The 72,089-nt window shown below is 34.9% G+C and overlaps 2 protein-coding genes and 1 non-coding gene across 3 annotated transcripts; all 3 read right to left on the bottom strand.

Moving 5' to 3' along the window:
* Positions 1-27,187: 27,187 nt before the first annotated feature.
* On the bottom strand, positions 27,188-28,314 carry LOC120068170 (late embryogenesis abundant protein At1g64065-like). The gene is made up of 2 exons (XM_039019876.2): positions 27,907-28,314; positions 27,188-27,780 (listed from the first exon to the last, which is right to left on the bottom strand). The coding sequence occupies exons 1-2, from the start codon at positions 28,160-28,162 to the stop codon at positions 27,380-27,382; spliced, it is 657 nt and encodes a 218-aa protein (XP_038875804.1). The 5' UTR covers positions 28,163-28,314; the 3' UTR covers positions 27,188-27,379.
* Positions 28,315-37,968: 9,654 nt separating this feature from the next.
* On the bottom strand, positions 37,969-38,648 carry LOC120067005 (late embryogenesis abundant protein At1g64065-like). Its single transcript, XM_039018365.2, has one exon. The coding sequence runs from the start codon at positions 38,581-38,583 to the stop codon at positions 37,969-37,971; it is 615 nt and encodes a 204-aa protein (XP_038874293.1). The 5' UTR covers positions 38,584-38,648.
* A 26,076-nt stretch (positions 38,649-64,724) lies between these two features.
* Positions 64,725-64,831, bottom strand: LOC120068608 (small nucleolar RNA R71). The gene has a single exon (XR_005479246.1). It is a non-coding gene; the product is annotated as a small nucleolar RNA R71 (small nucleolar RNA).
* Positions 64,832-72,089: the final 7,258 nt, after the last annotated feature.

The following is a 72,089-nucleotide window of genomic DNA, read 5'->3' on the forward strand; positions in this document are numbered from 1 at the left end:
TTCAGTTGGTGTTGATGTTGATTTGATGCAATGTGCTTCAATCTCTACTACTTGATCCTCTGATTCTCTCTTGGTTGAATGCATACGCTTGATGTATAGAAGCATAGCGTGTGGATGTTCTTGAGCTTGGAGTCTTGGAAGAATGCTTGTATCTTCAAAGGACTTCAGTCTTCAAGCATGGTTAGAATGCTTGCATCTTCAAAGGACTTCAGTTTTCAAGCATAGTCAAAATGCTTGTATCTTCAAAGGACTTCGGTCTTTAGAATGCTTATATCTCTAAAGGACTTCAGTCTTCAAGCGTGGTCAAAATGCTTATATCTTTAAAGGACTTCGATCTTCAGAATGCTTGTATCTCCAAAGGATTTCAGTCTACAAGCGTGGTCAGAATGCTTATATCTTCAAAAGACTTCGGTATTTGGAATGCTTATATCTCCAAAGGACTTCAGTCTTCAAGTGTGGTCAGCTTCAGGAGTCGAGGAGTCTTTTGATTGTAGAGAATTCCCTTTAAGCTCTTTGGAGTGTAGAATTGTTGACCCTTTGAAATAAGAAGAGCTTCTCTATTTATAGGGCTCTCTGATGGGCTTCATGGGCTTGAGCTTAATTAGCCCATGGGTTTGGGCTTGATTGGTCCATGGGCCTAGCCTTTGGCTCAATTAATTGGATTTGGGTCTAATTTGACATTCGGGTCAAATTCAACCTATTTTTAGACATAGTTAACCCAAATAATAATATCAAATTTGGTCAAATTAATCTTATCTGATTCAACGGCCACGATGAAACCACGTGGTATCATAGGACTTTGTCTTCAACTTCAATTCGAGACACATGGCCACTTCTGATTGGTCCAAATTTGATGATTTAGAATTTAGTCACTAATTTTGTAAATGATGTGGCAATTTTTGATTGGTTCAAAATTTCTCCTTCAACAAGGTTAATGCTACTAAATGTCAAATAAAACATCTCATATTTTATTAAATAAATAAAATATTTGTACATTACAATTACAAACTACTGGACCCACGAGATTTAGGCATCAACCCCAACACATAGGTCTTTAACATATTGGAACTTTTTCTATAAAAACAATAATTGATATAAAATTAAATTTTGTGTTTAATATAAACCTCAAACTTTCAATGTCTTATGTCTACGAATTTTTACAAGATATCAAATAGATCGATTAGGAACTTATTAAACACAACATTGAAATTTTTAACCTAAATTGATGGATCAAATAGACACCAAGTTTAAACTTTCAAAGATCTTCTAAACATGGTCTTTTAGGGGGTGTATGGGGTGTGAAGATGAGATGAGCTGAATTGAGATATGAACTCAACTCATTATTTAAGAGACTAACTTTATATGGCATCGACATTTATATCATGTCCACCATGTTCTGCTACGGCTACACGTGAAGAATGCCAAATCTGCTACAAATGCATGTGAAGAACGTCAATCTATTGAAAGAAGAGAATCTACCAATTGTGCTAAGGTTGTGAGGGCTATCGACTACGCGAAAGACTCCCGATGGGCAGATGTGCTGATCAGCAACGATAGATTGAAGGGAAAGCCGGCGAAAGGGAGGAGAAGAATTCTTGAGAGAAAGAAGATAGGAGAAAACTTGAGGAAATAATGGAGATGATTAGTACGCTCAAGGGGAAGAGGGGGTTTGTAAGAGAGAAGTGAGAAAGGAGAGAAAAAAAAGGTAATGAAATGAAAGAGAGAGATTTTTTACTAAAGTTAAAAAAAAATAAATGGGGATCTTTAATGTCGGTTTTAAATTGATATTGTAGCTTATCTTCAATGTCGGGTTAAAATCGACATTAAATATCTGTTTTTTTTAAAACCGACATTATACATCTGGTTTCATTTTTTCAACCGACATCAAAGCCAAAATTCTTGTAGTGCATCATCGATGCCTCGTTGCTCAACTCTGATGACAACCTTCGACCACCAATTCCGGAAACCACCTCTGATGCCCAACTCCAGCGATCACCTCCGACAACCAACTCCGACAACATCCAACCACCACTATTGACGGTCAACTCCAACGACCTCTGACAACGGCCACTCCATCAATTCTGATGATTATTGGTTTAATTAATGACTACTACAACTTTGGGCTTCGTTGACAGACGAGCTTTTGTTGACGCTCGTGACATACAACTATCAATAAAACCTTAATTTCAAGCTTAAAAATAACTATGAATTAAAGAAAACATATAAAACATCAATAAATGTTTCTATTTAAGTTGACACACAAAATTATCCAGAGAAGCACATTTGTCGATACAAAAGTACGTAAGTTCCGTCAAAACGTTCAATTCCCTTTATTAGTTCATAGTATTTTGTAGTCATTCTTTATAGTAATTTCACATTAATAAAATCGTTTTTATCATGTAAAAAATCAAACAAAATTGTATTTTAAAACACTTTTGAGAAAAAATTGTCAGACGCATGAGTGTTTTTATTTTAAAAAGTATTTATCAAAAGTGTTAAGATTAAAATGACTAAACTAGAAACTGTCACATGCACAAATTTGTAAAATGATTGCTTAAGTTTAAAAAAAAAATAAATTAAAATGCATGATCCAAAAGTAGACCCAAAACCCTATTTTCCAAAACTCCTAATAATACAAGTGTACTTAAAAAAATGATAAAATGAAATGCATTCTATATTTTATTAAAAAATATATATGTAGAATTATTTAATAAAAAAGTTCCCGAACAAAAACAATCATCGTAAAAACAAATTATTTATGGAAAAAAAATTTGTACCAGATACCCCTCACATTTGAATTTAGCACCCAAAATACCCAAAATACAGAAATACGAATTCAGTGGCAGATTCAGGGATTTTATGTAGGGGGATGCACAAGTTCATATAAATATAATTTTAGATGCATCGATATAATATTCAAATTATATAATATCACCAAAATGAGAATAACTAACTTACATACGGAGATAGATCCAAATTTTATGTTAGAGGACACAACTTTATATGAGGTTAAAATTTTAGCACATTAATGTCTCAGTTTGTGTCATATATAATCCTTGAACTTTAAAAAGTATATACTAGATCACTGACTTCTCGATAGCATGTCTAATATATAGTACAAGTTTTTTTTTTAAATTAAAAAGAAAAAATGTAACTATCGACTACTAAATTGAAATTCTAAGGTTCAATTAGAAACAAAAACAATTTTTTGTCTAATACACTTTGTATATTTCATGAGATTCTTAGATATTAAATTGAATTTTTATATATCTATTAGACATTTTTTATAGACTTATTAGATTTAAATTGAAATTGAAAGTATTTTTAAAATAATGATCAAGTAAATAACAAAATATATATATATATATATATATATATATAACTGGTGTTTATATGTCTTAACTTTAAAAAACTACAATCAATAATTTAGAATATAAACATGAAAAAAGTATATATATTTCTATATAAACATGAACGCATACGTGGAAAGAAAAAAAAAGTGGAATTTGGTTTTTCTAACATGTTTTGTGTGTGTGATTTCACCACTGAAGCGAACTCCCTTCTTTTGTCCCGAGGGACACGAGCTGCTATATATTCACAATGTAACTAATAATTTTTAATATTTAATAAAAAAACAACATATTTATATGTAAAACAACGGAAGGTACGTGCCTTCCCTTAATCTTCGTAAATCTATCTCCGTATGTACTCCATTCACATATAAATTCTACAGACATTATATCTCAATTCAGGATTCCAAACAACTTTTTATAGTTTATTGATAAAAAGACATACATCTCAAAATTCAATTTCAAGTTTAGCGACTAAATTAAGTTTTAATTTAACTAAAATTTAGTTAGTTTTACTAATAAAGACATGTCACAATCATTATTTTATAACATACAATCTCAATCTAAAGTTCGAAGACAATATAATAAGAATTTCTTGAAATCTAAAACTAAATACACACGAATCATTAGATAAATTTAGGGAAATTATTTTAAATAAGAAAATTATTTAAAATTTTTTATAAATAATAGACAAATATTACCGTGTATTTGTGATAGACTGCGATAAATTTTATTAGACTGCTATCTATGTCTATCATGATACAGATAGACACAAATAATATTCGATCACGATCTATCACAGATAAATATTGAAATTTTGTTATATTTATAAATATTTTAATTCATTTTCCAAAAAAAACCTGAAATTTATGACCTAGATTAATTTATGTTAAACGAGAAATTTTGGACCAATCACCAATTGTCGCGTCATTTACTAAATTAATGACAAAATTCCAAATAATTGAATTTTGGACTAATTAGAAGTCGCCATGTGTCCCAAACTGCCGTCGAAGACAAATTCTGATGATGCAACATGGTTTCATCATGACCGTTGAATCATATAAGATTAATTTGACCCAATTTGATATTATTGTATGGGTTAAAGTAGCCAAAAAAAATGGGCTGAATTTGACCAAAATGTCAAATCAAGCCAGAATCCAACTAATTGGGCCCAAAGGCCAGGTACATGGACCAACCAAGCCCAAGCCCACGAAGCCCACCTATGATAGAAAAGCTCTCCTCATTTGGAGAGGTCAGCAATTCTATATTCCAGAGAGCTTATAAGGAATTTTCTACAAACAGAAGACTCCTTGACTCCTAAAGCTGACCAGAGTTGAAGACTGAAGTCCTTCGAAGATACAAACATTCTTAAAACTAAAGTCCTTTGAAGATGCAAGCATTCTGAAGACTGACGTCCTTTGAAGATACAAGCTTTCTGAAGATTGAAGTCCTTTGAAGATACGAGCAATTCTACATTTAGAGAGCCTAGAGAGAATTCATCAATTAGCAGAAGACTCCCAAGACTCCTGAAGCTGCACTTCTAGAAGACAGAAGACCCTTTAAGACACAAAGACTCTTCCAAGTCTTCTACTTCAAGGACGTTCGATGTTTTTCTTCTTCAAGTCAAGCACATCCACCCAACCAAGAGAGAATCAGGGGATGAAGTACTAGAGATCGAACCACATCTATCAAACCAACCTCAACATCAACACCAACTTAAGTTCAACTCCACGAAACAAGTTTCTTCAGAAGCCTCGTGCGAACACTAATCCTCCAAGAAGATCAACAAACCCGAAGGCCGATCATCCAAGAAGATCAACAAGCCCAAAGGTCGATCGTCCAAGAAGATCAACACGTCTAAAGGTCTATCGTCTAAGAAGATCATCAAGTCCAAAAGTCGATCATCCAAGAAGATGAACCAGCCCAAAGGTCGATCATCCAAAAAGATCAACAAGCCCAAAGGCCGATCACCCAAGAAGATCAACAAGCCCAAAGGCCGATCATTCAAGAAGATCAACCAACTTAAAGATCATAATTTATTTTGAAAGCATCAAAATATTATGTATTAGAGATTGTACTCACTTTCCACAAAATTAATACAAATACAAAGTTCAAGTTCCACGAAATAAATTTCTCTTAAAATCTCGTGCGAACAATTTGTAATTTACATTTTTAAGTACCATATAAAAGGTATGAAATGTCATGCTTGTCAAAATGCAAGGCTTGGTATTGACCAGTTGTTTTCTTTTTCTTTTTCTTTTTTTTCCTGTTTAATGACAACAAGAAAAAACCAATGTTGGAAAGCAAGCTGAATTTAGGGGAAGAAAATAAAACAACAAGAAGATAAAAACAAACAAAAACAAAACAACATATTTAAATATAGTAGATTAAGTAATCAATTAAGGTAAAATATAAAACATTCTAGAACTTATTTCTTTTTGATATATATATATATATATATATATATATATATATATATATGTCAAGGACTCTTTCAAACATGAAAATGAAATTGTTTAATCTTCTAGTCAAGGACTCTTTCAAACATGAAAATGAACTTTCTTACATGTAATGTGGTGTTTGTCTTTTTTAGTTCTCAAGACTCCAACACTATTTCAAACTTTTAAAAATATATTTAGAATTGTGTTTTTCTATATACAAAAGTGCAAAAATAATAAAATTACATAATATGGTTTTTAATATAGACCCTAAGAAAAAGAATTAAGGATTAAAAGCACAAAAAGCCACCTCAGCTGGAGTGAATAAGGTCGAGGTGGCTCTTTCTCCTCCTAGGGTGACCTGAGTTCGATCCAACTAAAAATGGAAAATCGAGTATGAAAGAGTCAAACTCCCAAGTTTTAGAGTACAAATTGATTATTTCTTAAAAGATAATATATCAATTTTGGATGAAAATTTCTTTGAAATGAAGAAAATTACCATAGCTCTAAATTTTCTCCTATAGTAAAATTATTCTATGTGATAAAACTTATATGTAGTATAGACGAGTTGAATTATTGAAACGATCAAAGACTTACCATAAATAATTTGAGACATGTCTAGAGTGAGAGCCTCAATGTTTTTTTCTCTTTAATTTATTTTTATAATATTTTTTGCATTCTTGACATGGGAATTAAAATTAAGATTTAACCGGTTTGATAACATTCTTTGTTTTTTTGTTTCCTATTATTTAGAAACGGAAGCAATTGGCAAAAAACAAGTGAGTTTCAAGACATACCTCTTATAGAACTTCTTCAAAACCTCTTCTCCAGCTGCTATCTTCTCTAAATCTTGTTGTAGACCTCCCACTATTCTCTTGGTACTCTAGATTGAGTTGTGGGACTCAAAAAAAGTTTAAATAAAAAAATGAAGGAGAAATGCTCACTGTAGTAATCTTGTTGAAGAACCCTTTCTTCAACCCGAATTTTCTCTAAAATTCTCTATAGATTGCATGCCCGATTTTCACTCCAATCTCTCCATTATATTGCAGATCAACTGAAAGGAGAGAGTTGCATGAGTTGCAGCTCATGCTTGGAGAAGACAAGGCAAAGATGATGCTATTTGTGTGAGCAACTTAGGTGATGGATAATGGAAAACCCAAATTTTCCATTTGTGTTTTTCTTTTCTAAATTTTCAATTTTATCATATAATCAAAAATGATTTTATAAAATCTATTTTGATTTTAAAACTGAAAAAAATAATTAATTTCATAAATTAATTATTAAATAAAACTTAATTAATTTGATATCAAATATTAAATTAATTTTAACACATATCCATCTTTATATATTTAAATCATATTTAAATATATAAATTCTCTTATTCCATTTAATTCTGAAAATTAAACATGTAATTATATCTCATATAATTATTAATTTCCTTAATTCTAATTTGAACAATTCAAATTAACTTATCATGCTATTCTAGAGCTAGTCCGTTACGAACTAGTAGGGGACCTCGCTGACCTATAGATCATGGGCTCTAACGATCCGAGATTAATTGGCTAAACTCATTAAACCAGATTAATCCCCATTCGTTAACTGATGGGTCACTTCACTAAAGCCTATTGTTGCATTCCCCTCACTATAGATATATTATGTACACATGATTTAACCATAATCAACAAGTCGATCCTTCACAAGTTATTTGTAATAACGGTTGGGTTAAATATATGTTTTACCCCCGAGATTATGTCTTATTCCTCAAGTCCCTATTGATCCTCTAATGAACAACTGGTTTGTGATTCAATCATTAAACCGAACTCTCTTAGCCAAGTGAGAGGGTGAGGCTCCTTGCTCAAGACCTGGATTCAGTACTTGAGAGAACAACCTTTCTCATATCCCTAAATTGGGTGGGCGTGAACTCCGTCTTGCACTTTATGTCCCCAGCTATCTATTCGGTCTTACCCCTGAAATGGGAGTCTTATTAAGCCGGCGCTGTTGAGCCAACCTTCACCTATGCAAATCTAAGGGCAATCCCGAATAAATAGGAGTTCATATTTAGCTCAGGATTGAGATCGAGTTACCTAGGTCATCTAGGTGAAATAGTCAGTCTTAAACATTAAACAACATTATAAAGTAAGAGTGACTTATTTCTTGGTCCTGATCTTATGCAAACTCATTTCATAGGACGCCCCCATTCTTCATGTCATAACATATACGAATTAGAATCACATCGTATGTAGCACTTTACAACTCTTTGTAACAACTACAGAGTAGGCCGCTTCATTGGTGTTACCAAAATAAGGTACCCAACCTTATTCATGTACCATAGATCATTTTGACTATTTACTCGAACCCGATCCACTCTTATGTCTCTATACAAAGTTCAAGTACTCATACAATAGTCATGGGTCTTAGTTTATTGGATTTAGACTTTCATACAATTTATGAAATCAATAATAAGTATATTGATTATAGAAAATGTTTATCATTTTACAAGCTGCGAGTTTTAGGACATAAAACCCAACACTTTTCTAGTAAAAGGCCGTTTGGTCATCTAGCCTTCAAGGCATGATTCACACACCGGCAAGGAGTTTTCTTCTAAACTCTTTAGAAATCCACATTTCACCAACTGCTCAGTCCTATTAAGGTTGATATGACCTAATCTTAGATGCCAAAAATGGGCATTTTTCTTAGGAGAAACCTTTGGTCTTTTAGCTGTTTTTTCCCTACTGAACATTTCAATATTAAACAAGGCTTTTATGACTAACGGCCTTAGTACATATAAGTTATTTTCCATTGAACCAAAACCAATCTCCATACCATTCTTGAAAATAAACACTTTATTCTAAAAAAAGAATACGGTATAGTCTTGTTCAATGAGACAAGAAACCGAGATTAAATTCCTCTTGATGTGAGGAACTACAAAACATTATCCAGTAACATATAACGTTTCTTGTCTAAAAATAACTTCAGCCTACCTACAACAACAGTTGAAACAACCTCACCAGTACCAACTTGAAGAGTCAACTCTCCCTATGGCAACATTTGCCAGAAACTAAATCCTTGGTAGGAAGAACTACCGTGATTAGTAGCACTCGAATCAATGATCCAGACAGAACCATCATTCTCTACCAAATACATCTCCAAGACCAATAAATTATATTTACTATCTTTTGACTTCCTCCTCTTTTGGAAAGTAGTGGGATCAGTATCATAACCTAAATAAACTCTAAGTTCCATTTCAGAGAACACTTATCGTCGATGAACTTTACCAGAGTCAGCAACACTTGCTTTCTCTAACTGGAGGTTATCTTGGGAATTGACATATTGGTTTCTTTGTCATATATCCCTTTATGCTCAAAAAATAAGAACTGACGTTCAAACAATTTTTGCAACGAGTCCATGATCTCACGAGCAATGACGATGTTCTCAATCCTTTTGGCCAAAGCATCAGGTATGCTAGCCAATATGTGAAGTCAGGCCAATGAATTAGCCTTCATCCACACCTCATATGCATTACGAACACTTCGTAGTGCATCAAGGGTCAGGACTTGAGGACACTCCCCAACCATGAATAACTCGAGGTCGTTTACCACGAAATATGTTTTAACAGAATTTTTTTACTGTATGTAATCGATCAAACTAGAGGCATTTAACGAAAAATAAAACATGTTGCTGAAAGGAAAAAAAAAAAAAACACATTAACCTACGTTAGGTTTTAGCAAATGCTTGTTGAAAAAATAATCAACATCCAATATGATTTAGCAAAACTGAAATGAACCCTGTGTGACATCTAGTTTCACAATGACGCTTCAAAGGTTTAGGACAAAAGCCGCCGAAGGGTGTCAATTCATCCCTCCTCTGAATTGAGACATTCTCAACTAGTCCTTAATACTAGAACAACTCTTGCTTCTATAACGACTAGCCATCATTGATTTGGTCAAGAAATCATTGACTTACTTAACAATTTTTCGCAAGTGTGACCCGTCATTTTAGACCATAGAGTTCCATCCCAAACAGCTAATATGAAGGGAAAAAATATGATTGGGGCAAAAACCAAAGTGACCCTATCCATTTCTAGAGTTTACCTTGATATTGACCAACTGCACAAAACCCATCCGAAGGGGGACGCTCTAGGCGCCACGAAGGAGTGCAAGAAGATCTCACGATGTGAACTAATGAAGGAGACCGTAGGACGTGTTGACACACACCCTTCACCCACTTACTATAAATACTCTCTCTGTCCATCTTGATATTGACTCATGCAAACACCATCCAAAAGGGGATGCTCCAAGGGCACCACGAGGCCAAGCATGAATCTCACGGCGTGAACATTCAGGGAGAAACGTGAGTGGAATCATTGACATATCATATACATCTCTTCCTCCCATTGAGTATTTTATAACATAGAGTTTAGTTTCCTTAGAAAAAACATGGCTAAGGATTTTAACTAAGTTACTTTTTAGGTTTGTCCAAGAGTAACTTTCACCTTAGAAAGTTGAATAACTTTTGATCATCATCCTTAAACTCTTTAACGAGGTCTTTGATCAACTGTCACATGCTTGCAAAAAAATCTATCTAATTCACCTTTCCAGGTAGATTCCCTAGTAGGGGTGTTTCGTTTCCGTCAGCTTAAGTACCCCAGCCTAAACAGAACTTGTCTTAAACAAAAGGTCCTTTATAGATAGATTTAATACAAATTTAATCTTTTATGTCAATAAATTTAATCCTATTAAAGCGATTTAAAAGATTAAACTTAGGTATCTAATCTCATTAGAACCTTGAACTTAGGTCTATCTCAAACCAATTTTAAAATCCTTTTAAAACATGAGTTTACCTAAGTTCGCATACAACTCTTTCTTATCGATTTTAGTTATAATTTCCATTATAACGCTTATAATAGAAACAACCAAAACCATCCACAATGCAAAGAAAACACAAAAAAGGCATTCATAACGCTTATAAACAAGCCTAAGTGTCATGCTCCATGCATTGTTCATTCATTGCTACTTTTTTATAACACTTATACAACCAAGCAATGAACCAAGCAAACATGCTTCCATTCACCCTTATACTATAATGCTTATAATATAAAGATGATGCATGAATATGCTTACTGCATGCATAAATATATGGTGCATGTTCATGCTCTCTTGTAATTTCATCATGCCAAAAGCTATATTATAATACTTATAATATATGATGCATGAATAATTGCATAACCTATGGTGGGTTTTAAAACTATATGTCATACACTACGACATGTACATTAAATAAAAGTTGATGAACTGGGATAATTAGCCTCAAATCCTCAAAACCAAAGCTAACTATTACAAATAGCAAAGAGTCTCCGGTTCAAACAGGCGAATCGGGTCTTGAACCATCCGGTCGAACTGCGCATCTCCTTGATCATGTACCAACTCCATGTTATCGCCTATACGAAAGAGTAAACGATTTACTCAATTGTTTACCAACGCTTCCTAAGCTAAACGATTGTTTAGCAATGATTGTGTACCTTTATTATGTGATGAAGCATGAGGTACGCGATCATGCAGCGCGCAACATGCAAACAAGCCTTAAGCGATCGACTAAACGACAACGATGCGGTGAAGCACAATCGTCTAAACGATCGTTGAGCAAGCACCAAGGTATCGTATACCGCGTGATTATGTATTTAGTGACTATATGATGAGGCATGCTAACTACACAATCGTTTAGTGCACACGACTTTTATTAAACAATGAGCATCAAATTCTATACGATCGTCTACCTCTAGCATCCACGCGATCGGTCAACCAACGCTATGCAATAGAGCAAATACTTTACCCCATCGTTAAGTAAATACTACACGATCGCACAGAACATTTCTACACGATTATTTAGCCAAATCTCAACGATCGTTTACCTTAGGTTACACGATACGACCAACCTTTGGTCTTCTTCCTTGCTGAGAACCGCATCTCTATGCTTCGAAACTTCATCACGAATGACTCAACAAACTCAAACACTTTGAATTATAGACTCGATTGTTTGTTAATTATGTCCAAAAACGCAGAGGCCCTTACAAATTAACACTTTGTAATTGAAAATAAAGCTTTAAAAAGAGGCAATTAATCCGTAAACATTCATCAACACATCCATAAACGCATTTAACACTTAAACGCAATGCAGAAACCTTAAAACCCACCACGACTGTAAAAGAAGTTCAAAACAGAAGTGAAATTTGAAATATCAGAACAACCTGGCTCTGATACCAATTGAAGGAAATCAGACATGAGGATTTCCATAAGCAGCAGAGGGAACGTTCAAATTCCATTCGAGTTGAACATAAACAATTACAATACAAGAATAGAAACTAACAGATCATGCACAACACGAAATTACAGCATGCTAAACGATATAATCAAGGGATAGAGTATGTGTACCTTTAAAGAACCATTCTTCAAATTTCCTCAATCAGTCTCCAAGTGTCCAAGAACAGCAACACTCGAACAGAATGACCAGTACAACAGCAAAATCAACAACAAACACCACACGAACAACACGAACAACCAAAAGCTCCTCAAACACAATCGAGTTGAGTGAGGACATCACCATAATGGTTACCTTGGTATTCTCGGTGTGAGAATCCAGAAGTTGTAGGCTCTATATGAACTTGGTTTGAGGAAGAGACTAGAGGACAACAATCGTATAGACGATTGAGTAAGTGTGAGATAGGAAGTTATCTATCGTATAGATGATATGCTTGATCGTGTAGTAAATAGCAGTCTATTGTATAGACAAAGTCACACGATCGTTTAGCTATGATCAGCTAAAAAAACTATCGTATAGTCAAACTCCACGATCGTTTAGTCTCTCTAGAGCTATTGCTTAATGAAACACTTTCACTTGATAGCTTTCTCCATGAGTTATTTCCGAAAGTAGCAACTCTGTAAAATTAGAAAAATATTTTTCCTTTTATTTCACGGTTACCATAAAACCACCAATAACCTCCCACTCAATCGGTTATTAGAGAAAAAGATTTAATTATCAAATAATTAATATTATTATAAATAAATATGATAACAACTTACCATATTATATTTATAACCTATAGTTTTAATATTTCATCTCATGAAACATACAAACCATAGTTCTTTTTCTATTTTATGGTATTTAATGTAAATATCATTAATCCTTCACTTGATGTATCTCATACATCACACCAATTATATCATATATAATTGAATTTCCTCTTGTTAATTTGAACACTTCAAACTAACCCCAACAACTGATTCTCAACATGTATCCATTGAACTACCAAGGAACCTTATAGACCTGTAGCTTGAAGCTCCAATGGTACGTGAATAATTGACTAAACTTTTTAGTCACGAGATCCACCATCCGTTAACTGTCGGACACTCCATTAAAGACCGACAGCTGCACTCTCCTCACTACAGATATATTTTTATGTCCATATCAATCAATCAACAATGCGATAACTCTTCACAGATCGCTCATAAGTACAGCTAGGCCAATTTACTATTTTGCCCTTACAGTTATATTTAACTCCTTAAGTACCACTAATTCCTCTAATGAACATAAGTCATAGTCCAACTATGACTGAGTTCTTTCTTTCCAAAAAAAGGATGTGGCCACTATGCTCAAGACTCGGAATCAACCCTTAAGGGAGCAATCTATCTACTTACCCCTACTTCGAGGAAGGAGTGAATTTCATCTTGTGTAACTGAGTTTTCAGCTCTCCAATAAAACAAATCCCCAAAAAGGTAGGCTTTTTGAGTTGGCAATCTAGCCATTCTCACCCATACTATTCAAAGGACTGCCCTCATATGTAGGAGTTCCCAAAACACTCAAGATTAAGGTCATGTCATCTATGGTCGTTTAGGTGCGATGTAAGTCTCAAGTATCAACGACGTTATATAAAGAGACTGTTCATCTTACGGTCCAGTCTTATACAAACTCTTTGTATAGGACACCCCCGCTTGCATGTCTCCACATGAATGGTCAGGATCAAGCCATCTGTAGTAGTTCACAACACTTGTAAACCTCTACAAAGTGGGCCGTATCCGTAGTGTCACTAGGATAAGGTATCCCTCATTTATCCTTATACTACAGACCTTTTAGGTTATTACTTAAGGCATGATCCACTTGTATATCTCATATACATGTTTAGGTTTACATATAATAACTATGTATCTTTGTTTATTGGATATCAAAATAAAATAACTCTTATTTTATTCATAACAATGTGTACAATGTTTACAAACTACGAGACTCCGAGAGAATTAAGATACCAATCCCAACAATCTCCCACTTGTCTTAATGCCTTGGGAGACTAATGAACAATACATGAAAAAAAAAAGTACAATATACAATAAACTAGGACATACTTTATACCCCAATATTATCTTTCACTTGCCTTAAACAAGATATCGTATGTTCCGCAAACCCAGACTCTTCAGATGACCCTCGAACACATTAGCCATAAGAGCCTTTATAAATGGATCAGCAACGTTGTACTCTGACACGATCTTCGTGACTATCACATCTCTGCTATGCACAATCTCCCTAATAAAATGATATTTCCGTTCTATATGCTTGCCTCTACGATGACTTCGAGGTTCCTTTAAATTTGCCACAGCCCCGTTGTTATCACAATAAAGAGTGATTGGCAAAGACATATTTGGAACAACTTCCAAATCTATAACGAATTTCCTCAGCCAAACAGCCTCTTTAGCTGCTTCACAAGCGGCTACGTATTCGACTTCCATAGTGGAGTCTGCAATGCATCTTTGTTTGATGCTTCGCCAAACTACAACCCCTCCATTCAGAGTAAACACTGACCCTGATGTCGATTTTCGAGAATCTCGATCTGTCTGAAAGTCATAGTCTGTGTATCCTATAAGGATCAAATCCTTATCTTCATACATAAGCATGTAGTTCCTCATTCTACGAAGATACTTGAGGATTGTTTTGACTGTCGTCCAGTGATCTAATCCTGGATTGGACTGATAATGACTGACAATCCCTACTACATAGCAAATGTTAGGTCTAGTACATAATATTGCATACATTAAGCTTCCAATAGTTAAAGCATAGGGAATCCGTCTCATGTTCTCAACCTCTTGAGGTGTCTTAGGATATTGATCCTTCGACAAAATGATTTCATCTCTAAAGGGTAAAAAACCCCTCATGGAATCCTGCATCCTGTACCTGATCAACATTTGATCTATGTATAATGCCTAAGACAAGGCTAACCTTTTGTTTTTACGATTCTGAATGATCTGGATCCCTATGACATACTGTGTCTCTCTCAAATCTTTCATTTGGAATTGGGCGGCTAGCCACTTTTTAATGTCAGTCAGAAAACCTACATCATTCCCAATGAGTAAGATATTATCCACATACAGTACCAGGAAAGCTATTGAACTATTGATGATTTTCTTTTACCAGGTTTGGTTTTTCAGGATAGAAAACCGTTGACCAAACCGAACCAATCGGTTCAGCTACTTAGTGAATCGATAGTTGCTTCTTTTTTTTTAAAAAAAAAAAAAAAGGACCAAACCATTCCGATTCGATTTGGTTCTCTGGTTTTGGTCGGTTCCTACACACCCTTACCTCCAACTACTTTATTAATTTCTGCTCATATCTAACTGCTGCTATAATCATAACTTTAAAGTTGTGATCTTCAAGCTTGATAGTCCGTCTAAATGAGAAAATAATATCAAACTTCGCTCTTTTGGATAATTAAATCTGCATCTTCTCTTATTGCTTCTATGATTTGGGAGAAATCTTCTAAATTGAGACTTCAAAATTCGGATCCGAGTGAAGTTGTCTTAGATTTGACTGTGATTTGAAGCTCTATTCGAATTATTCTTGCATCACTCTTGTCGTGGCTAAAATTTTATCATGGTAGAGTTGAGGATAAAGTCACCTACTTCAACTTGAAATTCCGAGTCTTGCATAGCTTGACCTTTCTAATTCAAGTGAAATAGAGTTTTGGGCATTTAAATGAGTTTTTTTTTTTCCAAATGATGAATTCATTATTGCAGATTTCCACCGAACAAGAAATTGGGCACAGAGGAATGAGGTTCGCCCATTTCTGTTGTTGTAGTCATAGAAGATGGTGAACCAGAGAAAAGTAAAAAATTGCTCGTCGCATCCATTTAGATGTGTTCGTCACCACTGCTCGAAATCGCTCGTCGTCACCATTGTTTGCCATTCACCACTGCCTACGCGTCCGTCGTTGCTACTTACTGTCACTAATCATCACTACTATCCAAATTTGCCGCTCATGACTCGCCGTCATCACTGTAGCTCATCGTTCGATGTCTCTTGCTTGAAGTCGCCCAAAAATCGCTCCGAACGAGTTGCCACCGCTTGCCACTTGAAATCGTATGTTATTCGCCGTTGTTTTTTAAAGCTACAGTCATGCTTGTTCACGACCTTGGAAACCACCGTTTGCCACCTACTGTTGTCATCGTCTGAGTTAGCAAAGGACAAAATAGTGGATTTGGAAATTCTTGCTTGTTTTTCCTTAAATTTTAGAGAGACACGAAGAGTCTATTTTATACATCATTTTGCCCTAATATAGGGACAATAAAGATAATAATAAATGAAGAAATATAGAAATAACAAATTGTATAGATGAGCCAATTAGAGAAGAAGTAAGGGAATCCTTATAACAACCTATAACATAAGGACAATTGGGAAGATTTTATACCAACCTATAATAGAAGGATAATTGGGAAGATTTTATACGTGGCCTTCTTGCCTATTTGTCACCTTTGAATGTGAGTGGGTTGTGTTATACTTGCTAATATTTTCCACCTGTACATCCTCCTTAATATCCCTCTCAAGCTTGGGGGTAGTTCGACTATTCCAAGTTTGTTGCGCAAGATAAAAACTGAGTGAGGGGCTTCGTAAGACAATCTGCTAGAACTTGATATCGCACGAAGTGAACATCAATCTCAATGTCTTTAGTACGAGTATGAAACACAAGGTTGGATGCAAGGGAGTTTGCACTAAGATTATCACATCAAAGAATAGGCCTGATTGAACTTTTCATATGAAGTTCACCTAACAATTTTTGCAGCCATACAATTTCAGAGGAAGCTTGAGCCAAAGCCCTATATTCTGACTCAGTGCTTGACCGTGCAACAGCGGTTTGCTTCTTTGATGACCAAGACACAAGGTTGGTACCAAGGAAGACACAATAGGCAGCTACAGATTTCCTATCATCAATATTAGACGCCCAGTCGACATTAAAGAAAGCAGAGATATGTAAGTCAGAGCTAGATTGAAACTGTTGGGATTGGTGTCCTAATTCTTTTGAAGTCTCGTAGTTTGTAATATATACACATTGTTATGAATAAAATAAAAGTTATTTTATCTGGCATTTACTCATATCCAATAAACAAAGCTCCATGATTATTGTATGTAAACTTAAGCATGTATATGAGATATACAAGTGGATCATGCCTTAAATGATAACCTAAATAGGTAGTATAAGAATTAAGGAGAGATACCTGATCCTTGTGACACTACGGATACAACCCACTTTGTAGAAGTTTACAAGTATTTAAACTACTACAAATAGTAGATCCTGACCATTTATGTGGAGACATGCGAGTGGAGGTATCCTATATAAAGAGTTTGTATAAGACCGGACCACGAGATGATTCGTCTCTGTATATAACGCCGTTGATACTGGAGACTTACATCTCACCTAAACGAACATAGGTGACATGTCCTCGATTTTGAGTATTTTGGAAACTCCTGCTTTTCAAGAGTCCTTTGATTAGTATGGGTGAGAGTGGCTAGATTACCAACTCAACATGCCTACCTTTTTGGGGACTTGTCTGATATGGGAGCTGGGAACTCAGTTACACAAGATGGAATTCACTCCTTCACCGAAGTAGGGGTAGGTAGATAGATTGCTCCCTTAAGGGTTGATTCCGGGTCTTGAACATATTGGCCACAACTTCTCTTTGGAAGAAAGGACTCAGTGATAGTAGGACTATGACTTATGTTCATTAGAGGGATCAGTGGTACTTAAGGAGTTAGTTGTAACTACAGGGGCATAACGATTATTGGCGCAGCTATATTTACGAGCGATCTGTGAAGGGTTATTGCATTATTGATTGGTTGATATGGACACATAATATATCTGTAGTAAGGAGAGTTCAGCTGTCGGTCTTTAGTTGAATACTTGGCAGTTAACAAATGGTAGATCTCGTGACTAAAGAGTTTAGTCAATTATTCACGTACCGTTGGAGCTTCGAGCTATAAGTCCATAAGGTCCCCTTGGTAGCTCAATGAATTCAAGTTGAGAATCAATTCTTGGTGTTGATTTGAAATGTTCAAATTGACAAGAGGTAATTCGATTATATATGATATGATCGGTGTGATGTTTGAGATACATCAAGTGGAGGATTAAGTACCATGAAATAGAAAAATAGAAAAATAGAAATTTACATTAAGTACCATGAAATAGAAAAATAGCTATAGTTTATATGTTTCATGAGATGAAATATTAAATCTATAGGTTATAAGTATACTATGGTAAGTTGGTTATCATATATATTTATAATAATATTAATTATTGGATAATTATCTCTTTTTCTCTAATAACCAATTGAGTGGGAGGTTATTGGTGGTTTCATGGTAACCGTGAGATAAAAGGAAAAAAAAAATCCTAAATTTTGAGATTTCCATTTTGGGAAAGAGTTCTCATGGCAAGGCTGTCAAGTGAATGAGATTTACTAAACGATAGCTGAAGAGAGACTATACGATCATGGAGTGACACTACACGAGAGTTCACTTAGTTGGCCTTTAGCTAAACGATCATGGAGCTTTTGCTAAACGATCACATAGCATTTGATAAACGATTGGGCATCGTCTATACGATAGATCTTGTCATCTCCCACTTACTCAATCGTTTACACAATTGTTCTTCCTCCGGTCTCGTCCTCTAACCAAGTCCACACATAGCCCACACTTCTGGATTCTCATACCGAGAATACCAAGGTAGCCATTATGGTGGTGTCGTACTCAATTCGACATAGTTCGAGGTTTTTAGAGGTCGTTTGCTGTGTTCGTGATCTTGGAGATCGTTGTGTTCGTGGTCGCATTGATCGTCCAGTGTAGCGGTCGCAGTGTTCGAGCACTCATGATTGTTATTTTGCTTATTGTACGAGCGTTCAAGATCGGGGGTGTATGAAGATGAGTCTTCAAAGGTATGATTCTTTATCCCTTGATCTTTTTTAAGCATGTTGTAATTTCGTGTGTTACATGACCAGTTAGTTTTTGTTTGTGTACTGTAATTTTTGTTGTTCAAATACGAATGAGATTCAGAACGATCATTCCGCTGCTCATGGAAATCCTCATGTCCAATTTCCTTAAGAAACAAAATACCATGATGCTTTGTCCCACTGATGTACCTCAATATTCTCCTAGCCGCTTGCCAGTGAATATTAGTTCGCTTTTGCATGAACCGACTGAGGTGATTTACAGCATAAGATATTTGAGGTCGTGTTGTGGTAAGATATTGAAGTGTTCCTACTGTGCTTTTGTAGATAAACAGATTTGCAAGAGGAGTCCCGTCACTTTTTTAGAGATGTTTGCCTTGAACACAGGGAGAATAAGTGGGTTTGAGGTCAGACAACTCCAATTTGGCAAGTAGATCATCAACATATTTAGCTTGATGCAGAATAAAGCCAGAATTAAGATAAGTTACTTGAATACCCAAGAAGTAGCTAAGACGTCCCAGGTCTTTTAAGGTAAAAGTTTTATCCAAAGCTTGTATCAGTTGAGCAATTAGGCAAGGACCATTTCCAGTTAATATAATATAATCAACATATACCAGGAGAAAGATAACACTGTCATTCTGTTTATATATGAAGAGATAAGTATCAATCCTTGAATGATTAAAGCCCCATTGAAGTAAGACCATTTTGAGTGCATTGTTCCAGGTCCTCGGAGCTTGTTTTAAATCGTAGATTGCCTTGTTTAGCTTACACACATAATGAGGATAGCAAGAATCAATGTATCTTGGTGGCTGTGCCATATGTACATCCTCGGAGGGTTGGCCATGAAGGAAGGAATTATTAAAGTCAAGGTGTCGAAGATCCCATCCTTTCAATACAGCAATACTAAGAACAACAAGAATGGTTGATGCTTTCACAACAGGACTAAAGGTTTCAAAGAAGTTAATACCTAGATGTTATTGAAATCCTTTAGCAACTAGGCGAGCCTTGTATTTTTGTATTGACCCATTGGCATTACATTTCAGTCGAAACACCCACTTATTTCCAACTACATTGAACATTGGTGAAGGGGAAACCAGCTGCCATGTATTATTGTTGAAAAAAGTTGAGTATTCACTATCCATTGCACTCATCCATTGTGGAGTGGCAATAGCATCACGTACTCGGGTAGGTTCAGTGCACGTCCAATATGTTAGGCCCTTAGATAACAAAGCCTTTGGTTTTAAGATTCCAGATTTGCCCCTTGTGATCATTAGATGAGTGAGGATAATAGGTTTCGCAGGTTGATAGTGAGAAGATGGATTTGTTGTGGTATGAGGGGAAGTAGGCCTGATTGGTGAGTGAACTGAGCCTGTTGTTGGAGTGGAGGGTAGTGGGTTGGTGGAGGGAAAAGGTATAACAGAATTGGGAGTATTGGAGGTGTATTGGTCAGTAGTAGCAGGGGAAGGATTTGATGTAGTTGTTGGGGGCACTAAGTGAACTATCATTGATAGTAGTGGGCTGATATGGTAATGATTGTGATGGTTTGGATGAGCTAGAGAATTGAGCATCAGTTGGGTGAGGGACATTAGTCAGGATAGGTTGAAAATTGAGTTGAAGAAGTGAGTTTGTTGCTTAGGATTTTGTGGACTGAAATGCAAAGGCAAAAGGGAAATATTTTCCATTAAATTTCACTTGGCGAGATATATATAGTCAACCAGACATGCTTAGACATTTGTACTCCTTGTGTGAAAGACTTGGCTCAAGATAAACACACTTCTTAGAGTGATACTGAAATTTGTTGGATTGATAGAGTCATAGATAAGGGAAGCAGGCACAACCAAAGGTTCTCAAGGCAGTCAGATCAAACTTTGTTTTGAACATTACTTCAATAGAAGCTTGTCCACGTAAAATAGGCATGGGCAATCCATTTATCAGATAAGTTGCTGTTGAGAAGGCATCCCACTAGAATGAAAAAGGCATGGATGCTTGTGCTAAGAGTGTTAGGCTTGTTTCTACCAGATGTCGATGCTTTCTTTCATCTCGTCCATTTTGGGCCGAGGTGTAGGGACAGGATATTCTCACTAAAATTCCCATTGTATAGCAGGCTTGATGAACTCGACGATATTCACCACCATTATCAGATTGTAGCACTTTGATGTGTGTATTGAATTGTGTTCGCACAAATTTAACAAAGTGATGAAAGGCTGATAGTGTTTCACTTTTTTGCTTAAGAGGATAGATCCATAAGTATCGGTTGTGATCATTTATGAACAAAACATAGTACCTATAGCCATTTGTTGAGATTATGGGAGTTGGTCCCCAAACATCTATGTGTATCAGATTAAAATAGTGTATAGCACAAGATGTAGACAGAAGAAATGGTAACGCATGAGCTTTTCCCAATTGGCAAGATTCACAGAACAACGACTCTTCATTTGTTTGAGTAGCAAAATTATGACATCTAAGTAGATAATCTAATGTTTTGGATGTTGGGTGACCCAGACATCTATGCCAGACAGTACATGATTCTACAACATTGACTTGAACTTGATAAGACAAAGGCTGCAGACTTCTTATTTTTATGTAGAGACTATTCTTGGCAGACTTCACTACTGTGCACGATCTTAACTCCATCTAGGCAGTACAGACCATCGCTATGCTCTCCTCTCAGTAACATGCGACTCATATGCTTGTCCTTTATAAGACAATGATCAACATAAAACTCAATAAATATAGCATTATTATTTGCAAGTTTAGAGACACTGAGTAAATTCTTAGCTATATCTAGTACACATAAGATATTTTTCAGTTGAAAGTTGGATTTTCCATTAGATAAGCAAAAGTCACCTGTATAAGTGATTTGTAGTTTTTCACCATTGCCTACAGTAATGAAATTAATACCTCTATATTCGGCTAGATGAGCAATGTTTGAGTGATCAACAGTGACATGGTTTGTGGCTCCACTGTCAGCATACCAGTTAGGATCAACCACAGTTTCAGGGGTTGCAAGGAACGGATTGCTACTTTGTGCAATCAATAAGGCAGCTGGATTGGTGGAGTTGTTAGCTGAACCCGATGTGTTTCCACAGCCTCGTCCTTGATTGAATGATGGAGAGAAATCCTTCTCAAATCTGTGATAGCAAACTAAGGTTGTATGGCCAAACTTCCCACACACTTGACACATTGGTCAATTATTCCTATGGCCCCTGCCTCACCCTCGATTGCCTCCATTATTCCCTAAGTGAATATAGTTATTAAGGGCATTGTTGCTCTAACCATTCTTACCATGGAGCGAGTATCAGGTAAGGTTTTGATTCAAATTCTGGTTACTCAATGGTCATGGGCCATTGGAGGATCGAGTAAACACCGCGTTGACAGCAATGTTCTGATTGAAGGAAGTGTTGGTTTTCACAACATTCTGTTGTTTCAGTCGTTTCTCATAAGATAGGAGTTCAAACTACATATCCAACCATGATATACCTGGCTTTCCTTGAATACCCACAACTACAGGATTGTATTCTTCATCTAGTCCAAGTAAAACTTGGGAGATCAATGCTCAAGTTGTGACTGGATTTATGGCCTGAGTTAAGTTATCAGAGTGAGATTTCATTAATCTTAAGTATTCACTCATTTTAGTGTTACCTTTGCAAGTTTGTTGAAAATCTGACATAAATAGTCTTCCTTAACTCTGGATTGAACGCCAAACAGTTCTTAAATGGCTTCCCAAAGTTCTGTTGCACTATCAAATCCAATCAACTGCACAGTTACCTCTGGCATCATTGAGTTGTAGAGCCATCCAAGGAGGAGCTGGTCCATTGTTATCCAGGCCTCTTATTGAAGATTTAGACTACGCTTAGTGGTGGTGCTGACAGAGTCTTCACGAAGCATCTGAGAGCTTGAAGCTTCACTTGCACTACTTGCATCCGGTGTTGAGTTATCACCAGAGGTTGGGAGAAACATGGAAGGGCAAGGATTCTTACTAGACAAGTGACCTTCGAGCTTGTAGCTTCGAAGAATGGGTAGAGCAAGGGGTCTTCCATAGCAAGAAATTTTCTCGATCAAGCTTTGTACTTGTTATTTGATCCAGAAGTTGATTCAATGGTGGATTTTTGAACTTTGCAAGCTCAGGTCCACCAGATTCGGTGTTTGCCATGGTGCTCTGATACCAAGTTAGGAAAGGACAGAATAGAGGATTTGGAAATTCTTGCTTGTTTTCCTTAAATTTTAAAGAGGCACAAAGGGCCTATTTTATACATCATTTTGCCCTAATTTAAGAAAAATAATAATAATAATAAATGAAGAAATATAGGAATAACAAATTGTACAGATAGGCCAATCAGAAAAGAAGTAAGGGAATCCTTATAACAACCTATAACAGAAGGATAATTGGGAAGATTTTATACGTAGCCTTCTCACCTATGTGTCACCAATGAATATGAGTGGGTTGTGTTATATTTGCTGACCTCTTCCACCTGTACATCCTCCTTAATAGTTTGAAACCACCACTCCCCATCCGTCGCAGCTACCGCTCGATTGTTGCCATTGCTACCGCTTGTCAGAGTTGTTGGTTCTTTGCCTTAGATCGACGTCTGCCGCTTGATGACAATGTTCCCGTCCGCTATCGCCATCAGGAGGTGCTTGAATAGGTCACCAGAAAATTCAATTAGCTGCCAGAAATAGGGTTACTTTGTGGCTGTTCCATTATGCTGGAGGAGAGAGAAAGAGTGAAGGGAAGAGATAATTTTAGGGTTTCCCTTCTTTGTCCCTTTCTTTATTTTGTCTTCTCTCTTCTTTTATTATATATATTTTTTATTTTCTTTCTAATAAATCTAGCTATAATCCAAAAATTTTTCCTATTTTCTTTCCCTTTCTCTTTTCTTTAAAAAAAATTAATAATCAAGCCCAATCTCCATAAACTCTTTTTCCTTGCTATTATTTAAATTTCCTCTTCGTGAACTATAGACATGGATCTAATTCATCTATGCTTTCTTTTGATTTTGGCCATGGAATCTAATTCGTCTAGGGCTTTCTTTGATTTTGATCATGGGGATCTAATTCATCCATAGCTTCTTTTGATTTTGGTCATGGAAGTTAATTCGTCCATGACTTTTTTTTATTTTGGTCATAGGAGCTAATTCACCCATGGCTTCTACTCTCACAATCTTTTCATCAATTTGATTGTGGGAACTAAGTCATCGTAGCCTTGGTTTTCTTAATTTTGCAAATATCTCTCAATTTGAGCGGTAGATCACTCTCGTTCCCCACAGACAATGCCAACTGTTAATGCTAAATTTTGGCCAAAAAAACACATCTAACTTTCACGTGACAACAATGGTAAATTGGCCCTGATGCCTAAGAGAATTATAGAATAGAGAAGAAGTCATAAGTTCTTAATTCTCATATGAAGCCATAAAGGGTGTATTTATAGGGGATTTGAGCTAAGTCTTATGTTAATCCTACTAGGATTAGGATATGAATTTCCTAATCCTAACAGGATGAAATCTCATATTATCTTTTATTATTTTTTCTATTATTTCATCTTAAATTTTAGTTTTATTCCATTGGACCAAAATCCACTCATTAACAACATTTTTTTTTTCACTTTGTTTTTGTTATTTACTGATTTCGGTTAATATCCATTGAATGTAAGATTTTTTAAATTAATGTTTCCTTCCTTTTATGATATTTCATTTATTTTCTTCCATATTCCTAACTAAAAATCTATTATATCTACATTGAGGTCTCAAGTATATGTCGAATACATTAGTAATATGTTGGAAAATGTAAATTTACATTGAATATACTATAATTTATTTTTGGTGTGTTTACAAATATAAAAATGTAAATATACATCGGATATATTGTTCGGTATGTAAGAAGATATATTGTATAAATTGTGTTGTGCTCATGTACTAATCAAATATAAATTGGTTTATTTCGAGAATATTTAAATATCTAGTGTTATATATATCAAATATACCTTAATATCTCCTTTAAAGCTTCTTGTCAATTCTTGCTTTCATTTTTAGATTTTTTGAAAAACTTTCCTTACTTGTTGTATAGGTTTTGAAAAGAAGCTCATTTTTTGAGAAATTTATAACAACAGAAAACATCTCTTACATGCTTCTTTTGGTATTAATACAATTATTATATATTTAAAAAAAATAAATGATAAAAGGGCTGAAAGGTTAATTAAACCAAACTTTTGTATAAAATAGTAGTCTAATAGTCTTATTAAGTTATTCATGTAAGTTTAGATAATTGTTAATTAGACTTTTTCTTATTTAAGCTATTTGTGTAGGAAGTCAAGAAAAAAAGAAGGAAAAAAAAAAACCCAAACACAAAATTGCATTTTTCAAAATTCACCCTATTTGAACCCTATTCAACTAGCAAAAAATTCATTAGTTTGAACTATTCATCCACATATTGAGACTTCGATCAAAAGAAAACTTTTCATTCAATGTGACAATATTAATATAAAATTGAATTTTAAATTTATAAATTTAGAAGTTGAATGCACATAAATAATAATTATTAAATTCAGACGGCTTTGTCTTTTTAATTGAAGTCTATAATTTAATATGCCCACTGATAACTTAAATAAATGGTCAATTGGTCTATCATTCGTTTTTTAAACAATTTCTTTTTTTCCGGATAACTTTTGACTACCTTTTATTGGAATTTTTAGGGAAAAAATACAGTATATGACTTATATATTCAGTTTTATTTTATTGAACGACTGAATCAAACCAAAATTTTTTAGTACATATATATATTTTTTCATTTGACTTACTTTTAATAAATTTATTATTTTAAAAGTTGTTCTAATTCTATAATTACGAAGTTATTTGTTCAGTTTTATTGTTAAGCATCTTGCCTATAAAGGCTTTTATTTCGAACTTATTCAATAACAAAACTCACTCATTATTTTTTAGCTCTTATATCATGGTACTAGTTATTATAACAAAACTCATTAGAGTGTAGATTGTTTTTAAATATAGGAAAATAATAAATTTATTTACAAATATAGTAAAATTTATCATTATCTAACCATGTCTATTAGTGACAATGATATTTAAAAATATTAAACAGTTCTATCATTTAAAATAATTAGTCTCAAAGTTTCTAGTTGTTATGTTTTATTTGTTTTATTTTATTTTATTTATTGATCTCTAGTTTATAAAATGAAAAAAAAAATGTTAAATTTTGTTAAAAGATAAATAAAATAAAAATAATTAGTCAATTTTTTCTTATTGTTTTTCTTAAAATTAACATTTTGTTGTTTGGTAACATTATATTTATAATTTCTTTAAAAAAAACATTCATCTTCATTAGTTCAATTTATATTAATACATATTAATTTGAGGTCTGAAATTCTTAAAGTACAAATATAGTAAAACAAAAACGAGTTGCCTTTAATTATAGAAAATGAACTTAAATATTTATAAGATATAGCAAAATTTTATAATTATTCTATCAATGTCTATCAATGACATTGATAGACACCGATGAAAGCCTATCGATGTCTATCAACATCTATCATTGATAGTTATATATTGTAAATATTTTTAACCGTTTTACCATTGAAATAATTTTCCAACAATATATATATCAAAGATATAGTAAAAAGAACATAGTTATCGCCATTTAATTATATTTTAAAAAAATATAGTGAGGAAAAACCTTGGAAACTGATGGGTCCCACATATAACATTTTGTTTTTCGGTTTTCTACATTTAAAACCCAAGCTTGTACACCACCGCATACTTCTTTATTTTATAATTCTGCATTTAAATAAATAAATAATAAAGCCTTTATCAAATCATAGCCGAAAATTTTATTCATTTTGAAAATTGACTATAAATTAAAGATATCTTTACAATAATAACAGTGTAAAAAACAAAAGAATGGCAATTTAAACAAATATGATTTATAAAAATAGAAAATAGCACAAAATCATTGTGGTCATCAAATTAGCTTCACCTCATTAATAAATTTTAATGATAAAACTTTGTAATTATTATTTGTAATAGGGGAAAAAAGAAGGTAACAGTTTGCTTGGGAAATATATACAAATAATTTGATAACCTTACAACACAATTTCATGAGTTTTACTCAAAGTAAGAAATAAATATGATCCACAAAATGAATAATCAATCCTATAATATTCAACTAAAAAAAGTTTAATACGCCCGTTACAACTTGACTATCCCACATATTTAAACTAAAAAATATCGTAATCCTATCATATAAATTTGTTAGTTACATTGTTTTAACCCTCAATTAATCCTCATAAATTTACCCTTTTGAAGCAATTTCAATAAAACTTCACCTTCATTTAAACAGAAATTCTTACACGTTGATCACAATCTTGTCCTTGAATCATTTCGCTTCTAGAATTGAAAGTCAACGAGCAGGTTATTTTCACCAAGAAGTGTTTCTTGATGGAGCCAAGTATTTTGACTCTTCCTGGAATTTCCGTGTAGCTACTTATATTCAAAGCTCCCAAATTCCAATCCTTTATCAAACTCGAAGCATCGTCGATCTTCTCAGGTTCGATCTCTACCGTCATATTCATCTTTAGCGTATCTTTCGCCTTCACCTCTCCCGGCGGTGTCTCGCCCTCTCCGATGACCGTCCCGTGGTAGTAAATCTCGGTTGAGGCTTTCGAGTATTTGAACGACGCAACATTAGGGTTCCGCACCGAGACGCTAGCCACAACAAAAATTATCCTACTATCTGAGAAAAAGGAAAAGGATATGAGTTTAGAAGAAAAATAAACAGAAATCCTTCGTTACCATAAAAATATAAATAATCATGGTCTATTTTTACTTTTCATTCTTTCGAAAGTCATTGCAAACTTACTTGAACTCGAAGTACTATTTAGAAACGAGAGTGAGTCGATTTTAATATTTGGGGTTCTGATATGGAGGACGGTGAAGCCGAGGACGATGCCGATGACGGCGAGGATTATGAGGAGAGCAGCAAAGCAGCCACAGAACTTGATATATTTGTTTTTATGGAGGTGGAGCTTGGCCGGAGGAGGAAGAAAGATGTCGTCGTCGCTCCGAGGTTCGACGGTGGCGGACGCCAAGGGTTTGACCTGCTCTTTATCAGCCATTGGCTATGGTGAAATGACCAGAAAAGAAGCCAAATGTTGAGTATTTAACTGTTGGGATTTGCTTTGATCATTTGGGACGAAGACTCCATTATCGTAATGCATAAGTCAGTCTAGTTTGTTTTTTTTTTTTTTTTCTTTTTTTTTAAAATAATATAAAAGTCAGTCTATATATATATATATATATATATATTTTTAATTTTAGTTATTTTGTCACGAATGCGTGTTGATTTGGCCAAAAGTTTGACCAAATATAGGCTTTGATCAACTTGGCGAAGGCAGAAGGATATAAATAAATAAAATAAGTACTATTTTTCTTTTTGCAAATATATCTTAGATGAAATAATTGGAACTTTCAACCACAAAATGTACCAATTTGAGTTATATTTGATAAATAATATTAAATAAATAAATAAATAAAAAGTATAAATGATATTATTAATAAATAAGGAAATTTTCATGATAGATAAAATATTAAACTATTTATAGAAATAACAAAAAAAATATCAATAGCTTTTATCAATATCTCAGTTTCTATGACAATAGATACTAATAGACTTCTATCTATTTCTGTCAAATAAGATTAAAACTTTGTTATTTTATGTAAACAGTTTATCTTATCTTTCTATATTTGAAAATCTCCTATTAAATAATTGATTTAGGGTGTGTTTTGAGGACTTTGAAGAGCATAGTAGAAATTGGTACAAACTTTGGTAAAAATTGATTTTTTTTTTCAAGCTAAAATGAAGATAATTCAACCAAAATTTAGATGGAGAATATGAAAGTCTTATTTAAGTAATTAGATTTTTCTTTTTTAAATTATGAGTTTTAGCTTAATTTTTAATTTATTAATATTATGGTTTTACAAGTATTTGGTCCCAAATTTTGGTTTGTCTACTTTGTAGTGCGTACATAGTTTCAGGATTCTCGATTGGGCTTTTACCATGAATCTAAAATAAAATTATCGTTAATTATTGGATAGGTTAAAATATTAATTTGATCTACGAATTTCATAAATTGGTTTAATTTTAGTTCTTTTTACTTTCAAATGTCCAATTACTTTTAATAAATCTCAAATTTCATCTTTCAAAGATATTTTTTTTATTGAAATTGATTAAATAATAAAAATCATTTTGTATGCACAAAGAAAAAGCACTATATGAATATCTTTTCAAATTTTAATTTAGACTAGAAAATCTCATAGATAATATTTTAAAAAATCAACAATAAACCTGTGATAGAAGACTAAGTTTAAGATTGATTGAAAGTATAGAAATTAAAATTAAAGCCTAGTTTGGTAACTATTTATGGCCCGTATGTTAACCATTTTCGGCCTCGTTTGGTAACCATTTCATGTTTTGTGTTTTGTTTTTGAAGATTAGGTCTATAGACTTTACTTCCACCTCCAAATTTCTTTCTTTGGTATCTACTTTTTACTAATTGTTTGAAAAATCAAACTAAATTTTGAAAAAAAAAAACTTTTAAAAACTTGTTTTTGTTTTTGGAATTTGACTAAGAATTCAATTTTACCCATGGTTTGAAAAAACCAAGCTAAACTTTGAAAACTAAAAAAAAATACTTTTAAAATCTTTTTTTTTTTTTTTTTTGGAATTTAGCTAAAAACTCAACCATTGTACTTAAGAAATATATAAATCGTTGTAAGAAACGGGGAGAAAATAGGCTTAATTTTCAAAAACAAAAAACAAAATGGTTATCAAACGAGACCTTCACTTTTTGTTTTTGATTTTTCTAAAAATTAAGCCTACTTCTTCTCATTTTCTTACAATTATTTGCATCTTACTTTGGTATACGAGTTGTATTCTTAGTCAAATTTCAATTACAAAAGCTATTTTTTTTTTTAAATATGACTTGATTTTTTAAAACATTGATAAGAAGTAGATAAAAAAAACAAGAAATTTAGAGGTATAAGGAGTGTTTATATGCTTAATTTTCAAAAGAAAAAAAAAAAGTTACCAAAGGAAGCTTCGATTTTTTATTTTTTGTTTTTGAAAATTAAGTCTATTTTTTCTCAATTTCTTACACTATTTTTCATTTTTCTTAAGGGAAAAAAAATTGAATCCTAAATCAAATTCCAAATTCTAAAAATAGATTTTTAAAACTACTTTTTTAACCTTCAAAACTTGCCTTGATTTTTGAAAACATTGGTAAAAATAAGATAACAAAACAAAGAAACTTAGAGGTGGAATTAATATTATAAACTTATTCTAAAACTCAAAAATAAAAAATCAAATGATTATCAAACAAAATCAAAACATTTGAAAATACAGACACTAAAATTAAATAATTATCAAAATAGTACAAAGCATTTTAATAATGTTCTTATCTCTCTATTTTTCTTTTTTAAAGATATTTTTCTCTCAATTCTTAAAAATATTCATTTCTTAATGTGTGATTTATTATTAATATTTTTTATAGATGCCAAATCGAGTATATCTCAATTGGCATATATGTGTTAATAACTACGAGATTCATGGATTGAATATTCCTACATCAATTGTTCCGAAAGAAATTTTGTGAACATTCGGAAAAAATTCAGTTATATATATATTCTCTCTCTTTTTTCTTTTTCTTTTTTTCTTTTTTTTTTTTTTTTTTTTTTTTTTTTTTGTTTTTGGTTACATCCTAGGTTTACTTTTCGAATAATTTTACTGAAAACTTGTCTTGAGGCTTGAGAAAATCATTGAATAGGGAACACAAAACATGAGGAAAATAAGGCAAAAATTAAAGAGAATGCAACACACTTTAATTTGAAATTAGCTTTTGTAGGCTAAGTAATAGGTGAAAATTTTTTAGAGAGAATTTCCAAGATTCTACTGAGTATAGGTCTCGAGTCCTTGATATGGGATTGAAAATTCATAATTGATGGTTTCCATATATATTTTTCCACTCATATATACTTTATATTTAATAGGTAAGTCAGCTAATTTTCCAAATATAAAACATATCATTTATACCTAACTTTAAATGTATTAGGCGAATATTATTTGTTCTACTATGTTGGATATTGTTCTTATTTTTTTTCATTTTTATACGGAGCTATTTTCATTTCATTAGTCAGATTACAGATTTTAGCATTAATTATATTATGTTTTCGAATTTTTAATATGGTTTTAATGGTATGTCTTAATTAAATTAATTGTCAACTGATATACCAAATATAAAGTGTACTATTTAATCTTTTTTATCTTCAAAATTTGTATATGATTTTGATAGTATAACAATTATAATAAATTTATACTTCATAATGTAATTTAAGTACATCATTTATAGGTATTGATACACAAATGAGGTTGCAATTGGAATAATAAAAAAAAAAGTATATAATGATATTGTTAATATACCAAATATGAAGTAGATCACATTCAATAGTATTAGCATTTAAAGAAAAAAAAGTATATCACATTCAAAAAATATACTTAAAGTATAAACATTTCAATAGTAAATCAGCATTAATTCGCAATCTATTTCAATGATACTATTAGTGTATTAATAGTATACCATCGAAAAACACAAACAAAATAAATGGACATATCATTGGACTTAAAAGAGGAAGTTAACCACTCAAATAGCTTCAAAATGAAACTCTAATCACAAAATCAACTAATATCTACAAGATTTTCATCACCATAAGTTTTGGATTTGGTTTGTCTATGAACTTGGTCCTTTATTCATTTAATTGTAGTTTTGGCTTTGTTGACCTTTAAGTCAAATTACGTCTATTTTTGGGCTCAAACCAAAGTGGACCAAATTAGTTTATTTGATCCAACGCCCATGGCAAACATCATTAGGATCTGCCAACTTTTATATTCAATTTCAATTTGAACCTTATTAGAGTGAAAAAAGGGGAAATGATAAAAAAATAGTCTTTCTCTCATTATCACCATGTTCAGAAAAAATACATTATATATATACAACCAATAAGGAAAGAAGAAAGCAACAACCAATAGAAAAATAATTGAAATAACAAATATTTGTTATAACTAATATCCCCCTCAAGTTGGACTAAAAAGATTGGACAAACCCAACTATGATCTTATAGTAGAAAAGACTAAGAAAGGAAGGGCCTTAGTAAAACCATCAGCAAGTTGATGCATAGACCGAACTGGGAGTAGCTTAACAGAATCATTAGCAACCTTGGTCCGAACAAAATGACAATCAAGTTCGATATGTTTGGTTCTCTCATGAAAAATAGGGTTTGTGGCAAGGTGAATAGCAGCTTGATTATCACAATAGAGCAAAGATGGTTGATGAATAGGAACAAGAAGATCATGAAGAATAGATTTAAGCCAAATAAGTTCACATGTTGTAGAAGTAAGAGCTCAATAAGCCTCTGCAGAAGATCTCGAAACCATATTTTGCTTCTTAGATTTCCAAGAAACAAGAGAGCTGCCCAAAAAAATGCAAAAACCGGTTGTAGATTTCCTTGTATCAAGGCAATAAGCCCAATCAGAATCAGCAAAGGCACGAAGCTAAAAGGAGTCGGCAGGTGAAATGAAAACACCTTGTCCGGGAGCTAACTTTAAGTAGTGCAAGAGATGATGGGTTGCTGATAGATGAACTTTGCAAGGTTTTGTCACAGATTGGCTAAGTTTATTAACTGCAAACACAATGTCCGGTCGAGAAATAGTTAATTAAAGAAGTCAGCCAATCAACCTTCTATAGGAAGAAAGATCATCGAGTACATCTTGTTCAGATTGTCGAAGTTTAACATTCGGATCCATGGAAGATTGATAGGTCTGGCACCAAGGAGACCAGCTCCTTCTAGAATTTGAAGAGTATAATGCCTTTGTGAAATAGAAATACCTTGAGATGAACGAGCAAGCTCAAGGCCCAAAAAAACTTCAACAACTGTTTATGTTCATCAATAAGCTTCACATTTGCACCAGTTATGATAATGTCATTAACATATACTAACAAGGCAATAAAACTAGAACCAGAACCTCGAACAAACAAAGAATAATCAGCCTTAGACTGCTAAAAACAAAGAGAAATCAAAACATCAGAAAATTTTGCAAACCATTGTCGTGAAGCTTGTTTAAGACCATATATGGACTTCTTTAAACTACAAACAAGCTTGCCACAGTGAGGAATTTTAGGTGTATAACCAAGCAGGAGGTCCATATATACTTCTTAAAAAATCTCCATGAAGAAAGGCATTGTTCACAACAAGTTGAACCATAGGCCATTGAGAGGTGACAACTAAAACCAGAAGAACTCGAACGATTACTAATTTTGCCACAGGAGAAAATGTTTCGAGGAAATACAAGCCCTCCTGTTGAGTATATCCTTTAGCAACAAGCCGAGCTTTGTATCTCACTTGCAACCAATGTTAAGTATCATTGTCTTCCATGGGCCATTGATAGGTGACAACTAAAACCAGAATAGATCCATTTGCACCGTGTTTAACTTTATAGACCCACTTGCAACCAATGTTATGTTTGGATGAAGGCAAAGGAACAACCTCTTAAGTATCATTGTCTTCCATGGTTTGAAGTTCACTTTTCATTATTGTTTTCCAGTGATCATAAGGTATGGCTTGATGATAAAATTGTGGTTCATAATGAGAGGAAAGTGCAATGGAAAAGGTGCGAAAAGCAGGGGAGAGACGATCATATGAAAGGGATGAATTTATGAGATAGCGGGTGGATGAACTTGGGAGAGGTGTCTGAGTAGTTAGGCTACAGTGATAGTCTTTAAGATAGAATGGAGGTTTGAGTGTTCTTGATGTTATCCAAGGTGGAATGAGAAGTTGTGTATTTGGGATGGATGATGAAGAAGGCTATTGAGATGAAAAAGAGGGGCTAGATGAAGAAGGCTATTGAGATGAAAAAGAGGGGCTAGAAGAAGAAGGTGAAGTAATAAGAGTTGGGGAAAAATCAATGGAAAGAGAAGGAGATGTGGTAGGTCAAGAAACAAATGGAGTAGTTGGAGGGGTAGAGGAAGGAGGTACTGAATAGGGGATTGATGGGGAAAGGTTGCCAAAAGGAAGAGGGTCAGCAGGAGTGGTATATAAGGTAGTTGCAGTAGAGGGATAGGTTAAAACATCTACATCAAAGGCTATAGGAATAACAATATGCTGAAAAGGGTCTGGTTGCTCATTCTCCAAGGTAACTTTATGAAAAGGAAATAGATGTTCATGGAAAACAACATCTCAGGAAACAAAAAACTTGTTATTTGTGATATCAAAAAGTTTGTAAGCTTTCATACCTGGTGGATAACCAAGAAAAATAGCAGGTACAGCCTTTGGTGCAAACTTAGAACGACCGTGGGATAAGGTAGATGCAAAACATAGACATCCAAAGGTCCTTCGAATAGAATAGTCGACTAAAGTACCCTGCATTAGTTCATAAGGTGTTTTCCAACCAAGAATAGGTGAAGGTGTCCTATTAATAAGATATGTTGCAGTCAAGACACATTCATTCCAAAATTTAAGAGGAACTCTGGATTGAAAAAACAATGCTCTGAAAACATTTAACAAATGTTGGTGCTTACGTTCAACCACTGAATTTTGTTATGGTCTACGCACACACGAATATTGATGTAAAACCCTTTTTTGTAAGAAAAATTCAACAAAAGAGAGCTCAGGGGCGTTATCAGAACGAAACACTTTGATTCTTTTATTATACTGAGTCTCAACATAAGAAAAAAAACTGAGGTATAATTTTCGAAACATCAGACTTGGATTTCAACATGAAGACCCAAGTGAATCGACTATGATCATCTACTAGAGTAAGAAAAATTTTATGTCCAACATGAGTAGATGTAGAAGTTGGACCCTAAATATCAGCATAAAGCAAGTCAAAAACAGTAGATGACCTATTATTATGTGATTCAAAAGACAATTTCTTTTGTTTTGCTAAAGGACAGATTTCACATGGATGTGTGCTATTCAGTGTAATGGAATCAAGATGCAAAACATGTTTCAAATCAAATAAACGAGATAGAGATGGATGTCCAAGCCTGGCATGCCATATGGAAGAAACACTGGAAGAAGCAGCATTAACAGAAACAGCTTGAGAAGAAACTGTAGTGATGTGAAGTTGTTCAACAATATACAAACCATGACGCAATGTACCCTGCCAATCATCTTCAAAGTAGACTTTGCCTGAATATCACAAGAATCAGTGGAGAAGTGGACAGATACATTACCATCAGATGTTAAAGCATTGATAGAAAGTAAGTGCTAAGAAACATAGAGAACATGATGAAGATTAAGAGAACCAAAAAGAGAATATGATGAAGATCAAGAGAACCAAAAAGAGTGATAGTGCCAAGAAAAGAGACTAAATTTTTTGTGTTATTAGGTAGAACAATTGTGGTATTAGTTGGCTGTAGCTTGTGAAATAAGTGCTTTTGGAAATATATATGTATGGAAGCCCCAGAATCAATGATCCATTCATGATTAGAAATAATTTGGGAATAAATACCTACTACATGTGTTACTGAATCAGTATCGTCGGATTTTGCCATCTTAAGCTTAGACTGAATCATAGTGAGGAGTTGTTGAAGAGTGCATTGTTGATCATAGTTCCAGATGAAACAGTAGAAGATGAATAAGCAGAATCAACAGGATTAACGAAAGAACTAGAGGAAGAATTTTGCTTATGAACCTGATTGGACTGTCCTTTATGCTTATAACCCGGTGGATACCCATGGAGCTTGTAGCATTTATCAGTAGTGTGACCAGTAATGTTGCAATAGGTACAAACAGGACGATTCCTGTTCGTCCTGTTTTGAAGAAGACTGATGATTACTCTGTTGCGATGGATTATCATTTTTGTGCACAGCCAGTATAACAGCAGGAGAAGGGGGATTAGCAATAGAAAGATGTTGCTCTTGTTGAACAACAAAGGAAAAAGCCTTGTTAATGGGTAGATGAGGGTCTATAAGAAGGATATGAGAACGAGTATGGTTGAAGTTGCCATTGAGCCCCATCAGAAAACAGAGGAGGTACTCGAACTGAATAAAATCTTCTATGGATTTGACGCCGCCGCAATTGCACTTTCCATAAGTACAGCCAGGGCGATAAGAAATGTATTCGTCCCATAAACTCTTCATTTTTGTAAAATACATAGTGAAAAAATCTTGATCTTGCTTGAGGTTGGATAATTCTCGTTTGAGATGAAAAATATGAGGTTCGTTGCTTTCTGGAAACGATCTTGAAGATCAAGCCATATTGCTCGAGCCGGCTCGGTGAAGAGAATGCTTAAGGAAATTCCCTTAGAGACAAGAATTTAAAATCCAAGCAACAACAACGTTATTGTTGCGAATCCATAAAGGAAGAAGGTCACCTGTAGTTCTAGGAAGAGAACCATCAATAAAACCAAGTTTGTTTCAGATGGAAAGGGCAAGAACCATTGATCTGCTCCAAGAAACGTAGTTGTCATCAGTGAGAAGTTCTGAAACAAGAACGAGATTGGAAGTGTCAATGTGATGAAGAGCATAAGGAGTGTATTGATCTTGATGAGAAAGATGAAGTCCGGTAGCCGAAAAATCGATCGAAGAAGATGAATCAATCGGAGGAAAAGAATGTGTATCAGGAAGACATTGTGATTTCACGCGGGAAGGGAAAGGGGAAGGGAAAAAAAATTAGGGATTTTACTACTTTAATGATTTCTCTGATACCATATTAGAGTGAAAAAAGGGAAATGATAAAAAACAGTCTCTCTCATTATCAGTGTGTTCAGAAAAATACACTATATATATATATATATATAACCAATGAGGAAAGAAAAAAAGTAACAACCAATAGAAAAATAACAGAAATAACAAATATTTGTTATAACTAATAAACCTTTAATTTTAATATTTAGAATGTCATTTATCCAATTCCAAAAAGAAAAAAATTGCCATTTTTTAAAATGAAACTTTTTTTTTTTAAAATTAAAAAAAAAAAAATTGGCGATTTGTGTAGTTAACCGGACTTAAGAGTCTAGAAGGTGGGCCGCAAAGAATGCATTTACAAATGGGCTTTTATATGTAGTGGAGAGGAGAGGGATGGTCCGGCTGGAGGAGGGCTCAGGTTTCATGTGTTTTTATTATTATTATTATTATTTTCTTTCTTTCTTTCTTTTTTAACTTTTCTATATCTAAATAAATAGGTTTAAGTACACAATTATCTAAATTTTATTTTATCACATTATTTCATCTCAATATATTTTTAGATTTTATATTATTTTATAATTATTTTTTCAATTTTTTAAAATTTTTTACTCTCCATCGATATTTACATGGTCATTTAAAATATACATCTAAATGTTGTATTACTATATAGAAATGATGATAAAAATAATTAATTATAGTTTAATTAAGTGACAATTAAAGTTTCATCAACTAAGTATAACAATTTTCATCAATCTCTATAAAACTTTTCAAATTTTCTATCAACATCCATATTTTCGTAAAATCGGGCCTCTACATTTCCATTGACATTAATATTTTGAACCTTGTTAATTCAAAATAAGTGGTAGAGTAAGAGAACTTTAGATAACACGCACCTAATCTCCAAAGTTGTGCTCAAATTGTGATACATGTATTAATTGACATACGATACTAAAAATAAATTGTGATATGAACTAAAAATATTGTACTTTGCAACCAAATCCTCGAACCTATTAACTCGTAGATTAGAGAAAACTAGACAGATTCGAGAACTGATCTTCCATGCTATGTTGAACTAAGAAAATTAAACCAACAAAACTAAAATGGCATTTAATCACAAAACAAAACCGAAAATTTTGATGAACAAACCATTATAATCAAATCTCATATTCCTCCATCTTCTTCCTTTATAGGCAAGCAAGATTTTGGACTCCATGGGAGGTCAAGTTCAAGCTCATACTACATTTCAACACAGAAATTTTCTTCGCTTTAAACAATTTCAACAAATGAGCTCTTCCCTCAAACTGGGCGATGCAACTCATATTCATCGTCTTCAACCTCGCCAAATCATAGCTGAAATAATCCACATCAACAAAGCTCGAATTCGGTTCCACTTTCACTGTAAAATTCGTTTTTTCAATACTCTTCGCATTTACAGACACTCTTTTCACCTCGCCGATTCCCACCGTCACGCCATCGTAAATCAATGTCACGTTCCTTATTTCCTCGTACTTGAACTCTCCGAAATTCGGATTTTCCATTGTTATTTCCCCGATTAATGTGGCCTCCATGAAAGGGGTCGGCGAGAAGCCGTACTGGAGATCTTTTACCGCGACCAAAGTTAATTTTACTGTTGGGACTTTTACCCGGAGGACGACAAGGCAGAGGGTCAGCCCGACGATACAGGCGGCAGAGGCGGCAGTGAAGAGGAAAATGCAGAAGAAGTGTAGGCATTTTACTGGTGCACTGCGTCCTAATCGGAGTGCCTCCGGACGGTCGGCGGGAATTTTGTCGGTCGCCATGGATTCCGGCTGCTGCTGGAGGAGGAGGAGGAGCAGAAGGGGTTTTGTTGGGGCAGTGAAAGGAATGGTTTTAGCAGGAAGTGAAACTGTGAAAGGGAGTGGGGTAAGGTTTTGTTTTTAAATGAAACAAAACGGTGCGTTGAAGAGTTTTTGTTGTAATATCTGTTTTGAAGCGTTTTCTTTTGAGGTTTCAAAGCTATCTTTCCTTTCTTTCCCCTAGTGATGGGTCTTTAATGGGTTTTAATTGTTTTCATAAATATGTTAAAAAAAAATTAGTTAATTACGTCGCTTGGACTTTCTCCATCTTAGCTTATTTTAGGTTTTATATTTTCAAAATATTCTATTATAGTCCATATAATCATATAATTTTATAATTTTATAATTTTGAGTTAATTTTAACTGTTTCTCTAATATTTTTTCGTTTTTAAATTTTCAAGTTGTCCTAGAATTAGATTGTTTGAAAATGGTAAACTTAATGAACAACAAGACAATAAACCGTACTTAAGTATTGTTGTTTGTTAAAGAACATCGAGTGTTTATTCCATAATCAAGAGAGGTCTCTCATTCACTCATATTCAACGTAAGTATAATAATTTGACTCACTTATTTGCACAAAGCTTTGGATAAGCGACGGTCAATTATTCTACACATCTCTTATCTGGGATGTTTTTATTAGTTTGGTGTCGAGTGATTTCATTATGTAATTCAGTTTTCTATTTACTTCCTAAAAAATGCTAATTTTAGTAATTGTACTTTTAAAATGATCATTGTGGTCTTGTAAAAGTATTTTTTCTTTTACCAGAATGAGCATAGCTCAACTACATCAAGTATGCACGATAACTACGAGGTTAGAGGTTCTATCACACCCCACATATTGTCAAAAAAAAAAAAAAATTGACTATTTTGTTACTTAACAAAATTTTAACACAAATTTATACATAACAAAACTCTTTGATACATATTTATTATTACATTTTAAGAATTTTAGTGAATGAAGCGACAAGCTAAAATTTTGATCAAAAGAAATAAAGTAAGAATGAAAATGAACGGACAAAATAGATCACTTTTTAAAAATACATAAACTAAAATAGACATTTTATAATTATACAAATAAAAATAAACAAAAGTAACCAAAAATCTAAAATATAAGAACTAAAATAATATTTTAACCTAAATTTTGTCTCTTTTTTTTTCAATTATTATTATAGTATTAAAAATAAGACAATGATTAGGTGCAACCCTAATTACATGTTTTTATTTTACTTGCACAATAAAAATAAAATTAAAAAAAATTGTTACATACCACATTGTTATTGGGTGCTGCTTATGTTCTAAAAAAAAAATAGGTGCAACAAATTTTTTTCCTTAAAAATATAATGGTGGAGGTTAAAACTAGATCAAAAGAGAGTACATTATAATTTCTTTTTTGAATTGATACTTCAAATGGATGAGCTATGTTTATGTTGGAATTTCTTAACCATGGCTAACTTGAATAATCATTTTTGGACTATTTTGTCCAAATGATAATTCTCTAATGCCAAATGTATTCCTTAATCAATTATTATTTCTTTATTTAAGAATGTTTAAGATTGGTAGATTGTGTTATATAAAACAAAGCCCAAAAAGTTTTGCTTTTTATTTCTAGAATTTGAAAGGCTTTGTTTTTTTTAATTTTCTAATTTCTTTTAAGTGACAATTTTTTAGCAGAATTTGTGAAGTTTCTTTTCTCTAATTCTTGTATACAATTTAATATATGTTAATTAATTTACTAAACCTTTATTTTTGTACCGAAAGAATTTAGAAGGGTTTTTTTTTTTTTAAATTTCTATACTTTTTTTTTCCTAATATGTTAACCAAGCTTTTCTAATTCTATAACCAAAAAATAAACAATTCATTATTATATACTTCTTTCAATTCTTAAAAATACTTTCATGCATTTTCAAAGAAGTTCATTATTATGTAAAGAATAAATATTTTTGCTTCTTTGTGTCAATATTTGATCAATTGATGTTTAAGGTATTTCTTAATATTTGTTTCTAAAATCCATTATGACCACAATTTTTCCCGAAAATTTTATCCACAATCATAACAATAATATATAGTTTTCTTTAGTTTCATTAGAATTACTCTTAGTGAAACATATGATTGTAAAATGAGCTATAATGGTAAATCTGCTCTTATGTGCTCTAAAACCTCTATTGAATAGTTAGAGTTTTAAACATGTGTTATTCACAAAATTATTTTTAGAAAGTATCAAGAAAGTAGGATGTCTAGACGTGTTGACACTCATTCTTATATACGAACGAGGTAATCCTCTCTCTATATATACATAACATTTTAGTTTCTTTTTAAATTACTTATAAGTGATATTATTTGAAAATTATAGGCAAAATCTTATTTTATCTTAATGTTTTAAAAAGTAGCTAACTTGAATCGTGATTTTCGTACCATTTTATTCAAATAATAATTTTCTAATTCCAAATGTATCATCTAACCTATTATTATTTCTTTAATATTTATATTTGTATTGTTTAAGAAGCTTTAAAATGAGTAAATAATGCGTTATTTAAAAGATTTTAAAATAGTTAAACTTTTGTTTCTTATACTAGAATTTGGAAAGTTTTTTCTTTATACTTTTTTAGTATTTCCATTAATTTAGTAATCATTTTATTCTTTTTTTTTTCACAAGAATTTGAAAGGGTTTTATTAATTTATTCTTACGTTTTAAAATCTTAATACATTAATTAATTTAATAGCAATTTTTTTACCCGCGAAATTTAAAAGGTTTCGTTTTTTTTTTTCTTTTTAATTTCTTTACACTTTTTTTATATGTTAATTAAACCTTTCAAATTCCATAACCATAAGTTAATGAGAATTATAATATAGCTATTGCTCTTGTTATAAATATTTCCATGTAATTGGAAAGAAACTCACTTTTAAGTGAAGAAATTTTTTTTCTTTAAACTTTTTTTTTATATGTTAATTAAACCTTTCAAATTCCATAATCATAAATTAATGACGAATTATAATATAGCTATTGCCTATAGCTCTTGTTATAAATATTTCCATGCAATTGGAAAGAAACTCACTTTTAAGTGAAGAAAATTTTTTTCTTTAAACTTTTTTTATATGTTAATTAAACCTTTCAAATTCCATAACCATAAGTTATTAATGATGAATTATAATGTAGCTATTGCTCTTCATATAAATATTTCCATGCAATTGGAAAGAAATTCACTTTTAAGTGAAGAAAAAATTTTCTTAAACTTTTTTTCTTATATGTTAATTAAACAATTCAAATTCCATAACCATAAGTTAATGATGAATTATAATATAGCTATTGCTCTTGATATATTATCAAGATATTTCCATCCAATTGGAAAGAAACTCACTTTTAAGTGAAGAACAAAGTGTCATTTACAAAACTTTTGTTGAAAAATATAAAGAGAACTTTTACATGTGTTGAGACTCATGATTATAAACTTACGAAAGAAGTGGTATTAACTTTTACATGTGTATGTGCACGTGCGCATGTGTGTGCATGTGTGATTGAGAGAGTTTTGTAGGCCAAATTGGAACTTTTTTTTGTGAACTTCATCATAGTAGAATCTGCAATAGCAAAAGACTGGACATAATCCCAAGTTTGGGATGAATCAATATATTTTTTGTGTCGTTCCCTTTTCCTTTCTCTTAATTATTTGTGATATTTCATGATCGATTAAACATGTGGAAGTGAGAATTTTAGATATAATTTAGTTTCCGCATTTTATTTATATCTTAGTATAAATGTCAACAAGTGGTATTTGAGTTTTTTGTTCAGGAGTCATGAGACTATAAGAGCCAAGAGGTTTCGAAGAAATCATGAAATTTGATGGAAAAACTTTTGGGTTTTAGAAGATGCAAGATAAGGATTTCTTAACTTACAAGAAATTACATAAAGTATTAAAGGAGAGACCGAAAGAGATGTCAGATGAAGATTGAGCGAACTTGAATGAAAAAACAGTTACAATCATCATGATGTGTCTTTTAATGAACGTTGCTAGTCTTGTAGCCAACGAGATCAATGCGGTGAAGTTGATGGAAGTGCTTACAAATAGGTATGAGAAACCATATATCAATAATAAGGCTTATCTTCTTAAGAAGTATTTCAACATGCAAATGGCTAAGGATGCTTCTGTTAATTCCCATATTAGTGAGGTTACCACTTTAATTAATCAATTAGAATTTGTTAAGATAGAATTTACTGGTGAGGTTTATACTATTAAGTTATTGATGTCTTTACATGATAGCTAGAAGACCATGAAAACTGTGGTGTCTAATACAATTGGGGATAACACCTTAAAGTTTTTCAGGGATTTGTGATTTAGTTATATCTGAAGAAATTTGTAGGAAGGACATTAGTAAAGAATCTGTTGTAGGTTTAGTTTTAGCAGTGATTAAAAGTAAAGGCAGGATAAACTCTTAAAATGATGAGTCGAGTAGCAATAATAAGAAGTGGAAGGCTAGGAATAAGGAGATAGAATGTTTTTACTATCACAAGAAAGGTCACTTCAAAAATCAATGTATGAAACTAGAAGATGATCAAAAAAGAAAATAGGAGGTAAATCATGTTGAAATTAAAGAAGTAACGATAAATCGGGTTGAAACTAATGAAGAATTAATTAGTGATGTCTATGCTTGTGTTGAGAGTAATACACAAAATAGTAGCTGCTGATATGAATGAACAATTGATAGTGTAGCTTTCGTACATGTAGCTTCAGATATGAATCTTATTCGCATATTTCACATCAAGACATCGTGGTCTAGTGGGGATGGGGAATGATAGAGTTTCCATTATTGTTGGGATGAGAATATTAATCTGAAGATCAAGTGTAGAGAAAAGTTAGTATTTCAAAACGTCATTTTGTACCTTGGATGAAGATAAATCTCGCCTCTATTGGCAATTTGGATGATGAGGTTTACAATTGTGAGTTTGGCAGTCGCCAATATAAATTCAAATTAGGATCCCAGATAGTGACAATTGTCCACAGAAATTCTACATTGTATAGTTGTCGATTTAGTGTTGTCAAAGGATCAGAGAGATGATGGATGTCAGTTAAAGCTGCATATGGCAAGAGTAGAGGTATAGTTGAGCCAACAACAATGATAACTAGTGTTGATTAGTTAGATTAAGGTTCATCAGTTAAGAAGCAATTGGGAAGCTCGAGAGTGTTGATGGCTGTCACGAACCCCTAGTTGTTAGACAGTCGAATGAATTGATAAAGTCGTAGAAGCGAATAAGGGCATCAAAGTGGAAGACCAAAAGTAGTTACTAAGGTCAAAGATAAAGTCTCCAACTTGGCAGCAGGTTTAAAGGAAGGAGTCAAAGAATTTGCATAATTTGTCTTCTTCAAGAATAAGTGTTAAGAATTGAAGAAGATGTCAATCGGTACCACTTAGCTGAAGTGGGAATATGTGGTTGTCTTTTATGTCTAGGGGACAGTTCCACGTAGCTTACTTGTATCTCAGGACAAGCACAGATAAGCTACAGTTATTTTATGATGGTTTCCTGTTTTTGATACTTTGTTGATTTTAAAGGACGACTTTGAGCCTTGGAGATCACCAAGAAGATAAAAGATCATAGATATAGTGGGAATTGAGTCTTAGAGTTTGTCGAGATGATGAAATTTTTGGAGGGACACCATTTATCCATTTTTTAAAAAGGAAAAAAAAAAAACATCCTTTTAGTCATGTTACTATGCTACTTATACTACCCATGTTACTATACTACTTATACTACCCTAAGTGATGTACTGATGTAGTATTAAAATTTTGTGTAATATCATTTTAATTAATATACTTTAAGTCTTACTTCATGGTTAAAATTTAGAAACAAAAATTAGTATTTATTAATCTTTCCTCTATAAATTTAGAAAGATACGTACATTATATCTGTTCGACAAGTTTTTCAGAGAAATTTAATTCGCTGAATTTGAATTTTGTATTTGTATTAATTTGTGGTATGTAAAGGTACATATTCCTTTGATTCTTTCTCTCAAATGTTACAATAAGTTTAAGTCTTCCGAATCTACCTACAAGTTTAGTTCTGAAGTTTTCAAGAGCTTCGAGCCTTAGTCTTCCAAGTCTTCAGTCTTCAGATCTTTAGGGCTTGGGAGCTTTAATCTTCAAAGCTTGAAAGCTTAAGAGCTTTGGTCTTTCAAGTTTGAGAACTTTGGAGTTTGACAACTTGGGAACTTCAGACTTTGGAGCTTGAGAACTTGGGAGCTTCAATCCGTTGGAGCTTAAGAACTTGAGAGTTTTGAACTTTGGAGCTTGAGAACTTGGGAGCTTTAGTCTTCAAAGCTTGAAAGCTTAAGAGCTTTGGTCTTTTGAGCTTGAGAACTTTGGAGTTTTAGTCCTTTGGAGCTTGAAAACTTGGGAGCTTCGGACTTTGAAGCTTGAGTACTTGGGAGCTTCATACTTCAATTTGCAGAACTTCAATCTTTAAAGCTTATAATCTTTAGAACTTTTTCCTCCTCCCAAATAAAAAGGCAAAACCTCTATTTATAGAGGATTTTTATGGTTTTTAGGTGGACTTGGGCCCCATTTGCCATACTACTATTTGGATTTAGGCTAAAGTTGGGCTTGGGCCTAATATCTTTTCTTCAAACCAAATTTTCCATGGTGGGCTTGAATTGGGTCAAATTTTGGACCCGAGCAATTTTAAATACTCGATCAGATCCAATTTATGATTCAAAGCCCAATCGGTCTTCCAGCCAAATTTATCGATCGTTGTCTAGGTTTTACCACCTTTAAAGTTGATAGGCCTATTATTATGATCAAATGACCAAATGGACGACACATGATATTTTGTGATTGGTCGAAATTTCTTCTCCAACAATATCCCTTTTCCTTTTTCTTTTCAAATTTAGTAAGGAACTTGGCTTTAAAGCAAATAAAATACTTTTGTTTTACCGGATTAAAACCCCAAAATATTCTATTTAATTGAATCCAAAATGGTTAAATTTAAACTTTTTTTTTTTGAAGCTTAAATCCCAACCAAATAGAAATATGTATATATATTTACTTACTAATTTGTTAAAATCTCAATCTCAAATTCAATCGGAAAAGAATTTTTTTAATATTTTATCCCAAAGTTGGCTAATTTGAAGGGAACAAAAAAATAAACGTATATCTCTCTCTTTTTTAATCAATTAGATTTCAATGCCAGGATTTGGTGGAATCATTCGAAACAACAGTCGCAGCTTCCCATAGATCGCAACAAAAGAAAAAAAATCCGGCTTATGTGTGGTGTAAAAGAAAAAGAAGGAAGTTAGGGCTATATATATATTCCTATCTTTACATTCCGTTTTCTTTTTTTCTTTTTTTTAACTTACTTTTCCTTTCAAAATCTCAGTATACGTTTTTTTCTTTTCTTATTTTTTTTAACTCTTCTGATTTATTTATTTATTTTCTTTTTTTTCCTTTTCAACTTATTTTTTCTTTTCATCATTTTTTTATACTACCTTTTTCTAATAACAACTTACTTCTTTTTTTTTATTCCTAATTTTTTTATGCTCTTTTTTTTTTATTTTCATTTATTAGCATTCACCCTACTAAATATTTGCTATATATTTCTCTCTCTCTTTTTTTATTTTCCTCCTTTATTTTATTTACATTTTTTTTTTCAAAAACTCTTTCTTTTAACTCTTTTAATTTTTTCCTTCTTTTCATCTTTTTTAACTTCCCCCTTTTTTTCATACTTCCTTTTTAATAATGAAAAAAATTCTTTCCCTTTCTAATTTTTTTGTTATTTTATATTTTCCTTTATTAGGATTCACTTTACTGAATATTTGTTTACAACAAAAATGTTTTAGTAAGTGAATTGAAATTGCCATACCTTTTTTTTACATGACTTATTGGCAACTTCATGAAAAAGAGAACCCGACTTTCTTAACTAAATTTCTAGAGGTAGACCTACATATATATTTTTTTAATTTTTTAAGAATCATACCTTTTGTATACCCTTGGTGGTTATATTCTTGAATGTTTGACATGCCTGTCCCTTGCAATGAAATCGTCACCGAAGTTACTCACTGTTAGACACAACCTCTATATGGGTGACTGTGTAGCCTGCAGGGGTGGTCACCAGCTACGCCAACAACAATCTGACTTCGGTTAGATACACCTCTATGTGGGTGACTGTGTAGCCTATAGAGGTGGTCGTTCGCCAACAACGATCTAACTCTTGCTAGACATAACCCCTATATGGGTGACTGTGTAGCCTGTAGGGGTGGTCACCAACTTTGCCAACAACGATCTAACTCTAGTTAGAAACAGTCCCTATGTGGGTGACTATGTGGCCTGCAGAGGTGGCCTTCAGTTGCGCTAACAATGATCTGACTCCTGCTAGACACAACCTCTATGTGAGTGACCGGGTGACCTGTAGGGGTGGTCACCAGCTTTGCCAACAACGATCTAACTCTAGTTAGAAACAGTCCCTATGTGGGTGACTATGTGGCCTGCAGAGGTGGCCTTCAGTTGCGCTAACAACGATCTGACTCCTGCTAGACACAACCTCTATGTGAGTGACCGGGTGACCTGCAGGGGTTGTTGCCAGCTTCACCAACAATGATCTGACTCCTGCTAGATACGGTCCCTATGTGGGTGACTGTGTGGCCTGCGGGGGTAGTCGCTAGCTGCGCCAACTACGATCTGACTCCTGCTAGACATAACTCCTATGTGGGTGACTGTGTAGCCTGCATGGGTGATTGCCAGCTCCACAAACAATGATCTAACTCTTGCTAAACACAACCCTTATGTGGGTGACCGTGTGGCTTACGAGGGTGGTCACCAGTTGCGCCAACAACGATCTGATTCCTACTAGATACAACTCCTACGTGGGTGACTATGCAGCCTACAGATGTAGTCGCCAACTCTGCCGCGTTTATTATATATTTATTCACTTAAGCCATTTACTACTTTCCTTTTTTTTTAAACATGGTAAGTGACCCTTTTTTTTGTTGCAGAAAAGTCCTTTTTCACCATGGTGTATTTCACAGAACATCCTGACCCAAAAGAAAGATGCTTAATCATTTTAAAAGATGAAGGTCAATCTCTTGAGAGTGAAATTATCCTTCCCATGGGAGAGGCAATGTATGGGAATTTTATGGAATCTCAGCCTCCCATAGACAATGTTGAGTCGTCACATTATTAACAACAAGAAAGTTCAGTGGGGTGCCTCATTAAAGATTCATGGGGAATTCTTCTACATCTTCTATTATTGGGAATGGTTACAGGTAGTAGTTGCTCATAATACAACAATACTTAAGAGAGCTCATTTATTTCATGTTGTTTTGGCTTCTTTATACACCTAGGATCGCAATAGCGACATCGTTCAGGATTTTTATGAAGCATGGTATCCCTTAACAAATACTCTCTCTACTTCATTTAGAGAGATGTCTATTTCTTTATAGAACTTGTGGAAATTAGGGGGTCTTCCCATCAAAGGCAGATTTTATGACGAAAGCATTCCCAGCTGTAAAGATCTTACTGGGCCGTCTGAAGAAGAAGATTGTCTAAGAAGTTGTGAATATCTATTTTTTACTTATTATCACATTGCTTCTCAACAAATAGATCACTCTTGGATTCCTATGAGTGCATGGATCACTTTTTGGTTTACACGACTTGAGGTAAGGTATCCAAAGCCCTGGCACAAAATTCAAAGAAATCATCTCGTCTTTGCTCGATTCATAACCCAGACGGAGCTCCTATCCGACGTCTCGATTGGTCTGAGGATGAACTTAATTTATTTCGTGGACTAGCCATCGTAGATGAATTCAAGGATAAGACCCATTTGGCTGCATTTTATTCCTGCTAGTTGTGCATATTTGTGTTTACCGAAAAACAAACCTCTCTCTGCCCGGAGGTCTTTAAGGTTGCTAGTCTTATGGCCAAAAGTTATGTTTTTAGCCTTATTGTTCCTATCTTGGCCAATACTTACAGTGGACTACGCCATATTCATGATGCTTCTCCTTCTGCTGGTTATTCAAATGCATTCTTTCCTTTGCATTATGTTCATGGATGGCTTGCCATTTATTTCAATACACGTTACATAGTTTAAACAATCGTTAGGGGTTTGCTGAGGAAAACCTTGAGTGGAAGCCGTTAGGGGTCCGCTGAGGAGAACTTTGCATTATAGAAATTGGCGGCTAGCAAAACATGGTACTTGAAGAATCTCGTATGAGGAGAACCTTGAGTGAAAGCGGATCGACCAAATTCCATAAATTATCGAATATAAAGTTTATAGTAAGCATACAACTAGATATGCATTTACAATTAAATTACAACATGATTTTAAATGAAAATGGGTTTCATGAAACCTCACTTTTGAAGAACCTTTCTTCGCGTTTCTCCCTCGGACAGTCACGAACAATTTGAAGACCTTCTTCAAGATTTTCTTGAACCAAAACTCAGACACAACATTAATGTTACCTTGGTGTTTTCAGGGTGAGAACCCAGGAGTGGTGGACTCTGACTATTTTAGTTAGTAGGGAAAGGGCTTAGGGTGGAGGAAGAAGATTTAGAGCTTTTACCAAAGAATACTCAAAGATACAGAACCCTTCTATAAACTTTTTCTCAATCGTTTAACACCAACGTAAAAAAAGAAGAAAAACTAATTTTCTTTTATTCTTCTTGCCATAAAGAATAACCACCCCACTAAAGTGGGTGGAGAGAAAAAAGGGAGAAAGGAGTCGTAATCCCTTTCCTTATTATTAAACAATAATAATATAATATAAATAAATATGATAACTAACTTACCATATTATATTTATATTAAATTATTTGTTATATCAAATATAACATATAACCTATAGTTTTAATATTATGATACAATATAAACCATAGTTTCTTTTCTCTATTATATGACATTTAATATAAATCATATTTATATTAAATTTAACAACTATGAATCACATTCATAGAAAATATATTTGAATCTCATTCAAATATTTATTTTCTCTTATTAAGCTATAATGTATCAAATACATTATGACAATTATATCATATATAATTGAAACAATTTAATTATATCATATATAATTAAATCCCTCTATTAATTTAAACAATTCAAATTATTCCAAAAACTGATTCTCAACTAAATTCTATTGAGCTACCAAGGGGACCTCATGGATTTGTAGCTTGAAGCTCTAACGATTTGTGAATATTACATTATTCACCATCCGTTAACTGTCGGGCACTCCACTAAAGACCGATAGCTGCATTCTTCGCACTACAAATATATTTATGTGTCCATTGGATATAACCAATTAACAGTATGATGATCCTTCACAAATTTCTCGTAAGTACAACTGGGTCAAATTACCGTTTTGCCCTTGTAGTTACATCTAACTCTTTAAGTACCACTGATCCTTTCAATGAACAATAGATCATAGTCCCACTATGACTAAACCCCTCTCGAACCAGGAGAGGGTGTAGCGCCACATTGTTCAAGATCCCGAATCAGCCCTTAAAGGAGCAACTTATCTACTTACCCATATCTCGGGGAAGAAGTGAATTCCATCTTGGGTAGCTGTGTTTCCAGCTCCCCAATCAGACGAATCCTCAAAATGGTAGGTTTTTTGAGTCGGCGATCTGGCCACTCTCACCTATACAAATCAAAGGACCACCTTCATAGGCAGGAATTCACAACCCACTCGGGATTCAAATCATGTTACCTATGGTCATCCTGGTAAAAGGTAAGTCTCTATTATGAACAACGTTATATAATGAGACTAAACATTTTGTGGTCTGGTCTTATACAAACTTCTTTATATAAAATATCCCTGCTCACATGTCTAATACATAAATGATCAAGATCAGATCATTTGTAGCACTTTACAATAGTTGTAACACCTACAAAGCAGGTCATACTCGTAGTGTCACCAGGATAAGGTACCAAGTCTTATCCATCTACTACAGACCATTTAGGTTATCACTTAAACATGATCTACCTGTATGTCTCCACACACATGTTTAAGTTACAATGATAACCTTGGATGTTAGTTTATTGGTTTGTGGTTAATGCAACTAAAATATCAAATATTTTATAGACAATGAATAAAATATCATATATTTTATTAAATACAAAATGAGTTTGTTCATATAATATTTACAAACTATAGGACTTTACGAGATTTAGGGCATCAACCCCAACAACACTTATCTTGAAGAAGGGATGCGACATTTAGTAGATAGTACTTCCTCTCCTCTTACCAAATCTAAAGTCGCTAAAAAGACCGAAAATGATATAGGAGGTAAATAGATCCGTATGCTTGGAATTGGTGGACCTACTCTATGCATGCTGAAGAAAGACGCCATTATTGGAAAAGATTTAGAAAGTCTGATAAACAATCAATATGCGAAAAAGGATTTTTTGACAGAAATGCTTGACAGTTTTTTGATATCACCACTCTTGAGATAAGTGTTTGGCATCATTTTTTTTTTACCCCTATCCGTATCCTCTCTTTGCCATTATTTGTTTACTTATAGTTACCTTTTCTTTGCAATCACCTTTAGATGATCGCATCCTAGACATCGAAGAAATCTCAAAATCTTTTGTGAGTCTAGATGGTTATGATTCTATATTCGCTTGCATCAACAAATGTAAAGCACTAGTGGACACAATTGTGACTCCAACCCATCCTCTTGTGATTAATGAGTCACTTGGGCAGGTAAAAAAAAAAAAACAATGTCCATGGCTACTTCTGAGGTCTCCGATTTTTGCGTTGTCGATGTGATTTCTATTGTTCAACATCACGCTGTTTCGGCCATGTGGGAGATTATAAATAAGAAAATCATGCGTACTCCTTTTGATAAAGTCTTTTATCATGAAGATGAAACCCACTAGATATTTGAGGCAATTTCTGACATTTGTGGTGCTAAGCTTCCTCCTCTAAAAAAAACTTGTCGCTGAATGTTTTCGAAAGGTAGAGAAGTATAACCAGTTCCAATCATCATTTTCTTCCCAACTGAGTCAGACAGATAAAAGTAATCAACTAGAGGAAACCACGTTCGACTTAGAGAAGGTGTTATATGGTGAAAGTAGCATACTTGCCAAAAGAAAGGACTTCTGAAGCGCAATTCACATGCATTCAAAGAAGAGAAATAATTGTTAACTAAACTAGAAGCTACCAAAACTAAACGTGCTGAGATATCCAAGCTGATTTTTGAAAGTGACGAACTTTTAAAACAATATAAACTCGAAGCTTCTAAAATGTAAGAGAATATAAGTGATCTCAAAAGCACTCATATTCTTAATGAGAAAGATATAAAAGCTACAGAGATCCTTCTGGAATGTTAGAGGCAACGCAATAGGAACTAGAGAACTACAAATAGGCACCATGAGCTAGCTTTATCTATTTTATCTAATTGCGTGCAATCTATCGTAATGGCTTTATAGATTTGATCATTCCTAACTTGATTTTCTAGTATTATGTTGACGAATCTTTTTGTCATATGATTTTTTTTTTTACTTGACTGAGCTTAAAATTTTCTTTTAAGTTGCTTAAGTTGCCTATGTACCCTTTTAGAAGAGGGATCAAGTCAATTCAATGAATCTTTTTTTTTAAATACTTATAAAGCATAAAATTTCTTAAGAAACTTGTCATTGATTCGACCAATTCTCAATCCATCTCGATCGACGATCTTGTATGCTTCATTTGTGTAGACATCTTTAACGATGTAGGATCCATCCCATTTAGGCGTGAACTTATTTCCTATATGTTTCATTGTGATAATGGGTCTCCTTACTGTTGGGTTGTATGTCCTAAAACTCGTAGTTTGTAAACAGTAAACATATATGAAATTTATTCAGACAAATGTTGTTGAATGAAAATGAATTGATAACTCTAAATCCAATAAACTACGAACCCTTGGCTATTGTAACGAATACTTGGACTTTATGTGGAGACATAAACTGGATTAAGCTCGAGTAGAATAACCTAAATAGTCTATAGTACTTGGATTAGGTTGGATACCTATTTTTGAAAATACTATTGAATACGACCCACTTTATGATTGTTACAAATATTGTAAAGTGTCATAAACGATATGATCAGTTCGTTCAGATAAAGACATGTGAATGGGAGTGTCCTACACCATGAGATTGTGTAAGACTGGTCACGAAATAATCACTGTTACGTATTAACACCGTTTATTATTAACACTGATTAATTTCACTTCTTGATGGCCTAGATAACTTGATCTGAATCCTGAGCTGTCTATGAACTCCTTTTATTCGGTATTGTCCATTGATCTGCATAGGTAAGAGTAAGCTCAACAGTGCTACTCAATATACCTCACATTTCAAGGATAAGACCGAGCAGATAGCTGGGGACATAGAATTTTCAAGTTGGAATTCACTCATACCCATTGTAAGGATAGTATAAAGGTTGTTCCCTTAAGGGTTGATCCCGAGTTTTAAGCAAGGAGCCCTACCCTCTCATTGGCCTGAGAGAGAATGGATTTAGTGATTAAGATCCTAAGTCAATTGTTCATTAGAGATAGCAGTACTTAAGGAGAAAAGATGTAACTCAGAGGTATTTCGGTATTTGACCTAGCTGAGGTTAGAACAACCTATGAAGGATCAACTTATTGATGACGGTTATATCAAATGGACACATAATATATCTACAATGAGGGGAGTGCAACTACAGATTATAATGGACAGTCTCATTGGTTAATGAATGTTGATTAACTAGGTTAAAGAGTTTAATTGGTTAGTTTCGAATCATTGGAGCCCATGATCTATATGTCCATCGAATCTTCTTGCTAGCTCACTACAGACAAAATTGAAGAACTGGGTGAAGTGAAAATTTGAAATGTTCAAATTCAGTTTTTAGGGAAAATTGTATTTTATATAAGATATAATTTACAACTATTTTTGGAGAGTATGTTTAAATAAAATATTAGCATAAAAATGTTTTAAAAATTGATTAATGTGATTAATCAAAGCTAGGTTTTAAAGGCAATTTAATATGTGATATTAAATTTTTTATTTAATTTAATTAAATAATTTCTAAATGTAAAAATAATATTTCATATTTTGTAAAAAATTGTTTTACAATTTTTTTAATAAAAAATTAGTTAATGGAAAAATTCAATTGTTGGATTTTCCAACTAACTAAGTGGTTTTTGAAGTGGCTCTTCCAAAGTTTGATACCTAGAGATTTCATGCTAGTGGAGTTTGAGGTGGAAGACATGCAAGATGGGATTTTGCATGCATTTTGTCTATTAAATACTTTTATTTTTCAATTGTATAAAAACTAATGCTTCCTTGTTTATTGAAATTACCTCTTCCACAAAATCTCCTTTACTCTCCTTTTTACAAGAGTGAAATTCCCTAGCTTTCACCAACAAAATGGTCCCACAATAGTGTTCTTCAACTGGAGAATAGCAAGGATTTTTCATTGATGGTGTCGATCGAGCACGGAGAGGAAGATTACGGTGGATTCTACAAAGGTTGTATTTTCTAACCTTTTTTGCATGCTTATTTTTAGTTTTAATGTAATTAGAATGTTATCAATCTTTGCTTCCGATGTGCATGTTGTTTTTATATTACAACAATTGGTATTAGAGCATGCTTATAACGTTCTATTGCATTTGGTGGATGCTATTCACATGATGAATGTTTGGTTGACTAAAGTGGATACATTACGGTTTTAACATTTGTTTTCTCATTAATTTGTTGTTGAAATTTGTAATTGTTCACATGTTTATGAGAATTATTGTATTGAAAAGGGTCTGTAAATGTTTTTATGAAGCCATTAGAGTCCTTTTAGGCCTTCATTTGTTCAAAAGAATTGAAAGAACTCAAACTAGCTGAGAGAAAAGGTGAAGAAAGTCCTCACAGACCCGGAAGCAATCTTTCAGACCCGAACCCGACCCGTCGTCCGCATTCGACCCAGTTCGTTGAGTTCTCGTGTGCGCGCCCCGTTCAGAACCATCGTCCGCATTTGACCAGCAGCGAAGGAATCCGGTTTGGCGTGTGCGCGTCAGCCATCGCCCGTCCGACCCATCCGGCCCAACTCGCTTCGCGACCCGGTCCCCAACCCGCGCACCTGCAACCGTTGACTTCGCCTACTCTCGTTGACCAGCGGTCCAAAAGGCCTGGCCGGTCCGGTTGACTGAATTGAGCCGATTAGACCGGTTCAACCTGATTTTTGGAGTTTTGGGCCGGTTCAAGTGGTTTTGGGCGGTTCGGGTTGGTTTTAAAAGTTTGAGGCCAGTTCAGGGGTGCTGCTTGCTGCATTATGCAATAATTTAGTTAGTTTGTTTGTTTTAATGCCAAAACCAGTCCACTTTAGTGTTATTTAAGTATTATGCATGTGATGTATGATATTGTTTTTAATGTGTGCATAAAGTATGCCATAAGTTTAAAAGAAACTCCACCATAGGATAAGTATGTGACATGCATTTGTTATATGTTATAAGTGTTATAATGTATATAGTATGCATGCTTAGATTTTCATGTTTAATATAAATGTTATATTAAAACATGTTTTTCTTTAAGGAAGCATGTTATAGATGAATCTTCTAGGGTTATAATTGTTATAAAATAACCTAGACTTTTAAAATCTATAACAAAGATAAATTGCATGCTCACCTAGGGTTAAGCGGTGCAATTCAATCAATTTCTTTTTAAGAGTTAAAATAGGTTGATTTCTTGTAAAACAAGAGTTGTTTACTTACCTGGGGAGATCTTGTCTAAAGTTTGGGGTACTTAAGTTGACGGTTTATGGAACACCTCCTACCTGGAGATCAAATTGGAGTCTAAGTCAATAACCCTAGTTTTATGAGCATGCATAAGTGGTGTAAGGTAATAAAATTAGTTTATCACCTAGACATCATAGGTTAATTCTCGGTATAAGAGTTATACTAGGAAAAATTACCTAGACTTAGGTTGTATAAAATTAGTCATTTAATAACCAAAGTCAGTACCCTTTTTTATAAAATAGAACACTTCAGTAGGAGATTAATAATATATGAGATATATTATTTCTGGCTCTCACGTCTCTAAGAGTTCACACCATGGGATCTATGCTCGGCTTCGAGTTGCTAGTTGATGCAACCTCCCTTCGGAAAGTGTTTGCATGGGTCAATAACAAGGTGAATAGGGGAAGTAGTTCATAGTAAGTGGGTGAAAGGGTGTGTGTCAACACATCTTGCGGTCTCTTCCATTAGGTCACACCGTGGGATTTCTATGTTACACCTGTTGTCGTTCAGAGGCGGCACTAGCTAGTCGTTAATCACGACGATCCCTTCAGAGGGTTGTACCATAGGATTCAAAACACTGTGAACTCCAGAAATGGATAGAGTTACTTAGGTCCATTTTCAAACAATTGTTTCTCCTTCGAGGGCTTGTTTGATTCTAATCTCTGTAATTCAAAAATGGTGGGTATGCACTTACAAGACTTACTGGGTGTTAGTAAAGTTCTTGACCAAATAATTGACCAAATAAACGGTAACTAAGTACTATAAGGATAAGAGTTATTCTGGTATTAGTATTTAGTCAAGAATGTGTTAGTTTAGTGAAGGAGTAATCGACTGCCCTTTGGTGGGGGCTATTCTGCTTAATGAAATATCGTAGAAAAAGAATAATGAGTATGGGTACATTATTATTTGCTTAATAAATTGGATGAAAAATTTAGAGTAAATCAATTTACTAATAATTTGTTTATTTTTCAACAATGACAACATCAATTATTCAACTTCTAGCTTCAAAATAATTAACGACGATAATTACAGAACTTCAAAGTCGAATATCATTACGATATTAGTAATAGATGATCACCGAGTCATTTTAACGGAGGAATGTCCTCCATCCCCTAGTCTCAATGCAAACCGAATAGTTTGGGATGCGTATGACAAATGGGTCAAGGCTAATGAGAAGGCTCGAGTTTATATTTTAGCCAGTATATCTGATGTATTATCTAAGAAACACGAGAGGTTAGCTACTACAAGAGAGATCATGGATTCTTTGCAGGGTATATTTGGACAACCGTCCACATCTTCCATGCATGACGTAGTTAAATTCGTTTACAACTGCAGAATGAAGGAAGGAACCTCCGTAAGGGAACATTTTTTGAATATGATGGTTCACTTCAATATTACAGAAGTTAATAGAGCCGTCATGAATGAGAAGAGTCAAGTTCGATTCATCATTTAGTATATTTTGAAGAGCTTTTTTCAATTCAAAACGAATGCTATGATGATTAAGATAGAGAACAACTTGACGACTCTTCTCAACGAGCTCCAGATTTACGAATCTTTATTGAAAATAAAGGTTTAGAGGGACAAGCAAATGTTGCTTCCATCTCAAAGAGGAAACCCTGAAAAAGAATCGTCTTCTGGGAGTAAATCTGGCCCTTTTTTCTCCAAGAATAAAGGTATTCAAAAGAAGAATAAGGAAACTGAGAAGGGGAAGGCTTCAGCTGCACAGAAAGGGAAGAAGGTAGTTGTTAAAGGAAAATGTTCCCATTGTAGCAAAAATAGGCATTGGAAAAAAAATTTCCCTAAATATCTTGTCGAGAAGAAAGTTGAAAAAGAAAAACAAGATAAATTAGATTTACTAGTTATTGAAACATGTATAGTGGAGAATGAAGATTCTACCTGGATATTGGATTCAGGGACCACTAGAGGTAGCTTGAAGAAGATGAGATTACTCTCTGAGTTGGATTAGGGGAGCGTATCTCAGCGAAAGTAGTTTTGAAAATAGATATTTGTATTAGAAAATGTTCTTTTTGTACCTTCTTGTAGAAGAAATTTGATATTTATTTCCTATTTGTTGGAAAGTTTGTACAATGTAAATTTTGGTCATAATGAAGTGTTCATTACAGAAAGAGGTGTACAAATCTGTTCCGCAAACTTAGAAAGTAACTTATACAAGTTAAAACCATCTAAAGTTGAAGTTGTATATAACATAGAAATGTTTAAAACAGCTGAAACTCAAATAAAAAGACACATATTTCTCAAAATACCTATCTTTGGCACTTGAGACTTGGTTACATTAATCTTAATAGGATTGAGATATTGGTTAAAAGTGGACTTCTAAAAAATTAGAAGATAACTCCTTGCTGCCTTGTGAGTCATGTCTTGAAGGAAAAATGACAAAAAGATATTTTGCTGGAAAAGGTCTTCGACCTAAAGAAACTTTAAAGCTCGTGCATTCAGATCTTTATGGACCGATGAGTGTTAAAGCACGGGGAGGTTATGAATATTTCATTAGCTTTATTGATGATTATTCAAGGTACAGTTACATTTACCTGATTCATTATAAGTCTGAAGCTCTTGAAAAGTTCAAGAATTTAAGACTGAGGTTGAGAACTAAGTAGGTAAATCTATTAAGACACTTCGATCAGATCGAGATGGGGAGTATTTGGACTTAAAATTTCAAGACTGTATGATAGAACAAAGGATTCAATCACAACTCTTTGCATCGGGAATGCCTCAGCAGAACGGTGTATTTGAAAGGAGAAACAGAACCTTGATAGACATGGTTCGGTCCATGATGAGTAATACTCGATTGCTTAACTCGTACTGGGGGTATGCAGTAGAAACTACTACTTATATTAACGTTCCCTTTAAGAGCGTTTCAGAAACACCTTATGAGTTAAGGACAGGGCGTAAAGCTAGTTTAGGTCATTTCTAGATTTGGGGTTGCCCGACACATGTGTTGGTGCAAAATCCTAAGAAATTGGAACATCATTCAAAATTATGCCTGTTTGTGGGTTACCTAAAGGAACAAGAGGGGGTCGGTTTTATGATCCAAAGGATGATAAGGTAATTGTATCAACAAACGCTACATTCCTTGAGGAAGACCACACGTGAGATCATAAACCTCGCAGTAAACTGGTATTGGAGAAGATTTTAAAAGATGCTACAGACGAATCAACAAAAGTTGTTGATCAGGCTCACTTATCAACAAGAGTTGTTGATGAAGGATCTCTTACCGAAGATTTCCATGAGCGCGTTTGGATCGCTCCAATTTCACAGTGACTGAAATATACAATATACATTCAAACGCACAGTTATACAAACAAACAGGCAATTATTGGCATGCTTTGAACAAAAATAAACGAGGGAGAGAGTTGCCATACCAGTTGAAGATGTTCTTCAAACTTTGGAACTCAATGCAGCGGAAACCTCTATCCGATCAACCAACGCCTAACAGAAGCATTGACTATAGCAACATGAACACGAACGCCACGGGGACAACACCACTAGAAAAGAGCCCTAGGTATTCTCGGAGTGAGAACCCAAAGTGTGGTCTTTGTGAATTTGGTAGAGGAAGGAGGAAGAATAGATCGTGTAGGTGATAAGAAAGTGGGAGGGAAAAGACGCTATCGTATAGCAAGGTGCTTATCGTTTAGGAGAAATTACACGATCGTGTAGGTTTTACTGAACGATCGTTTAGGAAAAGGTATACGATCATTTAGTTAACAAGGCACACTATACGATCGTTTAGGGAAGCCATCCGATCGTTTAGGACTTAGTGTGCAATCGTTTAGGCACGAGATGGACCATCGTTTAGGCATAGAGCGACTATCGTATAAGCTCTCGAAATTACGTGATCGATTACTTTTCACCAGCGCGCGCTTCTATCTTTTTCTTGGGACGATTGATTCAGAATGAAAACTAATTTCATTTTAATTCATCGGTTAAAATAATCGATGCATTCCCACTAACGCATGTCCGAACGTGATTTTTGGGTTAATTATCATATAATTAACCAACTAAAATATTAATAAATATAATCATATTATATTTTTAACCTATAGTTTGATATCACATATTTACTATAGTAATTTCTCCTCTACTTGATATAAATCATATTTATATCTAATTTCCTCCAAAATAATGTATCTCATACATTTAGCCAATTATATCATATATAATTAACTAGTCCAATTATATCATATATAATTGAACTTTCTCTTGTCAATTTGAACATTTCAAATTAATCCAAACACTGATTCTCGACTTTATCCAAGCTACCCAGGGGACTTAATGGACCTGTGGCTTGAAGCTCCAACAGTCCGTGAATAGCTGATTAAACTCTTTAGCCACGAGATCCACCATCTGTTAACTGTCAGGCGTTCCACTAAAGACCAACAGCTAAACTCTTCTTACCATAGATATATTTCTGTGTCCATCGGATATAACCAATCATAAGTACGATGACCCTTCACAGATGCTCGTAAGTACAGCTAGGCCAAATTATCGTTTTGCCCCTATAGTTATATCTCACTCCTTAAGTACCACTGATTCCTCCAATGAACAATACAACATAGTCCAACTATATATGAACAACTCTCGAGCCAAGAGAAGGTGTGTGGTGCCACATCATTCAAGCCCCGGAATCAGCCCTTAAGAGAGCTATCTATCTACTTACCTCTGTCTCGGGGAATGAGTGAGTTCCATCTTGTGTAGCTGAGTTCCCAGTTCCCAAATCAGATGAATCCCAAAATTGTAGGTTTGAATCGTCAACCTGGCCACTCACACCCATACAAATCAAAGGACTGCCTTCAATGGCAGGAATTCTTAACTCACTCAAGATTGAGGTCATGTTACCTATGATCATTCTAGTGAAGTGAAGTCTTTGTCATGAACAGTGTTATATAATGAGACATTAACACTTCATGGTCAGGTCTTATAAAAACTCTTTGTATAAAACACCCCCGCTGGCATGTCCCCAACACGAATGATCAGGATTAGACCATCTGTGACAAGTCACAACACTTGTGACCATTCCACAAAGCGGGCTACACCCATAGCTTTACCTGGATAAGGTTTCCCTCCTATATCCATATACTACAGATCATTTTGGTTATCACTCAAGACATGATCCACTTGTATGTCACCACATACATGCTTGAGTCACATACAGATAACCAGGGATTTTATATTTATTGGTTTGTGGTAAAGCAAATAAAACAAGCAACTCAGAAAAATACAAGATGTGAAATAAATATCATATATTATACAACACATGTGTTCGTACAAATTATTTACAAACTACAGGACACGAGACTTTACAGCATTAACCCCAATAATCTCCCACTTGTCCTAAAGAGAAGTGGGGTGTACATAAAACTAGTACAAAATAATAAACTATGACATAAAAGGCCAGTATAAGAAAATCTCTCACTTGCCCTAGTCCAGCCATGGGCGATCCTATAGACCCATGCTCTGTAGGTGACCCTCAAACACTGTGGCCATGAGAGCCTTCGTACACGGGTCAGCAACATTAAAATGGCCTGCGTTAGATTGCTCCGTCTAATCTCCTCATCCTCTTGAGATGTCTTAGGACACATGTCCTTAGACAAAGTGACTCCATGCCTGAATGGCAGTAGGCCCCTATTGAAGTCCTGCATCGAGTACTTGAGCAACATCTTGTCAATATACGATACCTGAGACAGTGCTAGCACAAACTGAACTTCTCCTAAATCTTTCATTTGGAATTGGGTAGCTAGCTAGCTCTTAACCGCAGTCAGTAAACCTAAATCATTCCCAATGAGTAAGATATCGCCTACGTACAACACCAAGAAGACTACTGAAGCGTTGATGATCTTTTTGTAGACACAAGATTCAGTTTGCAAACCTTTTTCTCTTGACCTTAGACTATGAATCCCTCAGGTTGCACCATGTAAAGGGTCTCCTCAAGATTGCCATTCAAAAAGGCCGTCTTGACGTCCATTTTCCAGATCTCATAATTATAATAAGCTGCAATGGATAGGAGGATGCAGATCGACATTAACATGGCAATGGAAGAGAAAGTCTCCTTATAGTCAACTCCCTTTACTTGGGTAAAACCCTTTGCCACAAGTCGAGCCTTGAAGGTCTGTACCTTCCCATTAGCACCCCGTTTGCGCTTGTAGATCCATTTACAACCTATAGGTATTACCCCATTAGGCTGATCTACAAGATCCCATACTGAGTTGAAGTACATCGACTCCATCTCGAGATCCATGGTTTTGACCCATTCATCCTGGTCAACATCCTTCATTTCCTTCCGATAAGACAATGATTTTCGTGAAACCTAAATAGCGAACGGGTGGGCTCACCACCCTCCCACTACGTCGAGGTTCCCACAACTCTTGAGGTGGAACTGACCTATTGGATGAACTCCCGTCAACAACTCTTGTTGATGTAGCAGGCTCTTCAACAATTCTTGTTGAAGTTTCAGTAGTTTTATTGGAAAGCTCACGCAACACAACTTTGCTTCGTGGACTGTGCTCTCTTATATGATCCTCCTCTTGGAAAGTAGCGTTTGTTGAACCAAACACCCGATTTTTCGTATGATCATAAAAATAATCCCCTCGTGTATCTTTGGGGTAGCCTACAAAGAGGCATAACCTCGATCGTGGTTCCAACTTCCTGGGATTAGGCTCAAGCACATGTGCAGGACAACCCCAAATGCGGAAGTGACATAAACTAGCTTTACACTTGTTCCACAACTCTAGAGAGGTTCTTGCAACACTCTTGGAGGGAACACAGTTGAGTATGTATACCGCAGTCTCCATTAAGAAACCCCAAAACGAATCTGGTAAGGAAGTGTAACTCATAATCGAGCGAACCATGTCTAACAAGGTCCTATTTGTCCTCTCTGCTACACCATTCTGCTAAGGTGTACCCGACACTGAGAGTTGGGAAACGATTCCATGTACTATCAAATAATTATGGAATGCCGAGTCCAAAAACTCTCCATCTCGATCCGATTGAAGTGTTTTAATCTGTCTATTCAATGTGTTTTCATCTTCAGCCTTAAACTCTAATAACTTTTCAAAGGATTTAGACTTTCGTTGCATAAGATAAACGTACTCGTATTGATAACGGGTAGAAATGCACGTTATCATAGTGCTAAGTTCTTAAACAATGTTGGATTGCGTTGATGAAATATGTTACTTTGTGTCCATTAAGCATCCATTTCGTAATATTGCGGTCACATGCGTTCAACGCATTAGAACAGTTGCGGTCGTATGTGTTCAAAGATTGCGATCATAGGAATTCATTGGTCGAGCGCAATTTCACTGCAAGGCTTTGCATTGATCGTGGTCGCAAACATTCGCCCGAGAAGGATCGCCACAACTTGGTCAGTGCAACATGGTGGGCACATCTGGGTGAAAGGATAATTAAGAGCGATGAGACAGAAAGCTGATGACAGTCAAATCCAAATTAAGTTGATAGCCGATAACGATCACAAAGTACATTCAGCTTTATCAGTGACAATTATTCAGCACATCAGTCAGGAATTAAAGTTGTCCCATCTGTACAACCAGGAGAGAAAAGCCGCCTTTCACCATGGATGCTCTATAAATACCAAGGGCATTCTTCAGAGAAGGGGTTGATCAGTTCACGAATTCAGCAGTTAGAAATTTCATACTTCAGTTCACACGTCTAGAAGAGTGCCAGAAGCTTCAAGGACAGAGAGAGGGAAGAAGTTGTGCCGGCAGATCGTTCCAATAAGTTTGGGAGAGCACCAGAAGCTTCAAGGACAGAGAGAGGGCTGACGCTTGCGGAAGTGGGAAGATCTTTAGAACAGAAAAGAAATTTCAGTGTAAAAGCCTCGGTCAATAAGGAATTGCTACCAGGCTCTCTACCTTTAACTTCCATTATCATTTTGTACTTAACTCATTTATAAAAATGCAATTTCCTTCTCTATACTTGTTCACTCTCCGTTATTCACGCATGAGTAGCTAAATCGGTTGAATGGGTTGAGAAGCATTTAGCTAGCACAACTAGGGAATCTTCATTCTTTGCAATTATCTTATTTATGTATGCTTCATTTGTCCATTAGAGATACTCAGGAGGGTAGTATAAAGACAGGATCTAGACTTGGGAAGGTTAGGTTAGAATCTAGACTCGTAAGAGCTAGATTAGAATGCATAAACAAGAGATAGACACTTAGGAATGAGCACTATTTGTTATCAACGCATCGCATGAATCTTAGAGATAGGATATGATTGTATGCGTTCACCTTGCTTTTATGCATTTTGCATCATCGCATAGGACAAGAGTGGAGACTTAGGGATGAACTCTATGGACAATTTGCATTCAACACATGCGTCCTAGATTTAGGAGCATCACATTTACATTGGAAAATGACTTTCTGTGCATGGTTGTACCATGATCGCATAGTCTGACGCATTCCCAAGTAACGCTAGCTAAAGATCTTCTCAACTCGTTCATCACTTACTCATTGCATCTATCAACGCAACTGCCTTTTCTCAACTTCGCCACATTTATTTATTTTTCATCAACACAAACAACAAACCCAACACTTTATTTAATTATCCGATTACCGTAAAGTTCTTCATAAAAATTACCAACACAAACTGTTTTCACAAGTCCCTGTGTTCGACCCTGGACTTACCAGGAAACTCAGAGGAATTTACACTTGGATTACGCTGGAGAAACTTGAGTGAACAATTCAATTCCATCAATGAATAGCATCCATATTTCCACTTCATAAAACCAAGCATCAAGTTTTTAGCGCCGTTGCTAGGGACTTCGACAAGATAGTTTGCTAACGGTAATTTTTTGATTTCTTTACAGAACTCTCAATCTCTGGCGAATTACGACCCCGAGATTGAGAGGACTTTTAGATGAAGATTGAGAGACTGCCAACAACAACCACAATCAGACAAAGAAGAGATGGCGGAGCAGCCTGGAGATGGAGCACTAAATGATAACAATGTCATGGTGAATCCAATTCTATTGGCAAATGATCGCAATAGGCCTATTAAGGTCTATGCATCGCCAAACCTCTATGATTTCTCTCTGGGAATCATGAGGGCTGCCCTTGACGGAAGTAGATTCGAAATGAAACCGGTGATGCTGCAGATGATTCAGATTGTAGATCAACTCGGAGGAAGATGTGGCGAGGACCTGCACGCCTATCTCCAAAGTTTTATTGAAATCTGCAATACGTTTGTGTTCCCGAACATCTCTACTGAAGAAGTTCGACTAATGTTATTCCCATTTTCTCTCTGTGATCAGTCTAGGAAATAGGCACATTCTCTCGAACTGGGAGAGATCACTTCTTGGGAGCAGGTAGTGGAGAAATTTATGAAGAGTATTTTCCACCTACCGAAAACGCAAGACGAAGGAAACTGATTACAAATTTTGAACAAGATATGGATGAATCGCTCAGCGATGCTTGGGCGAGGTTTAAGAGGTTGGTCTGGGATTGTCCACATAATGGGTTACCAAACTTCCTTCAAATGGAGATTTTCTATCATGGTTTAATTCCCGCTTTGCAGACCGCATCCAATGCGGCAGCCGTTGGTGGTCTGCTTGATAAAACATAAGACGAGGCAAAGAATATCCTGGATCGCATCTCTAAGAATCATGAAGATTGGAAAGAGAGTGACCAGAGATTGAGACTCAAAGACTCTTATGAAAATAATGGTGCGATTGCTTCATTACAGAACCAAATAACTGTAATGATGAATTTAATCCAAGGAATTACGATTAGTAGCCTAACACTACAAACTGGGCAAATCAACGCAATCAGTCAAAACACTGCAAGGTGTGCGACTTACGGTGATGGGCATGTGATGGAAGATTGTCAGCAAAATCCACAATCTATATACTTTGTAAAGAATAATCCCTTTTCGAACACCTACAACCCCAGGTGGAGAAACCACCCCAATTTTGCTTGGAAGAATCAACAACAAAATTTCTGACCTATGGTAGAAAAAGAAGGGCCACCAGGATTCTTCCCTCGCAACAACGATCAACCGAGAAACCAAGTAAGTAGCTCACAACAACCACCGCAATCCTATTCTTTGGAGAGCCTATTGAAGCAATACATAGAGAAAAACGAGACCGTGCTTCAAAGTCAGGCTACGTCCATCTGCAATCTTGAATTATAGATGGGCCAGATTGCAAGTGAGCTGAAAAGTAGACTGCAAGGGGCGCTGCCAAGTTCAACCAAACTTCCACATAACCCGGGGGGATCAGGTAAGGAGCAATGTCAGGTTGTGACATTGCATAGTGGGAAGACTGTGGAGGGAAAAAAGAAGGAGCATAGCAGAACAACTTCCATTGTAGCTGAACCTGAGATTGCGGTAATGCAAGAAGAAGAATGAGAAAATGAAGCAGTAGAACCAGAGGTTGCGTCGACCTCAAAGCCAACTAAAATGGGAACCGTGAAAGTTCAGTTACCCCCTTTTCCACAGAGACTAAGGAAGAAGAAAAACAAAGAGGTACAGTGCCAACTCTTCCTATATATGTTAAAGCAATTACATGTTAACATTCCTTTCAGTGAAGCAATTGAGGAAATGCCTGCCTATGCCAAGTTTCTGAAGGATATGGTAACTAAGAAGAGGGGAGCTGGAAAATTTGCTTGGTGGTGTTAACGCAAAGTTCCAAATCAATAATCCCACCGAAGATGAGTGATCCTAGGAGCTTTACTATACCATGCTTCATAGGAGGACTATACATCGGGCAAGCCCTGTGTGACTTGGGAGCCAGCATAAATTTGATGCCTTTGTCAATCTTTAGACAATTAAATGTGGGTCAACTTGTGCCCACTTCAGTGACTCTTCAACTGGCCGATAGATCTCTGGTTCATCCAGAAGGTAAGGTGAAGGATGTGCTGATAACAATTGACAAATTTATCCTGTTAGCTGACTTCATCATGTTAGACTATGAGGCCGATAAAGATGTGCCCATCATTCTGGGGCGACCTTTTCTGTCAACGGGTCGTGCCCAAATTGATGTGCATAAAGGGGAAATCATACTGAATATCAATGGACAAAAGCTCAAATTTAATATAATTCGTGCCATGAAGTTTCTGGATGAAGAAGACTTGCAAGATTCTGATGATGGCCTGAATTTGATTGAAGAAGAAAAGTCTGATGAAAAGTATGAAGAAGAGGATGCCAGCGTATCCGTTACTGCCTGCAATGCGATCACAACAAAAACAATAAAAGAAGAAGAAATGATCGCAAAGCAAGAAGTAGAGCCAACAGAAGAAAGAAAAATAACGCAACCTTCCCTAGTGGAGCCACCAACACTTGAACTAAAGACCCTACCAACTCCTTTGAAGTACGCATTTTTGGGGCAGAATGAAAAGCTGCCAGTTATTATCTCCTCTGCGCTCAACAAAGATCAGGAGAATACGTTGATGAGCATTCTTAAGAAACATGTGCGAGTGATTGGTTGGACGCTCGCTGACATCAGAGGAATTAGCCCTGCGTACTACATGTACCACATTCGTCTTGAAGATGACCACAAAGCAACAATTGAACATCAACGCAGACTCAACCCTACGATGAAAGAGGTCGTCAAGAAGGAGATTATCAAATGGCTAGATGCGGGCATTATCTATCCCATAGTAGATTGCACGTGGGTCAGCCCCATGCAATATGTGTCGAAGAAGGGTGGAATGACGGTAGTCCCAAATGAGAACAACAAATTAATACCGCAAAGAACTATCACTGGATGGCGCATATGCATGGACTACCGCAAGTTGAATGCGACCACAAAGAAAGATCATTCATCGATCAAATGCTAGACAGACTAGCAGGGAATGATTTTTACTGCTTCCTAGATGGTTATGTCGGATACAATCAAATCATGATAGCTCCTGAAGATCAAGACAAGACCACATTCACCTGCACATATGGGACATTTGCTTTTCGTCGTATGTCATTTGGCCTCTGCAATGTGCCAAGCACGTTCCAAAAGTGTATGATGGCGAACTTTTCATATTATCTCGAGGATTCTGTGGAAATATTTATGGATGACTTCTCCGTTTATGGGAACACTTACGAAGTCTGCTTAGCTAACTTGGAGAAGATTCTGAAAAGATGTAAAGAGACGAATCTGGTGCTCAATTGGGAAAAATGTCATTTCATGGTTAAGGAGGGCATAGTGTTGGGACATAAGGTCTCTCAGGATGGATTGGAGGTGGACAAAGCAAAGATTGAAGCAATTAAAAAAATTCTACCTCTAACGAGCGTGAAGGCTATGCGAAGCTTCTTGGGGCATGCTGGATTCTATTTACAATTTGTCAAGGAATTTTCTAAGATAGCATGACCACTGAGTACGTTGTTAGAGACGAACAGAAAATTTGAGTTTGACAACAATTGCCTCAACACAATCAGAGTTTTAAAAGATGCGCTGATTACCGCACCCGTCTTGATTGCGCCGGATTGGACACTTCCATTTGAAATCATGTGCGACGCAAGCGGGTATGCGATGGGAGCAGCTTTAGCGCAAAAGAGAAACAATCTTGCATCCCATTGCATATGCGATAAAATTTTAAACCCTGCTAAAAAAATTATACCACCACAGAGAAAGAACTCCTGGCTGTGACTTTTGCGTTAGAAAAATTTCGGGCATATCTGTTGGGAACCAAGGTACTCATCCATACTGATCACTCGGCAATCAAATACTTAATGACAAAGAAGGACGCAAAGCCGAGGTTGATCAGATGGGTTCTCCTCCTTCAAGAATTTGATATCGAAATAATTGATCGAAAGGGGATAGAGAATCAAGTTGCGGATCACTTGTCTAAACTGGAAAATCCTGAGGTTGACCGCAACAAGTCTGAGGTGAGTGTCGTATTCCTGGATGAGCAGCTGTTCCACATAGAAGAATTGCCCTAGTATGCGAACATCGTCAATTATTTGGTTTGCGAACAATTCCCTGAAGATTACACCTATCACCAACAGAAGAAGCTCAAGCAGAATGCAAACATTATTATTGGGAAGAGCCAAATTTGTATAAAAGAGGTGTAGACCAGATTATTCGATTATGCGTACTAAATGCTGCTAACAACGCATATTGTCACAAGCATTACATTTTATTGGCCGTCGCTTATGTCTCCAAGTGGGTAGAGGCAATAGTATGTGCCGCAAGTGATGCGACGGTAGTCTCCCAGTTCCTGAAGAAAAATATTTTCACTCGATTTGGCACTCCTCGTGCCATCATAAGTGATGAAGGATCCCACTTTGTCAACGCAATATCAAGGAGCTGTTGTGTAAGTATAACATCCTCCACAAAGTGGCCACCGCATACTATCTGCAAACGAATGGTTAGGCTGAAGTGTCCAATCGAGAAATTAAGTTGATACTTGAGAGGTAGTAAAGCCATCACGGAAGGATTGGGCAACAAAGCTTGAAATGCGTTGTAGGCATATCAGACTGCATTTAAAACACCAATAGGTATGTCCCCCTTATGCGTTGGTATTTGGCAAGGCATGTCATTTTCCTTTGGAGCTGAAGTATAAGGCACTGTGGTCGGTCAAGAAGCTGAATTTTGATTTGAAGAAAGCAGAAGACGCGCGAAAAATGCAGTTGGTCGAGCTAGAAGAATGGAGGATCAACGCATATGAGAATGCAAAGATTTATAAGGACCGCACCAAGTGCTAGCGTGACAAACGCATATGTGCCAGAAATCTCCAAGTCGGGCAAAAGGTCTTACTCTTCAATTCAAGACTGCGGCTCTTCCCGGGAAAATTAAAATCATGCTGGTCCAATCCCTTCATTATTAAAGAAATATTTCCACATGGTGTGGTAGAGCTGATCACTGAGGATGGCAGCCGAAAATTTAAGGTTAATGGACAACGAGTTAAAACATATTGAAGAGGTGATTTCCAGCCAGAAAAAGTCCCTGTGAAGCTAAAAATCCTGGACTACCCCCCTACGTGATTCTTGAACTTTTATTCCTTCGTCACTTTTACTTGTTTTGTTTTAAAATCATTTGACCCTCTCTTTGTCTATTTACAAAGATTAAGGCACAGGATTGCAGAGATGTTACAAGAAGAAGCAAATGATCTCACTCCATCACCGCAATCCACTGAAGATCGCCGCAAGGATGGATGCGTCAATACACAATGCGGGCGACAACGCAAAATTTGGGGGTGTACTCTTCCTTATCTTTATTTCAAATTTTGCGCTATCACATTGCATTTTAGTCTTCAAAGTTTTATCACCGCATCCTCTTTAATCACCGTAATCATTTGACATAGATAAATTTAGTAGTTTACCGCATTCTGTTTCTTTGCCAAATATGATTTCAATGATGAAAAATATGCTTCTATATCTTTCATATATACTAGAGTCAACTTAATCTTAAAATAGTCTCTTATAAAATATTTCTCAAAGTTAGGGGTTTGCTAGCTTTCTTTCAAACTCTCTTTACAATGCATTCTATGACCATCACATGATTTATTTTAATCATTTGGCAATGAGGACATTGCCGCATTTTAAATTTGGGGGTGAGGTATTTCTTTTCGACCTTGCTATTTTTGAATATATATATATATATATATATATATATATTATATATATATATATATATATATATATATATATGAGAATAAAAACTCCACTGTCAACGCAATAGGAAACCCATGTTGATAAGAGTTAAGTTGTGAAAGGCACTTACCCGTAGTTGGTTGTCCGCATGACACACGTGGAGGCAAGCCAAAACGAAAGTAAGTCCCCAGAATCAACACATAAATAAATGACTGTAACTCCACTGCCAAAAAGGTATGAGTTTAGTCTGAGAAAGAGTGCATTGCTTGTAGTTGGATGTCCGCATGACACTCGTGGGGGCAAGCCAAAACGAAGGCAAGGCACTCGGATCAATGCAAGGTCAGGAAAAAATATTATATATATCAATGAAGAAAATTTTATGCAAGGATAAAATCATTTGTCACCCGGTAGAAAAATTTTCTTTTTGAAATAAATCATGCGATGTTCCGGCATTTAGTAAAGTCCTTTTGAAAGTTAAGCTTGTAGTCCCTAGGTCTTAGAAATATTTTAGGAAGAGACTTGAATAAGACTTAAGGAAATTCAGGTATATAGGATTTGAATGAAGTATTCTTGAGAAATCTAGGAAAAGAATATTGCGATTGACTTGCTAAAGAAATCTTTAGTTTATGCTTGAGGACAAGCATTGTTTAAATTTGGGGGTGTGATAATGGGCAGAAATGCACGTTATCATAGTGCTAAGTTCTTAAACAATGTTGGATTGCATTGATAAAATATGTTACTTTGCGTCCATTAAGCATCAATTTCGTAATATTGCGGTCGCATGCATTCGGTGCAAAGATTGCAATCATAGGAATTCATTAGTCGAGCGCAACTTCACCGCAAGGCTTTGCATTGATCGTGCTCGCAAACATTCGCCCGAGAAGGATCGCCGCAACTTGGTCAGCACAACATGGTGGGCGCATCCGGGTGAAAGGATAATTAAGAGAGATGGGATAGAAAGCTGATGACAGTCGAATCTAAATTAAGTTGATAGTCGATAACGGTCACAAAGTACATTCAGCTTTATCGGTGACAATTATTCGTCGAATCAGTCAGGAATTAAAGTTGTCCCATCTGTACAACTAGGAGAGAGAAGCCTCCTTTCACCATGGATGCTCTATAAATACCAAGGGCATTCTTCAAAGAAGGGGTTGATTAGTTCACGAATTCAACAGTTAGAAATTTCATACTTCAGTTCGCACATCTTTAGTTTTCTTTCATTTTAAGGCGGACGCGAGGGAAGAAGTTGTGCCAGTAGATCATTCCGGTAAGCTTGGGAGAGCGTTGGAAGCTTCAAGGATAGAGAGAGGGTCGACGCCTGCGGAAGCGGGAACATCTTTATAACAGAATAGAGATTTCAGTGTAAAAGCCTCGGTCAGTAAGGAATTGTTACCAGGCTCTCTACCTTTAACTTCCATTGTCATTTTGCACTTAACTCATTTATAAAAAAGGAATTTGCTTATCTATACTTGTTCACTCTCTGTTATTCACGGATGAGTAGCTAAATCGGTTGAATGGGTTGAGAAGCATTTAGCTAGCACAACTAGGGAATCTTCATTCTTTGCGATTATCTTATTTATGTATGCTTCATTCGTCCATTAGAAATACTTTGGAGGGTAGTCTAAGGATAGTATCTAGACTTGGGAAGGTCAGGTTAGAATCTAGACTCGAAAGAGCCAGATTAGAACACAGAAACAAAAGATAGGCGCTTAGGAATGAGCACTATTTGTTATCAACGCACCGCATGCATCCTAGAGATAGGATATGATTGTATGCGGTCACCTTACTTTTATGCATTTTGCATCATCGCATAGGACAAGAGTGGAGACTTAGGGATGAACTCTATGGACATTTTGTATTCAACACATGCATCCTAGATTTAGGAACATTGTATTTACATTGGAAAATGACTTGCTGTGCATGGTTGTAACATGATCGCATAATCTAACGCATTCCCAAGTAACGCTAGCTAAATATCTTTTCAACCCGTTCATCGCATACTCATTGCATCTATTAACACAACTGCCTTTTCTCAACTCTGCCACATTTCAACGCAAACAACAAACCCAACACTTTATTTAATTATCTGGTTACCGCAAAGTTCTTCATAAAAATTACCAACGCAAACTGTTTTCACAAGTCCCTGTGTTCGACCTTAGACTTACCAAGAAACTCAAAGGAATTTACACTTGG

Source organism: Benincasa hispida, chromosome 12 (assembly GCF_027475165.1).
Source record: "Benincasa hispida cultivar pf3 chromosome 12, pf3_genome.v1.1, whole genome shotgun sequence".
NCBI lineage: Eukaryota > Viridiplantae > Streptophyta > Magnoliopsida > Cucurbitales > Cucurbitaceae > Benincasa > Benincasa hispida.

What these genes read in the sequence shown, in the direction of transcription:
- LOC120068170 (XM_039019876.2), bottom strand. Translation starts at nt 28,162, where the DNA reads ATGGCTGATAAAGAGCAGGTCAAACCCTTGGCGTCCGCCACCGTCGAA. An exon ending in AAATAGTACTTCGAGTTCAA is followed by an intron (nt 27,781 to 27,906) that starts GTAAGTTTGCAA and finishes CCTTTTTCTCAG; the next exon opens with ATAGTAGGATAATTTTTGTT.
- LOC120067005 (XM_039018365.2), bottom strand. Translation starts at nt 38,583, where the DNA reads ATGGCGACCGACAAAATTCCCGCCGACCGTCCGGAGGCACTCCGATTA.